At 37.5% G+C, this 60,948-nt stretch overlaps 3 protein-coding genes across 3 annotated transcripts; 2 read left to right on the top strand and 1 right to left on the bottom strand.

Annotated features, from left to right (window-relative positions):
* The first annotated feature begins 566 nt into the window (after nucleotides 1-566).
* On the top strand, nucleotides 567-10,913 carry LOC141390185 (uncharacterized). Its single transcript, XM_073962897.1, has 3 exons — nucleotides 567-1,140; nucleotides 10,277-10,479; nucleotides 10,803-10,913. Exons 1-3 carry the CDS (start codon nucleotides 567-569, stop codon nucleotides 10,881-10,883), a joined length of 858 nt encoding a protein of 285 aa, XP_073818998.1. The 3' UTR covers nucleotides 10,884-10,913.
* Nucleotides 10,914-13,304: 2,391 nt separating this feature from the next.
* Nucleotides 13,305-13,822, top strand: LOC141388982 (cytochrome c oxidase subunit 7A2, mitochondrial-like). Its single transcript, XM_073959909.1, has 2 exons — nucleotides 13,305-13,394; nucleotides 13,472-13,822. Exons 1-2 carry the CDS (start codon nucleotides 13,374-13,376, stop codon nucleotides 13,706-13,708), a joined length of 258 nt encoding a protein of 85 aa, XP_073816010.1. The 5' UTR covers nucleotides 13,305-13,373; the 3' UTR covers nucleotides 13,709-13,822.
* Nucleotides 13,732-24,228, bottom strand: Alg12 (Alg12 alpha-1,6-mannosyltransferase). Its single transcript, XM_073959908.1, has 8 exons — nucleotides 23,272-24,228; nucleotides 23,075-23,207; nucleotides 21,660-21,833; nucleotides 21,447-21,600; nucleotides 21,229-21,373; nucleotides 20,844-21,070; nucleotides 15,275-15,520; nucleotides 13,732-15,216 (listed from the first exon to the last, which is right to left on the bottom strand). The coding sequence occupies exons 1-8, from the start codon at nucleotides 23,395-23,397 to the stop codon at nucleotides 13,902-13,904; spliced, it is 2,520 nt and encodes an 839-aa protein (XP_073816009.1). The 5' UTR covers nucleotides 23,398-24,228; the 3' UTR covers nucleotides 13,732-13,901.
* Nucleotides 24,229-60,948: the final 36,720 nt, after the last annotated feature.

Raw genomic sequence — 60,948 nt, 5'->3', positions numbered from 1 at the left:
TGCTTTTATTGCTCAAAGACACTTAAAAACATCATAAGAAATGCTTCTTTACTCACTTACATCAAGCCATAGTCAGGTGTATTGCGGAATCACTTGCACTCAGTATTCAACTACTTTTTCGATACAAACAATTATATTATTGATATATGTTATTGAAAGAACTCATTCTATTTCTACATAATGCTTCACATGGTACAATAATCTAGATGATGATTGTACCATGATGCTTCCACTTCGAAAAAAATGTGGTTTAATGTAGCACCCCGTTGCTCTAATTTGTCACCAAAAACATTGAAAAATGTCACAAGTGAAAAATCCGCATCAATTTGAAATAAGAGGGACGCATCATCATCACGCTTCGCGATTTTGGATGACATCAATTTGATAAAAAAAACCAACAAAAGAAAGAAAAACAAACACCATTCTTCAGATATCGTCACAAAACCATGACAAAACTCTTTTTTCATTGAATTCAGCATTTCTTTGGCAAAACCCAAACGTCAACTTGGCTTTTGTCATGGGCAAAACGGTAATGCAATTTAGTCTACAAAATTAATTCAAAGAAAATGCACTTCGCTTTGGTGGTCTTACTAATCGTTGGAAATTTTCCAATATTTTTAAACGCTTACAATAATCATCAAGTTAAATATGATACCCCCAGTCCAGAGTGGATACGATATCAACAAGAAAGACATCATCCAAAGTATAACAAACACAAAACTGCAGCCTTTGGAATTTCCACCAAATATAATCAGCAGCAGCAACAACACAACTCAACTACTAGGCCAGGGGTTATCGACAAACATAAAGAACCACAACAACAGCAGCAACAGGCATTTTCAAATAATTTCGAAACAACTTCAAGAAAAAGTGGCATTGTCGATTCGAAAGGTGGGGAAAACCATGAATTCGAAGAAGAAGTTGAATACATTGACGAAGTTCAAGATAACACCGAAGCAGAACAAAAAACCGAAGATGAATCAAATAATGCCAATAATGAATTGAAATATCCATCAATTCAGGGATTTTTGTCTTTCCTAAAATCTCTCAAACAAACATGGATTAAACATTCTCTATTTCGAATTGAGGATAAAATTAAATTCCTCTATAATTTGAGAGATAATTTATTGAGAAATATCGGTGAGTGATAATATACAGCGTAATGATATTGCATGGCATTTTGGGAGATATATAATTGAAAAATTATAAGGGTTTGGGTTCGAAAATTTCCCGCACCTGGATTTCTCGGGAATTCCTGACATTTTTAGGGCGAGATTTTCCGTGATTTTTTTTTTTTTTTTTTAATTCGCGGAGATTTTTTGTTATTGAACACATATATTATTTGCTTTATAGTTATTTTATGCTGAAATAATCAACCCCGAAGTAGCCACATTCATATATGTACATAACTAGAGACTAAACCAGAACCAAATTGAAACGAAAAACTAAAAAGCGTTTTTATTTGAAAATTTTGCCTATTAGGCGAAGGTCATTTTTTATTAATTTTTTAATTAATTTCTCGTTAGAGACGAGCTTACTGACCAAGATGCTTTTTGAAAAAGGAAAGCCGACGATACGAACCCACACAATCACCACTGTGTGACATGCATGTTTCGCCTTTGATTTAGGAAGGCTCCTCAGACACATCGACTGTGGGGCGGCTTCGCTATCCTCTAACTTATTTCCTCTTTCAAATGCAAGTTGTTTTTTTTTACAAAGTTGAATTTTTTGTTCAAATCTTTGTATGACTTTCATGACAAACGCTTAGCGTAGCCTTTGAAAGTTATGAGTTTGGTTCTATACAAAGATTTGAACAAAAAATTCAACTTTGTAAAAAAAAACAACTTGCATTTGAAAGAGGAAATAAGTTAGAGGATAGCGAAGCCGCCCCACAGTCGATGTGTCTGAGGAGCCTTCCTAAACCAAAGGCGAAACATGCATGTCACACAGTGGTGATTGTGTGGGTTCGTATCGTCGGCTTTCCTTTTTCAAAAAGCATCTTGGTCAGTAAGCTCGTCTCTAACGAGAAATTAATTAAAAGAGCGTTAAGTTGAGTCGAACTTCTCTATAATGTAGCACTTGAGGATCGATGAATTACAACGTTATAGAGAAAATTCGTATTGAAGTAAAATGGAACAATTAGTTTCCTTTCGTGTATGAAGAAGGCTATATAACAGTTCGGTAAAACAATGTGGATAACCTTCAAAGTACAGAAATTCGGGAGGTACCATTCCATGGGGGATATAGGAACGCGCATACCTATACTGATAATTCTCTTCTGGAATGTTTTATAACCCCATGGAAGACTAAATAACAAATTTCAGTCTTTCGGTGGGATATTGACGTCACAACCTTCAGAATTGCGAAAACCGGGAGGTACCGTTCTATGGGGGCTATATCGAAACGAAGACTAAATACCAAATTTCAGCCATTTCGGTGGGTTGCTGTGGCCACAACCTTCAAATAGCGAAAATCGGGATGTACCGTTCTATCGGGGCTATATTAATGCGTGGACCTATACCGACAAATTTCTGGGGGAACGTTTTGTACGCCTAACGAAGACTAAGTACCAAATTTCAGCCATTTCGGTGTGATAATGAGGCTAAAACCTTCAAAATACCGAAAATCGGCTGGTACTGTTCTATGGGGGCTATATGAAGGCGTAGATATATACCGACAATTTTGATATGGAACGTTTAATATCCCAAATGAAGACCAAATACCAAATTTCAGTCATTTTGGTGTGGCCACAATCTTCAAAATACCGAAAATCGGGAGATACCGTTCCATGGGGGCTATATTAAGGCATGGACCTATACCGACAAATTGTGTACCCCTAACGAAGACTAAATATATAATTTCAGCCATTTCTGAGGAATATTGACGCCACAACCTTCAAAACACCGAAATTCGTGAGGTACGTTCTATGAGGGCTACATGAAGGCGTGGACCTATACCGACAAATCTCAAATGGAACGTTTAGTACCCCAAATGAAGGCCAAATTATAAAGACTAAATATTTAATTTCAGCCATTTCGGTGGTTTATTGTGGCCACAGCCTTCAAAATATCGAAAATGGAGAGGTATTGTTCTATGGGGGCTATAGAAGACGTGGACCTTTGTACCCTAACGAAGACTAAGTACCAAATTTCAGCCATTTCTGAGTAATATTGAGGCCACAACCTTCAAAACACCGAAAATCGGCAGGTACGTTCTATGAGGGCTATATGAAGGCGTGGACCTATACCGGCAAAGTTGATATGGAACGTTGAATACCCCAAATGAAGACCAAATACCAAATTTCAGTAATTTCGGTGTATTATTGTGGCCACAATCTTCAAAATACCGAAAACCGGAGGTACCGTTCTATGGGGTCTATATGAAGGCGTGGACCTATACCGACAAATTTCTGGGGGAAAGTTATGTACAGCTAACGAAGACTAAGTACCAAATAATGATGATGAATATTTCGATGTGTTAAAAACGGAACAACAAATTTAATTATACGAAGGCTGAACGATAACTATCTGGCCTAACAATGAAAACGCGAATATTTTTTATTGTTTTCATAAGTAGTCTCCAGCATGATTTATACACTTTTTTGTGCGCTCAAACCTATTGGCGAAGCACTTTTTCCACTCCTAATGAGACACCTGCAAAAAATGGTTTTGTAACGCTTTTACAGCATCTTCAGGCAACAAAAATCGTTGACCACGCCTTTTTTCCTTGATGTGCTGGAATCAAATGAAGTCATTGGATCCCCAGTCAAGGCTGTACGGCGGATGAGCCATCAATTCCACGTTTTTTTCGGTCAAACAGGCACTGTTTTGAATAGATATGTGAAAGCCCATATTGTCATGATGCAGAATGATTTGTCTTCTCTTGTTCGTTTTTCGAATTTCTCAGCAGACTTCAGGCAAACAAATTATAGTGTAACACTCAGAATTAATCGTCCTATATTTCTCAAGCCGTATAGTTGTCAGTTTTTCTGAAGAAACAGGCAACCTTCGAAGTGCTTCTTAAATAAACAACTTTAGTTTGATTTGGCTCGCTTTCGAAGACCCAAACGGCCGATTCCTTCTTTGTTTCAGACTCCTAAGCATAGATCCTAGATTCGTCGTCTGTGACGATCTTATAAACGTCGTTTGACGCACCGCGATCAATTTTATGCTCAATTTCATTGAACCAATTCACAGGAGCCTTTTTTGGACGATTGTCCAATTTTGCCGGATCTAAGGAGACAAATCCATTTTTGAGGTCAGGTCAGGTGTTTATGCAATATCAAATGTTAGTTGGTGGAAGAAATGTCCAAGGTTGCCTCTATCTCACGGTATTTAACATAGCGATCTCGCATTATCCGTTCGTTTTGTCGCGAGTGCCGATCTCGGTTGAAATCACTGAACCAGTTTTTCATAGTCCTATAGGATGGACAAAGATTTAATTTGATCGCTACACTCTTGCAGTGATTATATCTATGTACGTCAAAAGTTGTGAAAAATTCTTGGACGAAAATGTTCACAAGAAAATTTCATTTTTCTAGTCAATATGCCTGTCTGCGTACTCGATCATTTGTAATAATTATTACTAATGTTTCTAAAACTGACAGTTGTTCAATGGAAAAGTTGCTGAAAAAAGTGTTTCGGCAACATTTAGTAAGTACGAAGACAAACCTACTGTAAACAACACATAACATGGTCGTACGACAAACTGTCATGACTTTCCAATAAAAAATTCAAAAGGAGCCTGGCAATACTCGGTGTTGCCTATGCCAGGTGGTTTTCGTGCTGCCCTCGTACCCTCGTTAATAATAATACGTTGCATTCATTAACATTTGTTGTGTTGTTTTATTTAGGAACATCACCACAGCGAAAAATATAGGAAATCAAAAACTTCATTTTGAAAAAGTGTTCGATTTCGCTCAGAAATCTCCAAATATATTCTAGATCAGCATAAAATTCTAAGTCGATATAACGATGTCCGTCTGTTGAAATCAAGATACAGCTCGCAATTTTTAAGATAGAGCCTTGTACTTTGGCATAGAAGTTTCTATTACTCCTAGGATGTTTGATATTGAAAATGGTCCACGTTTTGATATAGTCCCCACAGAACGGTACCTCCCGATTTTCGGTTTTTTGAAGGTTGTGTCCTCAATATCCCACCGAAATAACAGAAATTTTGTATTTAGTCTTCGTTGGGGGTATAAAACTTTCCACCTGAAATTTGTCAGTATAGGTCCACGTTTTCATATAGCCCCCATAGAAGGATACCTCACGATTTTCGGTATTTTGAAAGTTTTAGCCACATTAATCAACCGAAATAAGTGAAATTTGATAATTAGTCTTCGCTAAAGGTACAAAACATTTTTAAGGTAGGAAAAGACCAAAGTCGGGCGGGGCCGACTATGTAATACCCTACACCAGTCGAAATATGTAAAAATGGAATAATTAGTATACATCCCAATGCGCAAATTGGAGCCATAATACCTTAAATCGGGAGGTATCTTTATATGGGGACTATACCGAACCGTGGACCTATCTTGACAATTTTTAGTGGAGCAATTTCGCGGCCATTGAGAACCTCAAATGTAAAATTTCAGCTAGTTTGGGCAAAAAATGTGGCTAAGATCCTTAAAATACCTTAAATCGGGAGGTACCGTTATATGGGGGCTATACCAAAACTTGGACCGATATAGCCCATCTTCGAACTTGATCTTCCAACGGCTAAAAAAATGGTATTCCCCAATTTTCAGCGAAATCGGTCAACAAATGTTGCGAATTATCAAACTTAGACTCAAAAATATGTACAATTGAAGGACATTTGATACTAAAAATTAATTAAAGTAACCGATTTCTAAAATAAATAACGATATATTCACATATTGTGTATGAAAATTACCTTAAAGTAACCTTTATTTATATCGTTCTTAATTATGTGGCCAGGTCGATTTATGACTATTTTAATAAATCGTGGTTTCTTTCGTATAAACGAGGGAGAATTAAAACATGTTTTGGCTTTATTTGAAAGTGCTTTCCCTGTACTTTATTTACAAATTTTGTTCCATATAAATATTCCAATATTTTGAACGTAGCAAATCAAATACTTTTTAATACGATGTCGTTCTTAATTATATGGCCGCCACTGTATGTATATCCCTAGAAGGAACTATGGGTCTATCTCGCTTCCTTTTGTATGTTACATACAAATGCACTAACACATAATACCCCTTACCACCATAGTGACTAGAACAGCAAAGCGCAATTCCTGGAAACTTTTCTGTGAACAGGTAGACAGCGTAAATGATGTATCCAAAATAAAAAAGTTTCTATCGAAAACCCATACACAAACCGAGATCATGGTGAATGATATGGGAAATAAGATGGAAACAATCGAGGACACGCTGGGGCTTTTGATGAATACACATTTCCCGCCGAACACTGCGACGCACGCAGGGTTGCCGGTAATGAGGGAATGTGATACAGAGGAAGCACCAACAATTGATGAAGCGATGGTAAAGGATGCCATCAAGAGCTTCAAACCTTTCAAAGCAGCGGGGCCGGATGAGATATTTCCGGCCTTACTCCAGAAAGAGATGGACTACATTGCGCCCAAACTATCTGGAATTTTTAACGCATGCTTAAAACTTGCGTATACTCCTAAAGCCTGGCAGGAGGCGAGGGTAGTATTTATCCCCAAACCTGGGAAGGCTAGTTACGCAATTCCTAAGTCTTATCGTCCGATAAGCCTAACATCCTTCCTGCTTAAAACCATGGAACGAATAGTCGACACCATGATTAAGAGCAAGATTCCAAACGATATGCTTAAATACAAACAACATGCATACGTTAAAGGTAGATCAGTGGAAACCGCATTACATGAGGTTGTACACCACATCGAGAGCACCTTCGACAGGAAGATGTATACACTGGCGGTATGCATTGAAACCCTTATCCAATCCTTAGATAAGTTTCAGGTGAATCGGGCCCTCAGGGACTGGATAAGCCACATGCTAAGGAATAGATGGATAAGCTGCGGGCTACTTGACGTAAAAATAAAGGACAAAGTTGGTCAGGGTACGCCACAGGGGGGGATTTTATCCCCACTCCTATGGGTCACTACCATAAATAGTCTATTAAGGACTTTAACCGATGAGGGATTTGACCCAGTCTGTTTTGCAGACGACGTTATAATACTTCTGAGGGGTAAAAATCCAAACTTGCTATGCAGAAGAGCTGAATCAGCCCTAAAAATAGCGTATAACTGGGCTAGACCAAGAGGTCTTAATGTAAACCCGGAAAAAACGGAAATATGTCTGTTTACTAGGAAAACAAAACTGGGACACTTTGAAGAACCAGTTTTCCTAAACAAGACGATCAATATTTCCAATAAAGTCAAATATCTGGGAGTAATTCTGGATAGGAAACTTAAATGGAAAGACCATATTCAGGAAAGAGCCAATAAAGCTCATAGATGTTGGTCAACCTGTAGAAGGGCTATAGGCGCCAAGTGGGGTCTTAATCCTAAGATGACACACTGGCTATACAAAAGCGTAGTTAGACCTATTCTAACATACGCTTCAGTAGTCTGGTGGACAGCTATGGATAAAAAGTGTAATATTAAAATACTACAGAAAGTCCAACGAATGTGCTGTCTAAGTGTAAGCGGCGCAATGAGGACAACATCAACGAGGGCTTTAGAAACTATTCTATATATACACCCAATAGAAATCCAGATAAGGTATGAAGCGGCTGTCGCAGCTATTCGACTTAAAGCGATGGACGAGTGGATCAGTAAGGACCACGTAACATACCATCAAAACATTCTACAGTTAACAACGGGAGAGTCAATGGATAACATTGCATCGGACCGTATACCTGAAACATTTGTAGCTGCCTCATGCGAGGCATTAATTCCAGACAGAGACTCGTGGATCGGCGGAAATCTAGCACAAATGCCGACTGGAAACTGTTGTTATACAGACGGCTCAATGCTAGGTGGGAGAACGGGACTGGGTCTCTTTGTTGAAGAACCAGAGACCGAAATATCTCTTCGTTTGCCGGATCACAATACGGTCCATCAAGCGGAGATCCGAGCGATCACAGAGTGTCTGAACTGGCTTAATGCCAACACGAGGCCAACTACTGTAAACGTCCTTACGGACAGTAAAACTGCAATCAAAGCAATAACATCCAAGACAGTAAAATCACAAACAGTCCTGGATTGTATAAATTCGATCAACAGCTATACTCAGCATGGCACGGTGCGTATAATATGGGTACCGGGACATGCGGGGAATAGAGGTAATGAGATAGCAAATTCTCTGGCAAAAAAGGGAAGGGAATTAGCAACTGTAAACCTAGCGAACGCAAAGCCACTAAATGCGTCTCGGCTAGAGTTAAAAAATTGGGCAAAAAATGCCCACTTATCCCTATGGAATAGAGAGGAATTAGGGGAAACCACAAAAATCCTATGGGGAGACCCAAATGAGGAAAAAACTAAAAACCTACTACTGCTAGGTAAAGCAGAGTTGAGTAGACTTACAGGTGTTCTTACAGGTCACCTCGGTTTACAAGCTCATCTGCACAAAATTAATTGTGCAGACAACAGCGCATGCAGGGCATGCGGAGAGGATGATGAAACATTGGAGCATTTTCTCTGCAAATGCCCCGCTTTCGCAAACATCAGATCCCAGTTCTTAGGGAACGACACAATACCAGATCTTAATCAGGTAATTGTAGACGACCTAAAACAATTACGGGATTTTGTTAAGGGAACAGAGTTCCTTAATTAAATTATAGTAGAGTCCCCTTCTTCAAAAACTTAGACTAGAGCGCACAACAGGCCTTCATGGCTTATGTGTATGTCCACCAGGACATGTGGCGAGTACTCGCCCCTCTTTTCAACCTAACCTAACCTACCACATAGTGGTGTAGGGTATAAAAACATATACATATATTGCGAAAAATTAGACAGTATATGTCTATGTGTAGCCCCCATATAAGGGTGCCTCCATTCGGACCGGCTGAACTCAACGCCGCTCTTACTTGTTTATAATTGATGAATCAGTGATTTCAGTGCTAATGGTCTCGATACATATGTATGCGGCTGACTATATTGCTTAAGGGGTTAAGGCCTGCGTACATAAGCTGTTCTGCCTGATTGCCTTGCTTTCCTGCTTCATTTTTGACATAATAAAAATAAAGAGTAAAGAAGGCCGAGCAAATTTCGAACTGCGTTGCCCTTTTCTTTTTTATTCTTTTATCAGAAGTAAGCAAGGTAAGCAGGCAAGGCAGCTTATGTACGCAGGCCTTTATCCCTAGTTGTGTAGACAAAAAAAACTCAATTTTTCATTAATTGTTTTCAAACAAATACCAATATTTTTAAGTTGTTCTTTCTTTCATCTGAAGGAGTACAATATTGCATAGTCTTGTGGTAAATGGCTACCTGCGAAACCGTTTTTTTAGAAACGAAAACAGATGGACCGATATTTGTATATATCATGAATATCTTAAATATTGTTGAAAAAATAATGGCTTACGGATGGATATAAAAAACCGGTAAACCGCTTATAGAGGCGGTACAACATTTGTTAATACATATGTGTGGTATTTTGTTAAATTTGAAAAAAGTAAAGCCCTAATACACATGTGCGTTTTGTGATTTCAAAACAAAAATATTGAAACATCTTCTGTTTTTTCAATGAATTACCAGCGACCCCAAACATTTTTGCAAGATTTCTACTTTCTGTAAGAAATTATGCATTTAGTGGAATGATACGGAAACATTCAAATTGAAAATGTAAGGAATTTTCATTCATGTTTTTCAAAAAAATGTAAAAAATATTAGTTTTTTAAATTCCAATAATTTATAGACATTTCCTTGTTTTGTTTACATGTACGGGTGACACTAACATTACAAACAAAAACAAATTCCTACGTGATTGTTGAGTTGCATATGTTGTAGTATTTACTCTACTTTCTTTGTTCTACCATGGTGATAAGTAGAGGTAACCCCTTAAGTCATTTTTGGCAAAATTATAAAAGGTACAGGAAACCCCACTTGGAATTTGGCTCGACTGTTCTTTGTCCTTTTGTCAGAAATGACTTAAACACAAATGCAATGATTCTAATACACCGAGGCCTTAAGTTTTCTTCTACGAACAAAAGAGATTAGGATTTTCCAAAATGTCAAAAATGACATGCTGACAGTGTCAGGAGAGCTGGAAAGGCATATAATTATAAATTTCATAACGGTCATATACAATATATTTTCTTTTTAGAACGACAATTTACAGCATTATGGTCGAATTATGGGGACGACGATGATGGTGATGGCGACGAAGACGATGTGAACGAGGGACGTAAACATGTACGTCACAAGCGAGGAATATTGGGTGAAGCTAGTATTGACTTTCCACCCGAAGCTGCCTTGATGAGTATCAATTTCCTTACGTTTGCCGTGTTTTTAATTAAATTGGTTTTGGTAAGTTTCGAAAAGGATCTGTAGTGGGTTTCTCTAACGCATTTTTTTGGTTATCGACAACAATCGGTAAAATTAAAACGCAAAATTATGAAGGAAAAATATGAAAAAAAAATTGACAACACTGTTAATACCGGCAGGACTTGGCGACAAATTTATTTTGGTTGCTAACTACCCCGACAAGTTTCGTTAATTACCGCAATTATAAGCATTTTAATTTTACCGATTTTTGTCGGTAACCAAAAATGCGTTACGAGAATTCCACTACAGACTGACTGTTTGAGTTTCTGTTTATAATCACTTTCTATTTTTTCTTTCTATTTTAGCAAGTGGTAAATATTGTACGAAGCAAACATATTACGATCTCATCGTTTGGATTCAATACAAATAACTTTACCAAGGGATAAACGATACAGCTATAATAAAAATTAAATATAAATAAACGTTTTTTATCTTTCTAATTTAACTTATGAATAGAAAAAGTAAAAAGATTTCTAGACTAGAATAAGCATAGTATTTTATAAAGATTCCATCAGGTGTGTCACACTAAATTTTAATTTCAGAATATGCAACAGTTGTAATACGTCAACTTTTCAAAATAGAATAAGGGGACAAGAAGTAATTGCTATATCCCTCACCAGCATGGACAAATCTGATATAAAGAATAAACCGAAAAGTGCTCTTTTCGGATTAAAAGATACTCTTACAAATCTCTATACTTGGCGTTAAGCAATATCCCCAATGAAATCCCAGGAGAAAGGATTGAGGTAAATTACAAAGGTTAGCTACTTCATATTATGTGAAAAGCCGAGAGTGCTGTAAATGCCCTTACCAAAACTCTACTGACTTGCTACGAGGATTTCTGTCCAATCACCTCTGAGGGGAGAGCAACATGGAAATCGTACATAAAGCCTTTAAGACGAAACTCAGTACTGATTTGGATGCCTATAAGGTTAATTTCAATAAGTACAAGAAGAGTGGAATCAAGTAAACTAAGCGAAAGTCTTGGATCAGTTTTTTTTTGGATTTTTTTGCCAGTAAACGAAGTGGCCAGGTATTGCAAGATACTCAGAGTGATTATGAGTGTAAACTCCCCGTGAGTTTTGTCTTTCTGCCGTTTCAACTTAAAGGAGGAAGTGAAAATACTCATGACGAGTTGACATTCATAACCGGGCTACCTATCTAAGGATGCAAATCCGTAGGAAGTATTAAGCGGAGTGTCGGTTAAAGGGTTAACTTTCGACTAGAGACTCTGGATCTGTTATCTGGGGTACACTTGCCTGCTGCAAGCCATAATCAATCTTGCACAGACGAAGAAGTCTTCAAAGACTTCTATGGACGATTTAGAGCAGTGATGGCCAAAATCACACATTTGCAGATTATAACTTTCGCTAGTGTGAGTGGAAACGTAAACAATGCGTTAACCGAACGAATGTGTTTACAGTGTACGTGTGTGTCGTATGCCCCCGGGCACAGGAAAGTTGTTGTTGGTGGCCATCACTGATTTAGAGCTTTCAGCCTAATAAATTGTCGGGAACGAATAATATAAAACAACTATGCTTCAGAATGTTGCGGAGCCGACGTTTTCTCCTTCGCTTCACTTGAACTTCACGACGGGGTAAGTGAGGGTAAGTTTTCTCGAACATCCTCATATATCACAGCCTCCACCCAGACCACCTGCTCGGTGTGCAAAATACCAAAAAAAAATTAAGCATGAAGCTAATGTAGCGAGGCCTTAAGGTTTGAAACTTCTCCTCCTGTGTAGCCTTACAAAATTAACTAAGATGTACACGTTAGCATTTTTAAACCCCTCCACCAACGTATGGAGGGTATATTACTTTTGTTTTTCTGTTTGTAACGCAACGAAATATTCATTTCCGATCCGATCTAGCCATGTCTCTCCGTTGTAATCTCTCTAGAGCAGGGGTGCTTAAATTTGAATTATCCGTTGCAATCCAAACGACATATAGTTACTCTCAATTTACGATACCGTGAAGGAATGAGCACCCCTACTCTAGAGTCCACAATAATTGAGCTAGAACGCAATATTTTGCACTGTCTTTGTCCATATGCATATCATGGTTAAAGATGGGCTATATAGGACCGCATTTAACGTTACATTCCGATTTTAGAAATATTGAGGTTTTTAACTAATTTTGTTGAACTATCTGAGGTTCCTAGAGGACACAACACTTGTCCAACAAAAAATTGTCACATTAGGTCCATATTTTGGTATAGGAACTATATAACTCCTGATTGTCGATATTTTGAGGATTTTAGCTACATTTGTTAACCGAACTACCTGTAATTTGACATTCCCAGTAGTCACAAAACATCTACACCAAAAAATGTTCAACGTAGGTCCACGTTTTGGTATAGCCCCTATATCACGGACGGTATTTCCCCATTTTCGGTATTTGGAGAATTTCAGTTACAATTTTAAACCGAACTGGATGTAATTGATTAGGTGTTTCAAGGAGTTTAGAAACATTTATTGACCGAACTACCTGTAATTTGACATTCGCAGTGGTCACAAAACTTCTTCGCCAAAAACTGTCAACATAGGCCCTATTTAATGGTACTTCCCGATTTTCGGTATTTTGAGGATTTTAGCTACAATTTTTAACCGAACTAGCTGTAATTTCTCATTTGAGGTTCCTAGCAGTCACCACACTTCTGCACTAAAAATTGCCAAAATTCAATATTTTGAGAATTTTAATTACATTCTTAACCTAACTATCTGTAATTTCACATTTGTACTTCATCAAGATATCACCATACTTTTTAGTTAAACGTCAATTTACACTTGTAGAAAATAAATTGTTTTTCAAGCGGTAGAATCTCAAACATTAAATATAAATTATTCAAGCTTTTCCTTTTTTATTTCCCTAAGGAAGATGTTATCAGGCATACTTAAGGTAAGTATGTGTATTAAATTGGATATTAACGTTTTTACGGGGACTGGACTTACATAATTCGCATTCCTTTGTTTCAGACAATTATTCAAAACAATTTGAATAGAACAATCCTTCTGCAGTCTCAACGTTACAAATCTACACTGCAACCAAAAATGATACGACTACAACAAAAATTCCAGGAGAAAAATAATCTGCCAATACATCTTAAAGGAGGAGCAAAGGATAAGCTGTTATTTCTTACAACAATGGGTTTAACGGGATGTGGTTTAGTCTACACTTTGGTATTTTTGGCTGGTTACATCATTTTCGACTGATTGAAATGACAAAATCTTGAAGATTTTAGAAAAATTAAGTCTTTTTTTATTATTTGTAACAATTTTTAGTAATTTGCTTAAAAAATGCAATAAATATTTGGTTTAAAAAACGCAGACACACACAATTAGAAAAAAAAATTAAAACTTATATATAAAACCCTCCCTTCATTTCTCCGCTTCCCATTATCAATCACTAGCTTTGTGTTTGGCCATCGATTTTATCAATAACACTCTTCAGGCAATCCTTGGTGGATACTTTGTCTAAATTGCACATTTTCGTTAGATCCATTGTGGAAATTTGTTCAATCATCTCCTTGATACGTTCCTGTTTTATGATGGCCTTTACGGACTGTTTGGCAGAGACGACTTTTTCAGGTTTCGTGTTGGGTTTCTCCTGAGAATCATTTTCAATATGTTTACCCTTTGAACGGAAATGTTGTTCAATGAGACGTCGTATTTTCAGTTTCGTTGCTTTCGTTTTACGATTCACTTGACCCAAGGCTAAGTTACGCAGTTCATCGAAATTTATTTCTTTGTGTGGTGCATCATGCTGTTCTTTGGAGTGAGTAAGGTCGTGTTCTTCATATGACTCTACAGTAGACACTATGGCATAATCATTGTCATCTTCTAAGCTAACTGCGGAAGAAAGTAAAGAACTAAGTTCGGGTTCTGTGTTGGAAGAGGAAGGTTGGTGGGAAATGTTGTAATCAAGTGGTTCTTCTTCTGCAATTGCCTCTTCTTCTTCTTCATCAAGATTTTGTGATATATCATTGTCTACCACTTGATTATCTTGTTCTTTTGATTCCTTTGCTTTACGTTCCTTTGAATTTGTTTTCTCTTGGCTATAGTTCTCCGCTACCTCCTCAGCGGAAAGTTTTCCTCTTTTATTTGATTTTCTGACTTTGGTCATTGGCTCTTCAGTTGCTTCATTACTAATTTGTTCTGATCCCTCTGTCTCCTCTTCCCCTTCAATTGCCGCCGAAGCTTCTTCCTTTAAGTCTTTATCTTGTATTTCCACATCATCTTTTACTTTTTGAGTTTTCTTCTTTTTCTTTTTGCTTTCTTTTGGTTTCTGCTCAACATTTTCTTGCTCGGAAACCTTTATTTTGTCCTCCACAATTTCTTGAGTTTCCGTTAAGAGATCACCACTACCTTCCTTGGGTTTCTTAGTTTTCTTTTTTGGCTTCTCCAAACTTCCTTCCTCAACAATTTCACCATTTACCGATTTCTTTTTTCTCTTTTTACTTTCCTTCTTAGTTGCAATGGGCTCCTTACCAGGTTTCCTCTTGAGAATGGCAAGACATGGCTTAGTTTTGATTTTCACGGGCATAACAGAATTATATTGAATGCCAATGCTATTGAAACAATCCACAAACTCCATTGTATCGAAGTCTTCTTGCAACGAAGACCACAATTGATTGTTGAATTTATTTTTAGCTTCAACAATCAGATGAGTGTATTCCAGGGACTCATCTTTGGTATAGTTCATTTGTTCCTTTTTACAGTAGCTGAAATTGAAAAAGGGGTTATTTATCTCTATTTCAGATGAGTATATGTACCTCCTACCTCCAATTATCGTGCAGTTGTAAAAATCTTGATACGCCACTTTGTGCCGCCAAATTAGCAATATGCACCGTAACATTTGAGGATCCAGCCTCAAGTGTATGTAAACGTGTTATAGCTGCTCCTCCAGGATAATTGGTACCAGATACCAAAAGCAAAAACAATGTTACACAAACATTTAGCAGCAAATGTCCTCCGGCACACAAGGACAGGAATCCATGCCACAGCGATTTGCCACTATTTGACCACCTAGAAGCAGAGACATAATTAGACGGTAAAACATTGCAAATAGATTATAGGTTATTAGGCCAAGGATGTCACACTCCTCATCACAGTTTTTAGTAACTAACAAGAATTAGTCGGCGTTGTAGACAGCTAAATACCTATTTCTGTGCAGATCTGAACAGACGATGGCTACTATTATGCTTCTACGTCAGACATGACCAAAAAGAGAATGGAGAAAATGTGAATGTATTCAAAATATTGGCAACTTATAACAGTGTGTTAGTAAGTTTGTATTCACGCAAGCTATAAAATAATAACAAATCAAAACATTTGTTCTCTTTTGTACTCTCTTTCTGTGCATTCGGGTCGTGTGCGTGTAAATTGCCGAAAATCATCGGCACCGCCGTGCCAAGTGTGACCATGCTTGTTCTACGTAGGTTTGTATGCTTCTACAACAACAACTATTAAAAGAGTGGGACAAATAAATAAATAAACGGGTTCTAACGTACCGGATTGACCTGAAACCATAGTTTTTCGGCCAGCGGCTGCCAACCCAGCATCAAACTTATGCTTCTACGTAGCTTTCATGCTGCTACAACAACAACATGTCGTGTGAGGACTCCAAACAACCAAGTAAGAACACGAAGAAGCTGTTGGATGAGCTAGGAAGCATAGGTCTGATAACCCTTGGATGCGACGCAAAAGCTGACCACTTCTACTGGCTAAGAATCTTTGTGTTATCATGTAGATGGGAAACTTAAGACCTGAGGAGGCACCCAGTTGCAGTTCTCAGGTCGGTATTCTGACGGGCTTGAATATTTTTACATCCGTTGCACTTATATTTGCGGACTACAGTGACGCCGCATAGCTTACCAAAAACCGACCTTATATTTAGTTAACAAGGTGTCTTAATCTGCTGCCGGCTAGCGACTTGACCTTGTTCCTACATCTCATCTTATAGCAGAAGATTGTTGTGGCTGTCGTATGTGAAGCTTAGAACCTTGGTAGTTAGTGGCCAGAATTCTGTTACCAACAATCATGACATTCAACTCAGTTGTTGTATAAGTATTTAATATGTTTGTATATTCGTTTTTCTGCTTAATCTGGATATGGGTTTTCTCCAGTTCTAGAAATGTGGCTGCTTCAATGTGTTGTAACCACAAAGCAACCGGAGTTTACAGAGTAGCTTTGGCAGGGCAGTAGAAAAGGTCCAGTGTTTCGTGCATTCTTGTGCCGCATGCTAGGCAGATGTTTTGCACGGTGTCATCGATTCTTTCTCTAAAGGATTCAGACGGCTGCACTATCCCAAGGGTAGTTCAGCTAAAACTACTCTGGTTTGTCGTGGCAACTGACGCTCTTTAGCTTCGATAGATGGTGGATGTACTTCGAGTACTGCATTCACACGATAGTTGTTTCTGGCATCTGCTTCTGCATTCGTGTGAATGCTATTTTAACCTATCAAGCTGGTTGTTCTTGATCTAGGGGTTTTCTTTTGTAACATTGGACCTCTCTTTTTAGATCATGAAAATCTCTGCTGACATGTCTGGGTACCTTGGGTCTTTGGAGTCGTTTGTGGTCGGAATTCTGCTACCATCGACCATGACATTCAACTCTGTTCCCACCTCTGCCGTCCATGTGGTGAATAGAGGGTTCGAAGATTTAGTGGCGGATATTTGCATATTCCTCGCGTCAAAAAGATCAGTCAAATAGAAGTTCAGCTTTTTACAAATGACGCCAGGGAAGGTACCCGCATACGTTACGATCTCGATGCCGTATGGGGGGTGGAATACAGGAGAGGTAGAGGTTAAACAGTCCTTATTTCACTCTACGTGACTTGGACTTCTTGTTCCTGGAACACGTACGACTTGCGTCCACATATGTAATTGAGTATCCAACGTTTCAAACTTGGGCGGAGGATTATCTGCTTAGCATCCCAAAACAGCGTGGAGTGCTTGACAGTATCAAAGGCTTTGAATAAGTGGAGCGCCACCATCACTGTTCTATCGCACAGCTTGTTCTGGTTGAGTCCTCGTCTAATATGTGTGGGAATGGCGTGCAGCGCTGTTTTCTTGCTGTGCTGCTTACGGAATTTATGCTGATGATCGGCAACTGGATAGCTATTTCTGACGCTGGAGAGGAGTAAAGTCTCAAGGGTCTTTTCTATGGGTGACAAAAGTGAAATTGGCCTACATATACGATTTAAGGTAGGGTCACATTATGCAAATATTTGCTCAAGCGCACACTGCCGTTCGCTGGAGCAAATATTTTCCGAATGTGACTTTACCTTAACCATTGCTGGCATATCTGCCTGGCTTCAGAAGCGTTACTACCCTGCCCATTTTCTAGACTTCGGGAACGATGTGGGTGGGTAGCAACATGTAGAGATCTTTGGTGAGATACTCGACCCCTAGCTCGTCCTGCTGTTTTATCATTACCACGGAGATTGCATCAGAGCCCAACACTTTGAATCATTTAGCGCTCCTGATGGCATTCGGAACATCACTCATTATATATTGTGGTGGTTCCTCCTCGGAAGGAAGAGATGTTATGCAACGTAGTACTCTTCTTTTCGCCCTTTCACTCCCCGGGTACTCGACAAACTGTCGATTGAAATGACTTGCGTATCTCTTCGGATCGGTCAGCGTAACGTCGCCAAACGTGACTGAGGTCCGATCTTCTATCTTTCCAGGGTTCGAGAGTGGACCTACCGTTGCCTACAATTCACTTATTCCGACTCCAATGTTGCAACTCTTCAGTTGATTTACTTGTTCCGCTTATGCTCATCGACCAACTTATTAACTTCTAGTATCAGCTCCCTGACACTGAGGTTGGCACGACGAAGCTCACCACGCTTATTTGCTAATCCCGTCGTCTCTATAGAGAAATCTAGTCTCATTTTGGGTATTCGACCAGCAAGTAAATGATGAGCGGCTGCAGCAGAGATGATGTATCAGAACGTCCTCTCTGCTACCGGAACATCAGAAGGGATGAAGCGGTGATTAGAAAACTCTCTGAAACTAGGCCAATAAGATTTCCCATGATTAATAAAAGTGCGGCGTTCAGAGGTGATGAAATCGGGCGGTCTGCCGATGGAGACAATTATGGTGAGATGATCCGACCCAAGAGAAACGACGGGTTCCCACCTGACGTCATTTGTCAGACCAGTTGACACGATTGGTTATGTCTGGCGAACTGTGACACTCTCTTCTAATTCTGGTAGGGGCGTCCTCATTGACCGTGCAAAACGTAGTGCTATCAATCTGCTCAGCATGCTCTATACCTCTCTGGTCATTGTCTAGAATCGAATGCCACAACTCATGATGAGCATTAAAGTCCTCCAAGATCAGACGGTTATGACCTTCCAAACGCGGACTAATCTTAGGCCTATAACTTGGAGTACAGCTAATTATCGGAGGGATGTACACGTTCAGCAACTCGATCTCGGCAGTTTTACAACTGACTGCTATCCCCCATACATTCCATGTACGGGTTATTAGAGCTCAAACGAGATAGGTATGTATTGAACAGGCTGGTGCAATAGGAAAGTCAATACTCCACTTCAGGTGCGATCCTTCCTCAGTACGTTGTAACCATCACAACTGCAATTGTTGTTGAGCTTGGTTTCCTGCACCGCCGCGAACATGATATTCTCCCCCGATCTTACCTCGGAGTCCATTGCAATTAAATTGCAAAAATGATACATTTTCAGGGATTGGAACAACAGCTGGGGCCTGTATACACTCAGAATACAGCAACATAGTCCCTGTGGTATTCCCTCACATGGAGGAGTACAGAGCAGCCCCAGAGATGCATCTACTACATTTCACAGAAGTTACGAGTATGGTGGATGTGACAAACTGAGCACAATAAATTGGTACTGGGGTTTTCTCCTTCCCGGCAAGGACCAAAAGAATCCGCAGCAGGTATTGCGGCCCAGCAAACCAAATGTCTGATGTCCGACATGTCGGAACAATTTCGGAAGCAAAATCGTTCAGATTTCGTTCCGATTTCTAAACGATTTTTCGTAGGGGAATTCGTTCAGATTTCGTTCCGATTTCGGAGAAAATGTCGGAAGTAAATTTCCCTTCGAATATGCTAATGTTTTTCTCCGATATATCGGAAACAAATTTCCCTTCGCACAGCAACCACCTTTTGTATATATCTAACAAGCAACATTTTAGTTTGTTGTCGAAAACCAAAATGGTTGGTTAGTCCCAATTTACATTAGGCGAGTTTACTTGCGGCAATTGTCAGTTTGTGGGTGAGAGAGGGTGTTGAGAGGCAAAGGGTTACCATATACCTCACCTCTCTCTCCATCAAACTGACAATTGCCGAAAGTAAACTCGCCTAATGTAAATTGGGACTTATAAAATTTGCATACACAATTTTTAAATATTTTAAATATAAATTAAACATATAATAATCTAAGCTAGTGCTGATAGACTCAACATATTCGTACACAAGGTTTACATTGTTCTACTATAACTACAAAATGATAACAGTGAAAATCATTAGATACGTTTGAAATTACGATCTTCCAATAAAAAAGAAAAATTTATCAATAAAAAAGAGGCGTTAGAGAACATTTTTTTTGATATTAATACGGCATTATTCCAAAATCGTTCAGAAATCTTTAAGAAGATTCGGAAGATACATCAGATTTTCATACGACATTTTTCCGAAATCGTTCAGAAATCTGTACAAAAATTCGGAGGAAAAAATTCGAATTCCGAATTTCCCAAGGATTTTCTTCCGATTTCGTTCCGAATTCTGACCGACAGATTTATCTCCGAAGCAATCACAAGCACCGCTCATGCAGCTTTGAACGTGATCCTGGATCTTGAGCATCTGGATATCTTGTTCCAGTTTCAAGCTGCGATGAAGGCTTTTTTTGTCCGAGCATTAAGAACATGGTAATTGAATTAGCTTCTATATGCCATCTCTTTCAGGTAAGCCTCACCCTCAGTATTTTTTCCAAGCAGATACATTTGAGCTGTAGCTCTGGACGGCATGACAATATATGTAGACGCAGGAAGGCACAGATGCTGGTGTCTTTATGAAAATTCACTAAAGAAACCTAACCTTAACGATAGCTATAGCATATTTCAAGCATAGATTTTAGCTATAAGGAAAGCATCAGAGTTGGTTTCACAAGACCCATGACTATATGTCGATAGCCATGTGGCCTTATGGAACCGAAATGTAGGATATTCAAAGAAAACACGCTGGCGTTCGATCGTCGAGCTTCTACTTTGCCGGAATATGTAATCCCTTATCATAACTACTTTCCTTCTTTCTTACTTCTTGAGGTATAGTTTTGTGGAATATAATAAAATTGTATACTTACAGACGATGACATGCTGTTGCCGCAGCCAAATTCAATACAGGAAATACATAGATTATAAAACGTAGCTCCTTATGAGGTAAAATTGAATAAATTGCCACAAATCCAATGGCTGCCAGAACAATTGGCCTAACTCTTCTCTCCAAAACAAAGCCAATTGGAACAAATAGTAAAGATGCGGCCATGGCTCTTGGCAGTGCTGAATAGAAATACCACAAAAATGGTGAAGTCTAAACAAAAATTGCATTAAGGAAACCACTTTGAAATATAAAAATTATTAGTATGCTGTAAAAATGGATTAACTTTCCAAGAGAATTTATCTTTCCTTCAAAATGCTTTTAGCAATCTATGTGAAATTATGGTTTTCTTTCATTGTTTTAAAGGATACACCCCAATCGGAGCTTTTATTCAATATGGTATTATACCATAACACTTCACCCTCAGGCCACACTAAACGCTGCCAAAAGAAGGAATCCACAACAAGTGAGGTAGCTAGTATAACAATGGCAACTGGTATGGCAATTTTTAAGATCCTAAAAAATAGGAAAAGTTATCATTATACAAATACGTACTTACTTACAAATAAGTACTCCATTTCTTCCTTACCTGGCCAATGTTACTTTTTTAAAAAGTAAATTAAGCAGCACCAATAGACCTAAAAATATAATCAACTCCGAACGGAATACTAAAATGGCAATACCGGAACAGATAATGAATGGTTTCACTTGATCATTTAACCAATAGGCCAGGGCATAGAGAACTGAAAAACATTATTATAAAATTGGACTCTTTGTAAATATAAGTTGTACTTCAACTTACCCAAAGGTAATGCCATTATATTCGGCAATGTTCTGGACATATAGAAAATGAAATGAAACTGTGTCAGAGTTATAAGACTAAACCATAGACTAACATCTGAACCATAGATCCGGGTAATGACACGTTTTAATTTAGTCCATGCACAGGTCACCACAGCCGCCAAAACGAGACGAACTAAAAGAAAGAACATTTTTTACAAGGGTTTGTGTGGAAAAGTTGTGGGCAAATATCGCTCTAGCCTAATTCATCTGCAGCAATAATATATTTTTTTCTTTGTAATTTCAACAACCCCAGTTACCCCAGAATGAGGAAGCTGACACAGAAAGTTAATAGGTTGATCGGTGAGCATAAGCGGAACAAGTGGCTAAATCATTGCAAGATTTGAATTTTGGACAACGGTTATGTCACTTTCGAACCCTGGAAAAAAGAAAGATTGGACCTCAGTCACGTTTGGCGTTGACTGATCCGAAAAGGTGCGCAAGTTATTTTAATCGCCAGTTTGTCGAGCACCCTGGGACTGACAGGGCGAAGAGAAGAGTATTACGTCTCATTAGATGTCTTTCTGCCGAGGATGAACCACCACAATTTACAATGAATGATGTTGCGAATGTCATCAGGAACGCTAAATCATCCAAAGTGTTGGGCCCTGATGGAATCTTCATGGTAATTCTGAAACAGCTGGAAGTGGTGGGAGTCGAGTGTCTCACCGAAGTTTTAAACCACATCATTCCCGAGGTCTGGAAATGTGCAGGAGTGGTCCCGCAACTGATGCCAAGCACGAATGCCAGCAAAGGTGAATCGTACAGAACGATTTCGCTTTTGTCGCCCATAGCAAAAACCCTTGAGGCTTTGGTCCTGCTCAGCGTTAGAAACAGCTATCCAGTTGCCGATCATCAGCATGGATTCCTAAGCAGTAACAACGTGGCACGTCATCTCCACACATACATTAGTCGAAGACGATGAGTCGAGTGATGGTGGCGCTGGACTTATCAAAAGCCTTTAACACTGACATGGACTGCACGCTGTTTGAGGACATTGAGTTGAAACGTTGGAAGATCCATAATATGTGTGGGCCCCAGTCGAACATGGAATTCAGGAACATCTCAGAGAGTTCTCCAAGGTGGGATTATTTAACCTTTACCTCTCCTGTATTCCACCCCTCCAGACGGCACTGATCGAAACGTATGCGGATGATTATACGATGTTGGAGTCATGTTATTTGTGTAGACTCAACTCCTATTTGACTGGTTTTACCGCCTTTTTCACTTGAATACAAAATTCCGCCACTAAAATGCATTCAATTCTCATAACTACTGAAATCGTGTTTCTTCATGTGCTAAGGTCCGTTTTTAGATTGAATTTGCCTGGTGGCTGATGCACTATGCTTCTTATAGTTAACGTATATGTTTACCTACCTATATAAAGAGACCAATATTTACTGATATTCAATGTTTCGAACAGTAAAATGAATGGTGATGAGAGTATTGATATAAACAGAGGTCCCAAAAATGTGCGCGGTACCACTCCAGGAAATTCATGATGATCATACTGTAATGAGAAAACAAACAACATATTAAAGTTTGTCCATGTTCATCATAAACGCCACATCTACCTCTGTGAAATTATGACGCAAATACAAAATGTCATGTATGGCCTGTAGATTGAAACTTTCTTCCACTTTCGTGAAGGGGGTGTAGACAATGTGTGCAGCAGCTGTTATAAATAGTAACAAATCCATGATGATGGTGATGATGCGTTATCCAAAAGTTCCCAAGTTCATTTAATGCATTTGATTTATTTAATCCTCCTCAATCATCAACCAATTACATAATTTTAATTTTTGTTCAATAGATTTTCCGTAAAAATTCCGAAATATTTTCACCAGCACAAGTTTTCTTCAACCGCCGCGGAGACAAAAAAACTGTTTTGGTTTTTGCGAGAATGTGTCAGTTCCAATAAGCAAGCAAAATGCGGTGCGACTAACGCGTGAATTCGGTGGGAGAATATAGATGTTCCTTCTTCTCTTTTGACACCTATGCGGGTGACAAAGATCAACAACAATTTTGGTTGATATACAAGAACCGGCAATCTTGGCAAACGCTTTGGTTCTTTATCAATGGTGTGTACGTGTGTGTGTTTATACATCCAAGAAAATGAGCAAACACTTGTTGAGGAATCGGGACAGACAGATAGACAAACTAACAATTTAATCTTATAAACAAAAGGTATGCATTACAACAAATGCTTTGCTCGCTATCAACTTCTTCTCTAAATTTAAAATCTAAAATTAGATTGCTTCAAATCTCGTGTACCACGTAGTCGATAATTGTCACTTTTGTTTTTTTCTCCATGCAATGTAATTATTTTTTTCAATCCATTCAATTGTTTTTGAATAAAGCTAATTTGTTTAAACTATTCTAAGTAGTTAACAAAATAATATTAATTTTTAATTAATACACTTTTTCATTCTTTTGTGTGATTAAACAAAACCAATGTTTACAATATTTTCAGAACCATATGGTAACGCTATAGAAAACACAGCGGAACAGCTGATAAAACAATGCACAGTGGGCGAAGGAGGAAAGACCCAGCAAAAAAGCAACATCATTCTTTGAAAGACAAAAGCTAGTGTATAGATTCAAAAATGTTTTTATAAAATAAAGGACATTCAAAGTCAGCAGTACTTGAAGGAGTGTACAAAATATTACGAAGGCCGGCATAAATAGAATACTCTACCAGCTGGCGGAAAAATCTGAAATGTTTACCACAGGTCCTGGGGCTGGATTCTTGTTCTATGAAAATTTGAAATGAAAAATATTTCCTTTATAATTTTTTTCATTTGACAGCTTTCTCCTTTATAAAAGTTTTCATTTCACATTTTCATGGAAACAGAATTGAGCCCCTGGTTACAAAAATGTAAAGTTTGTTGGGGGGAAGTCCATACTTCCAGAGATATGGGCCCCGGAAGTTCCGAAAATCCCTTGTTAGAGTAAGAAAAAAAAATTTAAAATAAAAATATGTTGTTTTCGTGCCCTAAATTGGCTCCTGTCCATAGGAGATAGTCTTAAATCCCCGGCCGAAGGCTGGCTAATTAGAAAAAAAACTTACAATTTAAAAAAAATTTTCAGATTTTTTCCGTCAGCTGGTAGAGTATTCAATTTGTTCCCGAAGGCCAAATCGGTTCATCCGTAAGAGAGTTATCATGCTACTCAGCCACTATTCATGGTTTCAGAGAGGGTTCTTATAGCTTTCGGACCATTTTTTTTCGCAGGAAGTGTGGACTTGTTCCTTATAAAATCTTGTTGTACCGTCGTAATGGAGGCAGCGAATACAATTTGTTGCAAAAAGAATCAAAGCGATTCGAGAGCAGCTTCACTTTTCAATTCAATTCAATTTATTTAACTTGTAATTCAAAGCCAACCGGCCCATCAGTGTAAATTACAAAATGCATAAGAATTGCTTAACCAAATAAAAAGAAAAAACTACTCGAAAAAAATAATGTAAGACCAAGAAACTAAAAACTAATATAAAAATATGCATACCAATAATATATACAGATTTTCTTTGAAGCTACTCCAAAATTCCGAAATTTTGAGATGTAGGTACTTGAAGGAGTGGATTATATAGTTCATATTCGAACTTGATCTATGTATGTCTCATAAAAATATTACGATCTGCAAAGTATGCACACAGAGAATAAATACATATAAGCTTCGTTCCAGAACTAAAAAGTTTCTACACATTTAACACACATTTCAAGATATGGCAATTTCGAAAAACCAGTATTTTGTATGAAAAATCACTGCAATTTCTGAATAATGCAAATATCGGGATGATCTTTTTTGTGCTGAGTTGGATTCGCCGAGCACAATTTGTCCTTACATTGGACATTTCCAACTTTACTCGCTGAAAATGAAAAATCCTATAAATTCCGTAAACATAGGAATTTTTTAATCCTGTAAAGCGGGGTAAACACGATCAGTTTTGACTGTCGATTTTTCGGAAATATTGATAAATGTCAAACTTTCCAGCAACCACAAAATATTTTGTGGTTGCCTGATGACTGACAAAAATGAACGGCCACACTGGCAAACAACCGATTATTTGAGCAAAACTGACAGTCAAAACTGATCGTGTGTACACCACTTAAATTGTGCTCGTCTAGCACACATATTTCGCCTTATACTATGTTTACATTTACGAAATCCACTCGATTTCATCTGTCAATTCCTTTGTGTATACGTCAAATGAAAACTCATCTGAAATCGATTTGATTTCATTTGACGTTTGAGCAATGGAATTGACAGTTGAAATCGAGTGGATTTCGTAAATGTAAACAAAGTATTACATAGTAAATTTCTATCTCTACTCGTTACTGGATTTTTCATACAAAATACTGGTTTTTCGAAATTGCCATATCTTGAAAATATCGTTTTTTTTCGAAAATAGTTGGAGATATCGAAAAAATTTTTGCTGCACAAAATGAGCACAATTCAGCACAACTTTTGATTTTTCGATATTCGAAAATTGCAATTCTGTCATGTATTCGAAAATATCGTTTCTTTCGAAAATGCTACGAGATATCGAAAAAAAATTTGTTTTCTTGTTATGACCTACTCTGTCAAAAGCAGGGTTGAAATTTTTTACTATTGTTGACATTACGCAATTATAAAGGTAGATGCATCGGTGAATTGTTCCAAAAAATTACAAATATTGTAAAATTGCTAGGTGATATGTCGCCGTATCTGCAAATCGGATGCCAGTAATCACGATGTTAGATCAGCCAAACTCTTCATGTAGAAGATAAGAGAATGGAATTTTTGTTTTCGCTGTATTAAGTTTTGGGTACAACTTTTGCTATTTTTGGAACACTTATCTAGCAATAATATTCTGAAGCATAACTGATGCGATTTTTATTGTTTACTCTATTTGGTACTTATAAAATAAACAGTGAAGTTCTAAATTGCATATTTTTTTGTAAAACCGACTTACTATGCATATACATCTACCTCTATTTTTGCTCCATGTCATTTGACGTTTTAAGCCATGACTACAGGGTTGTATTTTTCAGCGATTTTCACACCTGGGGCTCAATTCTGTTTCTATGAAAATGTGAAATGAAAACTTTTATAAAGGAAAAAACTGTCAAATGAAAAAAGTTATAAGGGAAATATTTTTCATTTCAAATTTTCATAGAACAAGAATCCAGCCCCTGGCCTACCTTCACTTTAGCTTTGTTCATTTACTTTTCCCAGCAAAAAAAAAAAATTGGAAGTTGTGCAATTGGAGTTATGATTTCACAACATCTTTCGATGTAGTCCAACAGAGTAATGAAAAATGCAGTCCGTTCGATACATTTTATAAGTCGTTGCTTTAAAGATCCCTACAAAACAAAAACAGTTGGTTGATATTTCGAAGAATTTGTTATAAAATAAAAAAATACAAACTAAACATGCAAATATTTTTGTGGTAATTTACGAGACGGAATTTTTAATGGAGTGGGGTTGGAGTCGAAAGCTGAACTAGTGATGGGAAGGCAACATTAAAATCCTTTAGGATGACGAAGCAAAATCAGTTGCGCTTGGATTAAATGGAGAACGGAGGAAGTACACTCAATTGTGATCGAATTTAATTTAAACTTTTTTTAATTTGTGTTTATATAATAAAGTTTTTTTGTATTCTTGTTTTACACAAATAATAAATGCATTTTATTTATTCTAGGATATTTCGCAATAGCTTGCATTTTTACTGCATCTTTAGATTGATTAAAAACACAATCCGAAGAGTGCTTTAAATTCACTCCAAACGACTACATCAAAAGCTGTGATTTGGCTCAAAAATGGAGTGCATCCTAGCTGTGTGCTGTGGAAGCAAAATGGAGTGCATCTTAGCTGCGCGCTCTCTTGTAAAATTCATAAGTGTATTCATAGGAAAAGATGTACTCCAGCGGCAAATGTACCGTACACTTGTAGTGATTCAACTGCATCCGCGGATGCAAACTTTTTGCTGGGTACCATTAATCACTACTGTACACTGTACATTTGCGTTGGAGTACATCTTTTCCTATGAATTCACTTATGAATTTTACAAGAGAGCGCGCAGCTAGGATGCACTCTATTTTGCTTCCACAGCACACAGCTATCCAAATCACAGCTTTCGATGTAGTCGTTTGGATTGAATTTAAAGGCACACTTCGGATTGTGTTTTTAGTCAATCTAAAGATGCAGTAAAAATGCAAGCTATTGCGAAATATCCCAGAATAAATAAAATGCATTTATTATTTGTGTAAAACAAGAATACAAAAAAACTTTATTATATAAACACAAATTAAAAAAGTTTCCATTAAATTCAATCACAATTGAGTGTACTTCCTCCGTTCTCCATTTAATCCAAGCGCAACTGATTTTGCTTCGTCATCCTAAAGGTTTTTTATGTTGCCTTCCCATCACTAGTTCAGCTTTCGACATGGACTCTAACTCCACTCCATTAAAAATTTCGGTCTCGTGAATTACCGCAATGTTCGCAACATAAGTTGTTATTTCTTTATTTTATAACAAATTCTTCGAAATGTATACACTCTTGTTTATCTTTTGAAGAAATGTGTAGGAATCAACCAACTGTTTTTTTCTGTAGGGATCTCTACAGCAACTGCTTATAAAATGTATCGAACGGAGTACATTTTTCATAACTCTGTTCGACTACATCGAAAGATGTTGTGAAATCATAACTCCAATTGCACAACTTCCAAAATTGTTTGCTGGGGAATTGTATTGTGTCTGAAGTAAAGGAAAGCTCACAGTTTATACAGTTGGCCATTCAGCCCAAACTAGTTAGCCCTGACTATTTAGTTTGCTGTCAAATACATAAAATACAAAGGAAATCAAATCACAATAATGAACAATCTATTATGTTTGTTGTCAAATGTTGTTAACAGAACTCTGAATGGCCAACTGTATAAACTGTGGGAAAGCTTTTCGAGTAAAAAGTGGTACAACTTGAAGATTCTTGAACGCAAATGAACAGAGCTATTTAATAGAGTTGTACTTTTTAGCTCTTTTAGCTGATCGCTCTTTTTAGTTCAGCTCTTTTCAACGAACTAGGTCGTTCTTTTAGTTCAGTAGTTCAATCGTTCGTCGAAAAGCTCTGTCAGTCAGCTGTCTTTTCGTTCTATCGTTCACCGGCTCTGACTCGTTCGGTTGCAAGTTCGTATACAAACACACGAACATATGTATACCGATAAAGAACAAACAACAGAAGAATATTTTAAAGAAACTAGCAACGAAAATAAGTTTGTTGTGATTAAAAAGCAAATTTGGGGTTTTTTAAACTTTAAATTTGTAATTAAGTTAAAAATAAATGAAAATATTAAAATTATAAAATTACGATGAATAAAGATGTGTGTGGGTATCTGTGTAAAATTAAAAATGTAAACAAAACTATTGCATTTACAAAGGCAACAGCTAAATCTGACGACGGCGTCACATTATGATACGTGAATGACGTGCTGAATCGTTCGTTCTTGAATCGAATCGTTTGAATTGATCGTTCTTTTATCTTTCGGTCAGTGCTCAGTGAGCTACTGAACTATAATGAACTATATCGACTGATCTAGTTCGTACGCTCTTTTCAATGAATCGTTCAATTGAACTAGTTCGTTCGTGAACTATACAACTCTACTATTTAATGCTGATTTAGCTGCAACTCTTGTTTAGATCTGGTCACACTGATTGTTTTTATTGCATCTGCGTTGCCAACCACATATACGTGTTTTATGTAAAATGAACATAGCCACCTTTCGTCGTGTGTTACTATATTCCAATAGATGGCGCTCAATGAATTAAATGTTCATTATTGCCGTTGGTGGAATGTTTATTTATGGAAATAAAAGCTCTGTTCCAGAACTAAAAACTTTTTACAATTTTTACACATTTTGCGATCCCGTACACAAAATTTATATGAAAATCGTTTACGACTTTTACAACTTTTACGACTTTTACCACTTTATAAAGTACGGGAACAGGCCAAAAGTTAACCTTCTTTGTGAGGATTTATTTGGCGTTTGCTCTATTTAATTGACACTTTAAACCCAGTGGGCTTATTAAATCCGTTTTAGTGCAAACGGGGTATTATAACAATAACAATTAGTATTATTATTTAATAACAATTATTATTATGATTATTATTATTACAAATTACTCGTACCTTATATTTCTTTAGTAATGGAAGTTTTACAGGATGTGGCGTGGCATTGACATTCTAAATTGAGGAATACAACCAAATTTATGCTAATTACTACATGCTTACAATTTAATAACGGTCAATATCTATCCGCTAGTTCCTTCCACAATTACCTCCTGCTATTTTGAACTTCCAGTATCTCCACAAAAAAACTCCACCCGTCCTGCAAACTAATAATCCCCTTAAAGAAAAGCAGCTAAAATAAAATCCTATTTCATTCCAAAAATAAAATCAAGCCCAAGTAGTCCCATGATACATTATATTCTCAATTTTGTAAATTATTTTGAGCGTTATGCAACATTTAACGGCCATATTATGTGTGGTGAACATGCATTTTTTGTTATTCTGGATTTTTAATGAAAATGAGCATATGTCGCAAAACTTATTATTTCTCATAGACTGTGAAATATTTAAACAAGTCAAAAATGCTCGAACGCACAAACGCAGTAACACTCTATAATAACAACAACGGGAAGAAGAAGGAGAAAAAAAATCAACTCCCAAAATGATCCAAATGCAAATGAAGGAATGAGGAATGAACGAAGATGTCTGCCATGCTTATGTCCCTCCAACAAATCTATAGCACATGAGGAATCTCTCTGCAAGCGAAAAAAGTTCAACGTGGTGATGATGGTGACACAATAAGAAGTATAAAACCCATTAAGAAGCTGTTTGCACCAAGGGAAAAATGTTCATCATACAATGCACAATGGGACGAGGTGAAGGAACACAACATAATTTGGACATCAATTATTTAGTTTAATTGGAGATGTATTCATCATCTTTAAATAATCCAAGCACCGGTTCTGAATATATTTAACGTATCAAAATCCACACCTACATGAGGTCATATAGAAAAAAGTCATCTTATAAGAACGAAAAGGGTTTAGTTTTGTGTGTTGGGCTGCTATTTGCCAAAAGAGGAAGTGGGGCAATCGGTACGAGCAAGACCTAAGGGCAACCACGTTATCTATAACACCACTTGATATATATGAAGAAAGTTACAAATGGAGAAATCTGGGACAAACAACACAGAATAATTTGGAGGGAGCCACATGGAATTACATTATTGCTCTGTTGCAGAAAGTGCAAGAATATACCATTTTTGAAATTTTTACAATTTTTTCCTTTATAAATTGAAAAACTTTCACAAGTTTTTGTGTACGGGAATATACATTATATGTTCGGGTAAGTAGCGCTTCTCCTTGTAAAAACATAGTCAATTTTTGTTACTAAATAATTTGTATCAAAAATGTTTTCATCCACGCCATTGTGCATATTCTTTATTATACACCAATAAGAACAATATTCAACAACATCATTCCAAAATCAAATGCCAACCAAATGGCAAAAACAAAACAAATGAACAAATCGCAATAGTTGGGCGTTACAGTTGGCTTAACACAGCCAAATTACAGATAATAACTCAAAAATCATAGAGCAGAAGATGTAGAGATACTAAAATGCAATGGAATCCTCAAGGGAAGTTGTTACATGACGGAGGAGGTGTAGAAAAATGATCGAGTGTTGTAATAAGAAGACCTTTCTTGGCAAATTTCTCTTTCTGTTTGGCATTAGCATAGGGCCATAATGGCAATCATTCACACAAGATGTTGCACATTCAAATGAAATTGTATAGTATTTACATTATATGCGGTGTTATATAATTAAATAAATTTTTAAATTTAATTTAGATTCCCGTATTTTAAGACTAACATTGAAATGGTTAGACAAGATAATCGATTTACCAAAACATAGGTCTGTCGAGTTCAGCGTCAGGCACCATACTTTTCTATTGCATACTTTACGGGGCGTCATTGTGTGAGTGCATGCTTTTTCAATGGGTTGAATTGTGTGTGTGGAGAGAGCAACGTTAAATGAGCGCACGCGGGCGCCTAATTGCCTGACCTGGGTCTAGTTCCACACAATGACGCCCCGTATAGTATGCAATAGAAAAGTATGGTGCCTGACGCTGGTCTAGTTACTTTCCCAGGAAGAATTGTCCAGCAAGAACTTTCTCAGAGAGTAATAGTACGTTTATATATAACCGGATTTAACAAAGCCACTGGGTTTCAAATGTCAATTACATTGCTTATATTTCAAATAAATCCTCATGAAAAAGGTTAACTCTGCCAAAGGCTATAATATAAACATGGCCTAATGCCATGTTCGTACCAGCATTTGAATCACGTTGTTCGCTCTCATAATTATGTACACGAATTAACCCGTTCATACGACATGGTACACAATTCATAGCAACATGATTCATATTTTCATACTTTTTATTTACTGAATTTAAAGAAAGTTTCAGCCAAAAGACGAGCAAAATTAATTGATATAAACTGAAAAAATATTTGCCTTTCTTTCAGATATCTATTTAATATCAAATAATATTATTTTCATTCATCTTTTCTATTTTTTCTCACAGTTTTGGTGTTTTCAGCACATTTTTTAATTTTTCTATTTTCAAAATTATCGAGAGAGAGACCTGCCAAAATAACTTTTTGGTATACAGACTTTCTGGCAGGCATTTGATTTTTGTTTCTAAATTTGTGCGCGAATTTAAAACGATGGACAAGAAATGCAGCTGTAGTAAAAGAGAAGAGAAAATTTGCTATGATTTGAATGTATACTAGTCGTTAAACCGTTTACATTTCATTCACGTTTTGCGGTTTTTCTAAAAATATTTGGGTTTTTAATAAATTTTTAAATTTTATATTTTTTCTGTCATAATTAATTTATTTCGATAAATTCTCTCATTTGTTAGGGATGGGACATATTTTATCGTCGTTCTAAGAGTAATTTAAATTGAACAATGTAGAAAAATCTTTGTTCGTTCTCAAAATTTTGTATGGGAAATAAAGTAATTATATCGTAATTTGGTGTCGAACAACGAATAGAGAGCGAATTAACGTCAGTCTGAACAAGGCATAAGGAGTTTTTATTCTCTTTTGTAAAAAAATTTTAATAAGTAAACAGACGGCTTCCCAGAAAAAACCAGCAAGCAATCAGCTGACTTGCTAAAATAGAACAATTTGTCCGCCAATAAAGGAAGCAAAAATGTTGTATTTTATTTTAAATAAAAAAATGACCCAAAAAAAGGAATTTTTCCACTTTGCAACTTTGTTCTTCGAAGAAACAGTACAATTAGGCTTGCTATTTCCAAAATAAAATTGTTTTTAATTTTTACAAACCTAAATCATCGAATAATTAAAAACAGCTGATTGATTGTTTTCAGGAAGAAGAAGAGTTGCAAGTGCTTGCTGGATGAAATTTGTCCAGCAAGAATTTGCAAACTCTCGGTAAAAGAACTGTCAAAATGTCTTTCTCGATTTGCTCTCTTTTGCTCGCTTTTTGTGTTAACAGACGACTTCCAGCAACAATTGGTACAAATTGTTACAAGTTTTAGGGTAACAAGACAGACCTATTTTCAAGCAAAAAAGTAAGTAAGAAAGTATCAGTCTGATGTGCTGTGCTGACGGAGATATACCCTCAGCCACTGACTAGTGGCGAAGGGGTCAATAATTGTTAAAATTTGGCTTTAAATATTAAATCGCAAAAATTGCATCCAAGCCCACTGTGCAATTTTTTTTTCTATTTTTTATTAAATAGCTTATAAAACAACAAACTATATGAAATAAGATTTTTTTCAAATTGGACCAATATTTAAGAAGTTGTGAGTATTTCTTTGCATATAGTTTTTGCAGAATTCGACTTTTCAAGGCGCGATAACTCTGGAACCATTAGTCAAAAAAAAAAAAACTGAAAATATACTAAAATGTTTTGCTCATTAACAGCATCACCACAGCAAAAAATAAAGGAAATCAAAAACCTCATTTTGAAAAAGTGTCCGATTTCACTCAGAAACCCCCACATATAGATATTGATTTTGCTTTAAAATATGTATGTACCGTAATGTGGGGCTATACCAAATCATTGACATACAGTGGCTCCAAGCGAAAGTCGTACACCTAATGAAATTTTTTTAATTGACTTATATCTCCGGCACAAAATGGGATATGAAGAAAGCATTTACGCAGCCTTTTAGTGCATTTAGTCGACAATTTAGAAACATGATATAATAAAATAATCAACCCGTTCACATTGTTGAAAAATTAAATTAGCTAAAATACTAAGAATTTTAGCACCAAGCGAAAGTCGTACAGCAATTATAAAGACAAAGTATTTGTTAAAATAATTAATTCTAGTACATGTTCCTGTTTTTTGTTAAATCCTACGATCGATTTAGCGTAACATCTGCGCTTCTTTACAATTGACAGGGTCCATTCTGGAATCTTGTATCAGGTTAAATGGGAAAGAAGCGTAAAAGTGAAATAAAAATTATTTTTATAAAACAACATGAGAAAATTATTTATTTAACTTTACAAAAACAATTTTTTTAGATTCAGCAGATATCGAAAATTAAAACTGCAAAGCTATTCAACACCTTGATGTCTACTAATAAGAAAAAAACCCATACGAAATATTTAAAATAACTAAAACATTAAAAAAACAATATTTTCTTTTGGATAGTTTAATACACGAAGTGCAAAATGAGTTGATTTTTAGTGTCCCGACACTCTAATCGATTGAAAAAAATATTTGGAAGCTTATTTTTCCAATGTGCACTCAAATTTTTACAACATAAATACCTTGTCAATTGGTGATAAAAAAATCGTAAAAATGCTATACATAAATTTATCCAAGAGCGATGTTAAGAATATCAAAACAATAGCGATGAATGCATCAATTTTCTTAAAAGAGTGTAATTTTCAGAGATCCAACAAGTTCTGTCCGAAACCTGACATTACATTGTGAAAAATCCCACAAATTGCTTCATGTCTAATACACGAATAATAGAACATAACGCATCAGTGTATTTGTGGGTGTGTGGGGCTTATCTTTCAGATTTGAATCTTTGTTTTGTAATTTTTCTGAAGTCATTGGGAATCAAACTGTGAGATTTTATAATTAAAATGAGTTCTCACTACCTGTCGAATAATGTATTGGTCAAGGTAAGCGTTGCTATTTCTGCCAAAACTCTGACTTCAAGCATAAAAGCTTATTATTTGCGACCACTGGTATTAAATAATTGTTTCAATAACATGGGTTGGCTGGACTGTAGTCCAAGCTTTAACAATAAATCGTCTAAAGTGGTTCTATAAATGGAAAATGTCTCCAGACGACTTATACTTCCAGACATCTTTATAGGAGAGATTTTCTAAACAAACAGCGACATATTTTAAACTTCAGCTTTTCAAAACTGGTCAAAAATATTCTAAATCGATTGCAGAATTCAACTGAAACCAGAAATATGCCGAAGGATGATTTGTATTAATAAATATTTTGTCTTTATAATTGCTGTACGACTTTCGCTTGGTGCTAAAATTCTTAGTATTTCAGATAGTTTTATTTTATAACAATGTAAACGGGTTGATTATTTTATTATATCGTGTTTCTAAATTGTCGACTAAGTGCACTATAAAGCTGCGTAAATACTTTCTTCATATCCCTTTTTGTATCGGAGATATAAGTTAATTAAAAAAAATTCATCAGGTGTACGACTTTCGCTTGGAGCCACTGTACATATACCAAACATGTTTCGTAACTAAACTTCTTCATACAAAATTAGAAATATTAAATTACGTTCAACTAAGTTTGAAAGAAATTTTTGAAAAAGTTTTAGAGTTATGTGCCTGCGCAGTTTTGGAGCTTTTGGTTCATTATCAGGACCAGGAAGTATTGACTTACTCCGAAAAAAATGTACCGTTGTAGATGAGCCCGCTGGAACAACCTACTGAAAAAAGAATCAAAATGATGCAAGATGAGCTCTTAAACTTCACTTTATCCGAATTTTGTGTGGGAGGTACCCAAAGGAGTGGACCGATATAGTCCATATTCCAACCTGATATATGACTGTATGAAATAATATGATGTGCAAAGTCTGCACCAATCAGAAACACCCTGCGAGAATTATCTTGTGGATTTGCCATTTTGGTTGTTGCCATCAGGGTTTCTTGGAGCTTTTAGGCCAATATCTCAGGAAGTATCGACTTGTGTAAGCAAAAAATTGTACCGTCGTAATGGGAGCCGCAAGGACAACTTACTGAAAGAAATTTCAAAACGATCCGAGAGGAACTCTTAAACTTCACTTTATTCGAATTTTTTGTGGGAGGTACCCGAAGAAGGGGACCAATATAGTCCATATTCGAACAAGATCTATATCTGGTAGGAATAATAAGATGTGCCAAGTTTGGACCAAATCGATTGTTCCCTTCGAGAGTTATCGTTCACAACATTTTACAGAAAAATGTTGAACTTTTGTGGGGGAGGTATCCGAAAGATTGGGCCGATATGGACTATCTTCGAACAAACTAAATTTGGAGAAAATATTACGATAACCCAAATTTGATTCGAATCGGTTGATCCGTTCGAGAGTTATCGTGTGCACCAGTCAGCCAGACAGACGGACGGACATGGCTATATCGACTCCAAATTGTCTGAAACGAATTTCGTCCAGACATACTTTGGGTCTAAAACCGTTATTTCAATGAGACACATTTTTGGTCGTATCAAAATGTATATACCCTTTCTAGTCTAAAGGCTGAGGGTATAAAAAAAGTAATAGAGTATCAGTCAGCTTTGCCGACTGAGGTATACCCTCAGCCTGTGTGAATTGAAAAACCTTTTTCTCAAAATCGTATGTATTAAGGGGGTCTTCAGAACTTCAGTATGAACTTGTCGACAAAGATATGGATCAGGATAAAATCTCAAAAGTTTTGCGGGGGAGGTACCTAAAGGAATGGAAGTCATTCCTTTAGATGGGACCATTATATCAGGATATATGGACATGCCCACGAAAAACATCATATCGCTGTAAACAGGGCTACTAGTAGTACCTTCAGTAAAAATTTCCAAAGGATTCTCGCACATACCCTTAACCGCACTTTTGAACATAAACCATGTTTGGACCAAATCGTTTGCTCCGTTTATGAAAGTGGGCCGGAAGGAGTGAACCTATAAGCACCATCTTCGAATTTCATCTAATATTCGAAGAAATATTGCGATATGCAAAGAGTGGACCAATGCAGTATTCGGTTCGGGACTTGTCGTGAGCACCAGGCACTACACATGCTGGTCGTAGGGGTTTTTTACAGTTTTCGGGTCATTTTCTCAAGAAGTATGGACTTGCCATTGGAAAAATTTGTACCATCGTAATAGGGGCCTTGAGTGCAACGTCTTACAAGAGAAATCAAAACTATTCGAGAGGAGGTTCTAACCAGCACTTTTCCGAAATTTGGTGTAGGAGGTATCTGAAGGATTTGACATATATAGTCCATATTCTAACCTTTCATCTAATGAATTTTACGGGGAAACAAGACGGAAATACTGTCAACCTGTTACAACAACAAACACTTCTTATACCCTTCTTTTAAACTCCTTTACATTCTTCATCCTTTTAAAATTCCGCTTTTGATTTTTTATTCCCTCATAGGGTTGTATATATTCACTTTAATAGGATGAAAATGTGTCCATCAAAGCAATGGTTAAATCCCAATTATGTTTGGACGAAATTTGTTTCTCTAGCGACAGGAATCTAGAATCAGTTGATACTGATTTGTCCAAACTTAGATCAAATTCGACGGTGGGTCATATTGGTCCAATCTTTAGGGTACCTCCCCCACAAAATTTAAACATTGCTCTGTTCCAGAACTTGCAAGAAGCTACTATTTTTTACTACGATAACATTTTTTCCTTTATGTTATCGGAGAAAATAGTAAAAATTAGTAGATTCTTGCAGTTCTGGAACAGACCCCATTTTTCACTAAAATAGTAAACACGATAACTCTCGATAAGAGTAACCAATTTGGTTTATATATCGTTATATTTCTTCCAGACACCTTTGAGTACCTCCCATACAAAATTTTAAAATTGTTGACACAAGTGCAGTTCAGGAACACTTCTCGGATCGTCATGAAATTTTTTGCAGCATGTTGTTATCACGTCCCCTTTTTCCGACAGTAGAATTTTTTCGGTGGCAGGTCTATACTTCCTGAGATAATGTCCCGAAAACCCAGCCGGCACCAACTCAAATGTCTGATGAATACGAAAACGAATTATGTATCTGATTTGGCCGAAACTTTGCACATCGAAATTGCTTTCAAACATTCATCAAGTTCCGAAAGGGTCTTTATTGGAAAACATCGCGGGTAGCTTCCTCCCGAAAGTTAAAGATTTTTTAAGTGCTGTTTAAAGGCTGTTCGAGGATCGTTTACAAATTTGTACTGAAAGTATCTCTTGTGGCCCTGTTTATAGTGATATAATGGTTTTCGTGGGTTAGTCCATGCTTCCTGGCAAATTGTCCCAAAAGCTCTAAAAAATCTACGGTGAGCAACTTATATTCGAAGATGGGCTGTATCTGGCCACTTCTTCCGGTAGCTCCGCCACAAAAGTATACTACATTTGAGCTTAAAGTAACAAATTGCATAACTTAATATAGTAGCTTAAAATTAATAAGGAAAGGCTGTTAAACTACTCCAATCAAAACAGAATACTCATCATAATAAAGGGTAAAAAAAAACATATAAATTTGCATCTCCTTACAGAAAACTTTTGATTTGAATGCATGAATTGAAACTACTCCAGCAAGGAGTGGGAGGGATGTTCAACTACTCCAAACAAAACATACAAGGTTTAAGAATTGATTGTATTAAAATAGTAAAATATATAAGTTATATAAAAAAAAATCATATTAAAAAAAAAAAAACTTTTGATTGAGTTGTGACTACTCCAGAACAATATTCAATATAAAAAAGAAAAACAGTTAATGGAATTTGAACTACTCCAAAAAAAAAAAAAAACGTTTTGATATATGAATGTATAAGTTTATCATTGCAATGCAAATATGAGCAATAAAAGGGCAATAACAATATATATAATGGGGCAAAAAAATATATATAATTGGGCAAAACTAAGAGTAATTTGAAATAAAATACTCTAGCATCTTTTCCCGAAATAAAATAGATGAAAGATTAAAAGTTTTTAAGGGCTGTGGCAATGAATTATAAACCCGAGCAACACGTACATGAAAAGATCGTTCTAGAGAAGATGATAGCATTGGGATACGAATTTGACGATTTCGCGAAGACCTCATGAAATTAAACATTTTGAGAAAGTGAAGTGGAGTCTGCTTCTTAAAACATTTATAAAAAAGGAGGTACATCCGTAGCTTTATAAAATCATGAAACTTGCAACCTAAGAAATCAACAATGAATGAAGTAATGCGCTGCTAACATCTGATTGAATAAACGTACCTTATTACTCTGTTAAAAGCTACTCTTAGTTTTTTAAGAATGTAACCAAAAGTTCCTGAAAAAACTTCAATACAGTACATAACTAACGGCATAATCAAGGCTTTAACGACATACTTTTTTGTATCAACCGAAAGACTTAGCTCCGTGCTATACAGCTTCCTTAACATGAAGTTCAATTTTGACACTAATGAGTTGATGTGAGCCTCGAAAGTCAATCCAGTATCCACAATAACTCCAAGGCATTTTATAGACTCAACGAACTCAATTTGTGTGTTGTTATATCTAACAACAATATCAGACCTAGCAGCTATACCAAACGCCATAGCTTTAGTTTTATTTACATTAATTGTCAATCTATTTAGGGACATCCAACTAGCCATAATTAAATTAGCATGATCAATAACACTTTGCATGACATCAGGGAAATCGGCATCACACTTGAACAACAACTGAATGTCATCGGCGTAGGCAAAGGGAACACAATTGTGGGAAGAAATAGAAGCAAAGAAATCATTCAGGAACATAATGAACAATAAGGGCCCAAGAACAGACCCTTGGGGCACACCGCTAAAGACTGGCAACAAGCCCGAATGATTACCTCCAGCACAAACATATTGATATCTACCAGCGAGATACGATGCGATTAGAGAACACGATTCGAAGGAAAATCCAAATTGACTGCTCAATTTAAATACAAGCAAATTATGGTCAAGCCTATCAAAAGCTTTCTCTAAATCAACAGAGAGAAGAACCCATAAACCATGGTTACTCGTGACATGACGAATTGAATCAGTAAGACCAACCAGGAGGGACGCTGTGTTTCTATCACGCCTAAAACCATATTGGGAGTCATGGAGGAGACAAGGAAAAGATATATAATCCAAAATTTGCTTTTTAATTATATGCTCCGCCATCTTGGAAAGTATAGGCATTATTGATATGGGCCGAAAATCATTAACAGCATCAGACTTACGAATAGGGATTACTTTGGCTACTTTCCATAATGAAGGGAACACAGAAGTCATAATTATAGTATTAATTATGTGAAGAATATGGTTACCAACTACCGGCAACATTATTTTAAGAAACTTAAGTGTTAGACCATCTGAGCCAACTGCATTCGATTTTATCAAAGAAAACGAATCAAACATCTCCCCAAGTCCAACAGTTCGAAACGAATATTCACCAAAGGAGCTGAGAATAGGCGAACCACTGCTGCTACCTCTCTGGAAAGAGGCAAATAATGAATTCAGTTGATCAACATCAACATCGATAACGTCCTTATTTTTACCAATACCATATGTATTTAAAAGGGACCATATCTCTTTAGGAGTTTTTCCATTGAACATCTTATGATGAAAAGAGGCTTTGATCCGCCTTATAACCCGCTTCGCTTTATTGCGACTTCTGCAATATCTACGCCAGTTCGCTTCACTTGGACTATGTAGATATGCCCTCCAGGACAAATCCCTAAGCGAAAGCAAATATTTTATTTCAGGTGACTTGAACCAATCATCTTTACGACCATTCATACATAGCCTCCTGCGCACTGGAAAAGAGTTATGCACCCCATATAAATTCATGTATAAAACACTTAATTGCTGGTCCACATCATTCGTATTATAAAGACCGGAAAAATCACAGTTTTGCAAAGCACTTTCCAATGTCTCAGTCGTCACCGCAGAGTAGTCAGTGTACTCATAATACTGGGGAACAATGTCCAACGAGACAAATATAAATGAATGATGCGATATTCCTGGACACTGGAATTGGCTGGAAAAACGTACCAAATTAGGCATCGACATTAAAAAATAATCAATTAAAGAAGATGATTTATGGAAAAGGTCATAGTGAGTTGGTACGGAATTATGAACTACAGAAAGATTCATATTACTACATATTGATCTAACGCTAAACGATTTACGAAGATCATATAGATTGTTATTGAAATCACCCATCAAAATAACATTCTCATACCTAACTATTAAGTCTGACAGATCTGTCTCTAAAGCACTGAAATCACCATGAGGGAGGTAAACAGTACCAACTAGGAACTTATTTCCATTGAAATTAACCTCAACAGCAATAGCTTCAACAATACCTTCATGTTCACTAGCGAAAACTAGTGTGTGCTTAATATGCTTCGCTATATACAAAGCCACACCACCACCTCTACCACCAGAACGATCATTTCTATAGCAAGAGTATCCCGGCATGTCAGCAATGTTGTAAGCCATATGTGGCTTAAGCCAGGTCTCACTTACACCAACCACATCCAAATAGTTCCCCTCCAAAATACTTCTAATCTCATTAATTTTACCCGTAGAACTGCCAATTGCAAAACTTTGACAGTTGAAATGCCCAACGTTAAAGTTACTCAAATGAGAGCACAAAAAACTGTTATCGTTAACAATATCCATAAAAAGCTCATAACAGATTCGAAGGAAAATTGTAAATAAAAAATAAACAGAAATATCAATGTATCTATGATTAAATTATCACAAACCATACTTACTGCTTACATATTTAAAACTACTCAAAATAACACACATTGTGTGTAATAATACGAACAAACAAGAAGTTCAGTTATGAATCAAAACATATACATATGTATAAGCAGTAAATATAGCACATATGCATAACTACTACGTATTGGCGTCGACGTTATCCAATAGTTCAGCACAACCTACAACATCCAAGTTCACCGAAGATCCATCAGCCTTTACAACTTCCACAATAGGCTTGTCACCATTAATAAGCTGAAAGCTTTTTATAACATTGCTCTGCCATAGCTTCTTACAAAGAAAAATCAGCTTGGAACTCGTGGCGTTTAAATGGTCATTTAGGTAAACACGGGATTGCACATCCACTTCCATGATGTCCGACAATATTATGGGGCTGCACTTGTGGTATTTAGACATTAAAAGGTCGCGAACATAAACCGAATTAAATTTAATCAGTACAGATTTCCCACTTAGGAAATAACAGCAATGCTGAATTTAACTGAATTCCACATTTGGCTGCTATTTTAAAAAACGGTTCCCTCAAATCCTTTATTCCATTCGGGAGCCCGTTGACGACGATATTAGCCCTATTCAATCGCCTCTGGAGTATATCAGAATGTTTCTGCATATCACGTAGCTGACTAGTAAAATTTTCTTCTAAGTGCTTCACAACATCATAGCAATTACTCAATTCAAGTTCAATCTTTTGAACTTTACTGTTTACTTCAGTTCGCAAAGTTTCAATTAATTTGATCATTTTATCTTCAAAAGCTTTAACTTGATCTTGCAACTCCACTCTGTGCTTTTCTTGTTGCTGCTGAAGGGAAACATTGAGCTCAGAGCAACATCTTGCAAGTTCACTGCTCAAATCAGTCGAGTTATCATTGCAGCTTGCTGATTTATTCTTAGATTGCACAACTTTATCAATGTTAGCAGCTTTGGGTGTAGCTTTAAAACATTTCAAGCACTTATATAAGAAATTTTTATTTCTATAGAGGAATGTGTGCTGTTCTTTTGTAATATTTAGGCAGCTTGTATGATAAAAATCGTCACAGACGCAGCATCCTATGCTATTTCCTGTAACCGCTGCTTGGCATTTAGGGCATTTATAAACTTTCCTCTTAGGCGGCATAATAACTGATTCAACATATACAGCTCTGGGGAGCACCAAAATGATCAACGTACAAAGCGCAATAATCAATAATAGCCAAACGGAAACAAATCACCAATAAAACCACACAAGCGCATTAACTGCTCTATATGTATATATATAGACGTTGGAAAACAATTGAGATTAGTATCCAGTAAGCCAGCACAGCAGCAACACCTTTATTTATCTTCTTCTTCTTCTTCACACCAAACGCAATCGTTTTAGCAAACATCAATAAATGAAGCAAAACAGCAATTATCCTCCAAAACTCCAACTAATCGATGATCAGCATATTGTATTTACATAAAACTCATGGTTTATATTTATTAAACTACTCTAATTATGCTGTTAATAAATTATTTAACAATTTTCCCGCGAGTTAACTTTTTTTAGTTGTTTGACATTTCAGGGTTGCCAGGGTTTCAGCCCTAAGGTTGAAAGACTGGGCATTATAAAATGGAAATTAATTGAATTGAAAAGTTCAAATTGGACTTGTGGATAAGTTTTTCACGGCTGAAAAACTGAGGAGATGTCGCCAATAGCAGGAGGTACTGCTCTATGGGACTATATCAAAACGTGGACCTATACTGACAAATTTCTGGGGTAAGGTTTTGAAGCTCCATAGAAGACTAAATGCAAATTTCAACCATTTTGGTTGAATATTCATAACCTTCAAAATACCGAAAATCGGGATGACGCTGAAACCTTCTAAATATGGGGGCTATATGAAGACGTAGAACGATACCGTCACATTTCTGTTGGAAAGTTGTATACTCCCAATGAAGACTAAATACCAAATTTCAGCCATTTCGGTGCGATATTGAGTCCACAACATTCAACATGCTGAAAATTGGGAGTCACCCTTCTATGGGGGTTATATATATTTTTAATTCTAAACATGCTAGGAGTAATATACACTTCTATACCAAATTATAAAGCTCTATTTTTAATATTGCGAGTTTTATCTTATTTCATCAGACAGACGGACGGACATGGTTATATTAGAATACGTAACACACGCAATTTGATCAGACCTCTAATCGAAATAATAGTTTTTGACCCAATGTACATATCGCTCAATTACTGAAAGAGTGACACATCTCAGAAAATCGCGTTTGAGAAAAACGCGTTTAAGTTTGACTTCCCAACTTTAAAAGATTATAACACAAAAAACAAGTAAAAGAGCGCTATACTCGGACGGGGCCGACCGTATAATACCTTACACCACTTCCCTGGGCACTAGTTTTCCTTCGGGGATGTTGTGGATATTTATGTATGTATGATTGCGATACGTTATATATTATTTTCATTATTTCAGATGGACCATTTTGGCGACATATACATACATATTTCTCCAAAAAATTAAAAAATTGTATTAAAAAATAAAAAGACACCAAACGCATTTAGAAATAGCTTTTGGTGATTTTAACAGATTCGATCAATGAAAGAGGTTAATATTTCTAATCAAAGGTAGTATAAAAACTTCAAAACCCCGTACAGCATCGTAATTTGCATCAATTAAAAAAAACTGGAATTCCTCTATCATGATTTTTATAATTTTCTATCATGGTTGCGAAATTTTGTAGCGTGTAAGGTAAAAGTAGTTCTTTATAAACAAACCAAAATTATAAAGGAAAACACACGATGCGTCTGAACCAACTTTAAATGGAAAGTGCTTCCACCTAGGAAGTTTTTGCGGATTAACTAGAAAATAATTTTTCTGATGGAATCTATCAACTAAAAAGCTTGCCGTTTAATATTGTCACCTTTTGTAATTTAAATGCAATTATAATTATTTTTTTTATTAATTTTCTCGTTTAGAGTTAAGCTTGATGATAGGAAATTATTTGCAAGTGAAAAAGGAAAGCCAAGGACTCGAACTCACTGGTGGTAAAGTAGATCTTCGGACGTATCGACTATGTAGTGGCTTCTCTGTCCTAGAGCTTTTCGTTTTTCAAATGCAAATGTGTTTTATACATTTACGCGGATATTTGGCCGCTGAAATGTATTTTCTTCACGAAAAACGCTTTTTTGCGCTGTCTTTGAAGTTATGATTGAACCCACGTCCTTGAAAACATATCAAAAAATGTTGTCACGGCGTGTTAGCGTTCAAAGCCAAAACTCATAACTTCAAAGGCAGCGCAAAAAAGCGTTTGTCGTGAAGAAAATACATTTCAGCGGCCAAATATCCGCGTAAATGTATAAAACACATTTGCATTTGAAAAACGAAAAGTTCTAGGACAGAGAAGCCATTACATAGTCGATACGTCTGAAGATCTACTTTACCACCAGTGAAACCAGGTAACGTAATTTGGTGACTATGTGGGTTCGAGTCCTTGGCTTTCCTTTTTCACTTGCAAATAATTTCCGATCATCAAGCTTAACTCTAAACGAAAAAATTAATAAAAAATCATTAAAAATGATCTTCGCCTTAAAAAAAGGCAAAATTTCAAAAATATAATTATTTTTTATTTTTAACTTTTTAGTAATTAAATTTTTTGAGGTCTAAGAACCTCATAACCAAATTACGGCCAATTTAGCCTGAAAATGAAGATAAAATCCTTAAAATATACACGCAAAAAAACGGCCTCTCTAACATATGTCCCAAACATATTTTGCAAACATAATATATGTTTGGGTCTGCAAACAAATATATGTTTGGGTGGAAACAAATATATGTTTGGGTGGAAACATATATATGTTTGGGTGCAAAGATATATATGTTTGGGTGCAAACAATTTCATGTTTGGGTGCAAACATTTTATATGTTTGGGTGCACAAAAATACAAACCCAAAAGGCACAAAAAAAAACAAACACATGCACCAGTGGGCGCTTACTGAGAGCAAGGGAGCGTAAAATTCAATGTAAAACACTTTAAAATGTGTGCTCACTTGCTCTCAGTAAGAACTCACTGGCTATCTCTATAGTATACACACAAATGTTGTGGTTTTTTATTGAAAGACAAAAGAACAACAAACACATAGGTACATACAAAATTCCAAAGAAATACATAACACACTTTAATAAAAGAAAAACTGATTGAAATAATTTGTAAATAGTCACACTTTTAAAAAGGAAAAATATATAGACACGTAGTTGAACGCTTCTCCTTAGTTGTGAAATAAAACAAATTTAACTCAAAGTTGACATCATCAGTGGGGAATCGGCATATGGAATCAAATGATTACGTAATAAATAAATATGGATATACCATATTTCAAATATAGATATGTATGTATGTAATTACCAATATTAAATGCGATTTCTTCCTTGTCCAATAAAATAATTCCATTCAACTTTTTGATTCAATTATATAATGTATGGGGCATTTAATTTACTAAAAACACAATTTCTTTAAGAAAACACAAAACACTGATTTATTCACTCAGTTTACCGTCTTGACTCTACAAAGGCATCTAAAACACTGAAGAAAGAAAAAAATATAATTCATATCTTTCTTCTTTTCTTTTTCTCCTGCTAAGTTGGTTAACAACAACAAAACAAGAAACACACGAGTTTGACGCATACATGCCACCAAAGCCCCCTTCTTCGCTTCTACGTCTTCTACAATACACACAACTCTTCATTATAAAACAGCATTCCACAGCCGCGAGAGCACTATTATTACTCTCGTTGACGAACATCCTCTCTCCACCCATAAAAAAAAATGTTCTAACATAAAAAAATATGTTTTACCCAAACATATCAAATTGAGATATGTTACAAAATGTTGCAAACACATATTTGTTTGCAACCGGTCCCAAACATATATTTGTTTGGATCCAAACATATTTCTAACATAAATTTTTCTGCGTGTAGTTTGTGAGGTCTACAATGCTTATTTAAAGTAGTTACAAACGGAATGATAAACTTAATATATCCCCCATCTTATGGTGGAGGGTTTAAAAATAAATAACTTGGACCATATTTTGCAAACAGCTAACCATATATCAGTGTCAAATTTCTGTGCAAGATCAGAATTTTAGTGCTTCATAAACTTAAAAACTTTTTTTGTTGAATTATGCCAAACCCGAAGTGAATGAGCTGTAACTAGTTGAGTTTAAGAGATAAGAGAAAATTTGACACAAGATAAAGTAGAAGTCGTAGAAAAAAACTCATAACTCAGAAAACGCATTTTTTGTGTTATGCCACTCTTTGGACAAAATCAGTTTCAGACAATTTAGAGTCGATTTAGCCCTGTCCGTTCACCTGTCTGCCTGGTGCGCACGATAACTCTCAAACCAAATTCTGAAAAATCCCCAAAATACATAATTTTTAGAGAAAAGGATTTTGGTTGTGTAGGCGGTATTCGATCTGTCTGTCCATTGATAAACGTTTCAGTTCACACAGGCGGAGGTTATATCTCTTTTGGCAAAGCCGACTGATATTTTTTATTTGTTTAAAATACATTGGAATTATTCACATTGTGTGCCAATAAAATATATCATAGACAAATAAAAGAATAGACAGAGAAATTGTAGTGTGTTTGTTTTTTGTAGGGGTCGCTCTTACAACCAATATGCTGTGTGTTCACTCAATTGCATTTTGTTTTTGGGGAAATTGCAAGATTTTTTTATATGAGGGTGTAGATCCGGCCGAATACTACCCACATATTGTCTTTTACCATCAAAAATAGTTTAAAAATGCATAGTTCTTGCCATTTTAAAAATTGAGTATCTCGTAAACTGGCTCAATTCTCATTGAATGAGAGAATTTAGGTGAGAGGATTTCTTTGTCTATTCTATTATTTGTCTATGAATATATAATCTGTTAAACGAAGCTGATTTTACTCATTCATATAAAACTTTAAAAATAAAATTTAATGTTAATATATTACTTTTCTATCCTTTCAAAAAACTTTTCGCTTTTCATTAATTATATGTAAGAAATTCAATTGGTTTCAGTACATCTCCTATATAAATTCTTTGTTTTTTTTTTTGTTGGTTACAATATAATGGTGACACAATTCGCTATCATTATCCTTGGAAGTTGTTAGCATTCCACACAACAAATACTACTTCAATTTACCCAAACAACCAACCAACCAGACAGCCAACCATCTTCATGTCGCTGTTTGTGGTAGTAACGTCGTCCTATTCACCTTTACGGATGGTAGCAATTTCCTATCCAAATGCAAATGTGACATTTGACATTGAGAGGGTGGCAATCCGACAAACACACCGTAGCAGTTATTTTGCAGCATATGGGTCTCGTGTTTTTTTGGTTGGCTTTGAAAGATTTTGGCGTAAAGAAAATAAATGACTACACCAAAATTGCGTTGGCAGCAATTTTTGAAGTAATTAAATCGTACGCTGGGGATTATCCTCCTTTGCTTCTCGAATAATTACATAATGTAACATTTTAGTTTACGTTCTTTATATTTTGTTTTGCATTATTTTGTCATTCAGTCAGTCTCTGTGGGCTTTTTATTTTATATGCAAATTTAATTTTTTAGTATTACTTTTGTGAGGCTCTTTAAATAACAGAAATCTGCTCGTAATGTGTTCCCACTTTAAAGATGTGATTTGAGGTGTAATTTGTCGTAATTGAGTTTTGACATGGGGTCGTTTTTTATATTTAACTTTAATGTGTTTATTTGAAGGTTTAATGGAGATATTAAAGGCAAGGAATGTTTTTACAGAAGCCCAGGAGGCATTCTGACAGAAGATTATGAAGTCTTTCAATAGAAGTCTTTCAAGCAGGTCTCCTATAGAAGAATAATCTTCAAATATGGAAATAATAATAATACTTACAGTGCATTTGTACACATCACTCTGAGGCTAAAGGATTGTTGCCGAATTCATATCCTTCTGAAATCTGAAAAAAAACGAAAAATTAAAAATTCACGTTTATTATCGATCTTAGTTCCTTCTAATACTTAGATCATTTGTGAACATCTACAAAATTAGCCATTATTGCCTACTATAGGTTCTCCTGGGTGACAAAGGGGGTGGAAGATACCAGACCGGCTTAAAAGTACTTACCTTTAAACACTTTTAAAATCCATGTTTGTTAACATCTACAAAATCCACAATTATTGTCGACTGTAGTTCCCCTGGAAGGAGTGGATGATACCAATGACGGATCTGACCGGCTTAACTGTACTTACCTTGATCCCTCCTTTATCTTAATCGGACACTGACCTTCTCTGGTGCCCCTGGACAACAGCCATAACACCCATTAACGGACAAAATTTGATGTTTTGTGAGTAAAGTATAGAAAAATGTCTAACAATTACCATTAGGGGGTGGTGCACACAGGTCCCCCGGGCCTCCCTCCTGGCTACGTCGGTAGCTCCCATAGAAGGGTACCTGCCTATTTGTGGCCTCAATATCCCACAGAAATGGCTGACATTTAGTACTGAGTCTTCGTTGGGGGTATATAGGTTTCTATCAGAGTAAAAGGTAGAGTAGATGGCCCCTAGGGTCGTCTACTGTAGAGTAGATGGCCTCTAGGTTCGTCTACTGTATAGTAGATGGCCCCTAGGGTCGTCTACTGTAGAGTAGATGGCCTCTAGGGTCGTCTGCTGTAGAGTAGATTGCCCTTAGTGTCGTCCACTGTAGAGTAGATGGTCCCTAGGGCCGTCTGCTGTGGAGAAGATATGGCCCCTAGGGTCATCTACTGTAGAAGGGATGGCCCCTAGGGTCGTCTACTGCAGAGTAGATGGCCCCTAGGGTCGTCTGCTGTAGAGTAGATGGCCCCTAGGGTCGTCTGCTGTAGAGTAGATGGCCCCTAGGGTCGTCTACAGTAGGGTAGATGGCCGTCTACTGCAGAGTAGATGGCCCCTAGGGTCGTCTGCTGTAGAGTAGATGGCCCCTAGGGTCGTCTACTGTAGAGTAGATGGCCTCTAGGGTCGTCTACTGTATAGTAGATGGCCTCTAGTGTCGTCTATTACAGAGTAGATCGTCTACTACAGAGTAGATGGCCCCTAGGGTCGTCTACTGTAGAGTAGATGGCCTCCAGGGTCGTCTACTGTAGAGTAGATGGCCTCCAGGGTCGTCTACTGTAGAGTAGAGGGCCTCTTTTTTTTTTTTTTTTTTTTTTTTTTTTTTGGACGGGGAAAAAATCATCGAAAGACTCTGGCTACCTGACTTCGCCAGGTGTGCGAGACTTTAACACGCTAAAATAACCCCTTTACTCTGATCCACTATCCCTGCGGTACCGCCGTACAAGCATTTCGTCGCAGGGGGGGATGTTCTAAAGAACACTGCTATTTATTATTCGCCTTCGAATCTCATCTTGTCTACGAAGTTCCAATATGATTGTCCTTACGTACTCGCATACATATTCCCAATTTTCGGGGGACATCAACATTATTTCTATTACGTTTTCTACACGCACTTCGCTATTAACTTTCTGCTCTAAGTTTGCCCTCTCTACACTGAATCGAGGACACAAAAAGAATACATGGTATGGGTCTTCTACATGTTCTATACAGCAAGGACAATTAGGGGAGCAGTCAAGGCCAAAACGATGTAAGTAGGACCTGAAGCAACCATGTCCGGAAAGGAATTGGGTAAGATAAAAATTTAAATATCCATGTCGTCTATTTGACCAAGTGTCCACATTTCGTATCAGCGAATACGTCCATCTACCTTTTGTAGCTGCTGACCATCTATTTTGCCATTCGACAATGCTTCGTCTTCTTGCGTCCTCGGGCTCATTTTCGGGTTCCTGTGAGTTCCTTGAATTGAATATGGATTCAGATTCTCTGGCTAGGATATCGATGGGTATCATGGCAGCGATAACACAGGCTGCATCGTCGGACACTGTCCTATATGCACAGCATACACGAAGCACTGCAAGTCTATATACTGACCCAATCTTTGCATAGTAAGTAGCGTACTTCAAGGATTGAGCCCATATTGGTGCTGCGTAGAGAATAATATTTTTGATAACTCCTGCTAGAATTTTTCTCTTTAAGTATCTTGGCCCCCTTGTGTTTGGCATAATACGGCACAACGCTTTACATGTGTTTCCGGCTTTTGCCTTTATGTAGTCTAAATGGTCTTTAAAAGACAGGCGATTGTCTATGATAACACCGAGATATTTCAGACTTTCCGCTGTTGTTATTGTGCAATCTCCAATTTGAATATTTATTCTTTCCACCACTCTACGACTTGTAATTAAGACTGCTTCCGTTTTTTGGTCGGCTAATGCCAGGCCTTGTGAGAACAGCCATGATCTAACCAACTGTATGCTGGCCTCTGTTAGTGTTCGTGCTTCTTCGGTTGTTTTTGCAACAATGACTAGCGCGATGTCATCCGCAAACCCAATAATATTAGCTTTCTCTGGAAGTTTTAACCGTAAAACACCATCATACATCACGTTCCATAGAAGCGGTCCAAGAACGGATCCTTGTGGTACTCCTCCTGTTATTTGGTATTCCTTTGTACCTTCTTCAGTCTCATATATCAGGATTCTGTTGCGGAAGTAGTCCTGGATTATAGCAACAAGATATGCCGGGACATTTAACCGTCGCAGAGCCTTTAAAATATTCTCCCAATTAGCTGTGTTGAAGGCATTTTTAACATCTAGTGTTACGACCATACAATATTCTTTCGTCCCTTTTTTCCAGCTTTGACCATGTATTGCTGCCTTTGCAATGTCGATTACCGTTTTTGCTGCATCAATGGTAGATCTCTTCTTTCTGAAGCCAAATTGGCATTCGGATAAGCCTTCTGCACGTTCGATGCACTCTTCCAATCTATCGCGGATAATGCTCTCAAGGAGCTTTCCGCATGTGTCTATCATGCACAGTGGGCGATATGAGGAGGGGTTTCCCAGAGGCTTGCCATTTTTAGGCAGTAGCACTAACCTTTGCCTTTTCCATATTGATGGAAAAGATCCTAATTCCAAGCATTTGTTGAATAATTTAAGTAACTGTCCACCACAGCACTTCACAATCTCTTTTAGGACATAATTTGGAATTCCATCTAGGCCTGGCGCTTTGGAATCATCGAATTTCGAGACGGCAAGATTTATCTCCGCTGATGTGACATGGGGTAGAGGGCCTCTAGGGTCGTCTACTGTAGAGTAGATGGCCCCTAGGGTCGTCTACTGTAGAATAGATAGCCCCTAGGGTCGTCTACTGTAGAATAGATAGCCCCTAGGGTCGTCTACTGTAGAGTAGATGACCCCTAGGTTCGTCTACTACAGAGTAAATGGCCCCTCGGGTCGTCTAATACAGAGTAGATGGGCCCCTAGGGTCGTCTACTGTAGAGTTGATGGCCCCTAGGGTCGTCTACTGTAGAGTTGATGGCCCCTAGGGTCGTCTACTATAGAGTTGATGACCCCTGTCGTCATCTACTGTAGAGTAGATAGTCCCTAGGGTCGTCTACGGTATGATAGATGACCCCTAGTGTCGTCTACTATAGTGTTGATGGCCCCTATCGTCATCCACTGTATAGGAGATGGCCACTAGCGTCATCTACTGTAGGGTAGATGGCCCCTAGGGTCATCTGCTGTAGGGTCGTATACTGTGGAGTAGCTGCCCATTAGGGTCGTCTAATGTAGAGTAGATTTGTTTTCTTTATTGTCTAATGTAGAGTAGATAGCCCTTAGGTTCGTCTACTACAGAGTAGATGGCCCTTAGGGTCGTCTACTGTAGAGTAGATGGCCTCTAGGGTCGTCTACTGTAGAGTAGATGGCCCCTAGGGTCGACTACTGTAGAATAGATAGCCCCTAGGGTCGTCTACTGTAGAGTAGATGGCCCTTAGGGTCGTCTACTGTAGAGATGATGACCCCTAGGGTCGCCTACTGTAGAATAGATGGCACAATGACTTCAATGGCGTGGAGTAGTTGCCTACTAGAGTCGTCTACTGTAGAGTAGATGGCCCTTAGGGTCGTCTACTGTAGAGATGATGACCCCTAGGGTCGCCTACTGTAGAATAGATGGCACAATGACTTCAATGGCGTGGAGTAGTTGCCCACTAGGGTCGTCTACTGTAGAGTAGATGTCCCCTAGGGTCGTCTACTGTAGAGTAGATGTCCCCTAGGGTCGTCTACTGTAGAGTAGATGGCCCCTAGGGTCGTCTACTGTAGAGTAGATGGCCCCTAGGGTCGTCTACTGTAGAGTAGATGGCCCCTAGGGTCGTCTACTGTAGAGTAGATGGCCCCTAGGGTCGTCTACTGTAGAGTAGATGGCCCCTAGGGTCGTCTACTGTAGAGTAGATGGCCCCTAGGGTCGTCTACTGTAGAGTAGATGGCCCCTAGGGTCGTCTACTGTAGAGTAGATGGCCCCTAGGGTCGTATACTGTAGAGTAGATGGCCGCTAGGGTCGTCTACTGTAGAGTAGATGGCCCCTAGGATCGTCTACTGTAGAGTAGATGGCCCCTAGTGTCGTCTACTGTAGAGATGATGGCTCCTAGGTTCGTTTACTGTAGAGTTGATGGCCCCTAGGTTCGTTTACTGTAGAGTAGATTTTTTTCTTTATTGTCTAATGTAGAGTAGATAGCCCTTATGTTCGTCTACTACAGAGTAGATGTCCCCTAGGGTCGTCTACTGTAGAGTAGATGGCCCCTAGGGTCGTCTACAGTAGAGTTGATGGCCCCTAGGGTCGTCTACTGTAGAGTTGATGGCCCCTAGGGTCGTCTACTATATGGTTGATGGCCCCTAGCGTCGTCTACTGTAGAGTAGATGGCCCCTAGGGTCGTCTACTGTAGGGTAGATTGCCCCTAGGGTTGTCTGCTGTAGAATATATAGCCCCTAGTGTCGTATACTGTGCAGTAGTTGCCGACTAGGGTCGTCTACTGTAGAGTAGATGGCCCCTAGTGTCATCTACAGTAGGGTAGATGGCCGTCTACCGTCTTCTCTAGAGTAGATGGCGCCTAGGGTCGTCTTCCGTCGATTAGATGGCCCCTAGGGTCGTCTACTATAGAGTAAATGGCACCTAATTTTGTCTACTGTAGAGTAAGTAGTTGGCCCCTAGGATTGTTCACTGTATAGTAGATAACCGCTAGGCCCTCCCTACCGATTGTTGCCCTTCCAGTTTTGAAGTTGACAGCACTAGCTTCACCAAATAGTTGCTATACTACCTACAAAGAAATCAGCTGAGATCGCATGTGGGCCCAAGTGGTACATCAAGAGGTCCCCTTTAATTTTATTAATGCATGCCCTTGAAGGATGGGATCCAACAATTTGTCTTTGCTAAAATCTTTAAAAATTTAATTTTGTTGCCTTTAGATTTTTCTAAAACTAAATCAACCCACCCCAATATTCATTTAAGATATATCTAATAATTGCTCATTGCCAAATGAGCCAAAACAAATATTACAGACAGGCAGCTAAGGGACATCCACACAAAGGCAGCGGCGAATTATCCCTACATCTTGAGGTGTACCACAACAATCGACAACAACATCCCAAAAGTCAAAACTAGAAAACCTAAAGCGGGAAATAGTATTTTACAAAACATATCGAAATATTTCTGAAAACAAAAAATAAATAGAAAAAAATGTAGAACGACGCGTCATCGGTAACGAATGCCATGCACTAGGATGCATTTGTGGGTTGGATGGATGGATAGATGGACGGGTAGGCTGTTTGTTGGCTACCAACAAACCAAGTGTTGAATATAGCCGTCCAACAACATAAGTTCACTCTTCACGCTCGATGCACTTGAATGAATGAACGCTTCGACGAATTTCTGATTTGTGACTGCATATGCGTGAACAGGAATAGATTTTCGGGAAGAATAGCATCATTGGTTCGCCGAGTGCAGCAGCGGTAGCAGGCAGCATCAGTTTCATTCACATAGCGTTTATATTGCATCCCGGTGTTTTTCCGGGCATTGCAGCAGCACGTGGTACTGGTTTGTGAATGTGTGTGTGGAAAATGAATGATTCAAATGCTGGCATCCTAGAGCATAAATTTTCACGTGAAAATTATTCAATAAACCCATAAATACGATGTTCAATGTTTGTTTTTATTTTTGTCTTGTTTTGTTTTTCAGAAATATTTCTGCTACAACAAAACATAACCACAAATATAGCAGCAACGGAAGGGTATTTTCAATGTTTTCCTTTCAAACAAATATTCGATAATCTGTGGAGGAATTTTCTAGCTTATTCTCCTCTTATCCACACTGTTATATTTCTACTGCATTTGATTCTAAATGTGAGGATTTTTTGAAATTCCTTTGGGTTAATCTCTTTTCACGGTTCCCCAATACAAGGCAGATGAGTGATCTTTAAGCGGTTGTTACGTATTTGATTTGGAAGATATTTCAGGTTTTTATGGTTCAATTGAAAATGTACTTTACAAAAGAGGGGAAAAAAGTAAATAAAATCGTATGTTTTGAAGGTATCCTCAGCCTGTCCCTTACCGAAATAATGGTTTTAGACTCCAAGTATATTCGGGCGACATTCAAACAATTTTGAGCTGAGTTAGCATTGCCCGTCCATCTGTCTGTCTGATGAGCATTACAACTCTCAAACGGATCTACCGATTTTGTCCAAACAAAGGATCTCGTAATGTTTTGTTCAAGTTCGAAGGCATGCTCTTGTTCGAATCTGGGCTATATTGATCCACTATTTCCCGTACCTTCTGCATAAAATGTCTTAATTATTAGCTTAGTGAACTTTAAATGCCTGTATCGAATCGTTTTAATTATTTACTCGTAGCTTGGTTATTCTTGCGTTCTCGTTTACGACAGTACAATTCTGTTTGGGGCCAAGTCCATACTTCTTGAGATAATGGATCAAAATCAACTCAAATGACAGTTGACATAATTTGTTAAGTATTTTATCCTATTTGGCCGAAACTTTCTACATTGTAAAAAGTCCTCAAAAAGAACATAATGTTCCTAGAACGCTTTATTGGATAACACTTTCGAGTACCTCCTTCACAAAAGTTCAAAGTTTTCGCTTAAGTGCCGTTTTAATGCTGTTTGAAGATCATTTTGAGATTTTGGGAATGGTACTCCTTATAGTCCTGTTTACCAAGATATTATGTTTTCGAGGGCAGAAAAAACACCAGGGCCAAAGCAGACCTACGAAGACAGCTGGCAGATGCTTCCCAAGTTGTTCCAGCGAGTTTCTGGATTAAATTGTTTCTTGTCTTGACTTTTTGTGCCGATTTTTCTAGGTGCTGTTTGAAAGATACGGTTCTGTCAAGAGTTATACCAAGGTATTTCGGATTGTGACAGAGGGTGGCACCGTTAAAATTTATTAAAAGTGTTCTGTCTGCTTCGAGATGAGTGAGGTGGAAGCAGCAGACTTCTCTTTTCGAGAGGCTAGGTTTTAGTCTCCATTTGTGGCAATAGGATGATATTAAAGATAAATCTGATTCCAGAACCTTCTCTAAGATTTCGAAGTTCGTGTTTTGCGTTGCGATTGCCATATCGTCTGCATAATTGAATTTACGGCAAGCTGTTTTCGGAAGATCATGGATGTAAAGATTAAATAGCGTTGAGGCAAGGACTGAACCCTGGGGAAGGCCTTTATTGAGTTTTCTTGTTCTGCTAAAGCTGTCTTTAAGTGGACGGTAAAAAGTCTGTCGCTGACCATGGCGAGTATAATGTTGCATATCCTACTGCAGGGGATTATTTTGTTTAGTTTTAGTAAGAGACCATTCTTCCAGACTGTGTCGCACAGTGTCACGACCGTGGCCAAAAATGGTAAAAACGAAATACTTCGTTGAACAATTGATGGGGAGTGATAAAAAACATATTAATTAAGAAGAATCTGAAGTTTGGTACTGATACGTGAAGTTAAATCCGACAATTTTAGTTAATACGTATTTTTGTTTTTTTTTTTCTAAAATTAATAAATTATATTATGCGTTAATATTTAAAATTTAAAAGTAACGGTCGCTGCAAAAATGGTTCCTAAGTTCTCTTGGGACGTAATAAACTTGGCTACACTTTTGTTTGTATGTAAATATTTATCATATGGTGTTTACATTTACCCAAACATGTATTACTAAGTTTATTTATTTTCTGAAGCAAATTTTAAATTGAGTGGAGTGGGAAAAAAATTGTATAAAAGTGTATATCGATATTTTTTTCTGTATGAGTAGTAAAAAGTGAGTACTTCAAATATATGAAGGTCCCAGCTGCAGGTTTGCAGACGAATATGTCATTTCTCTTTTTCAGCGACCACCTTACTGAGAGGATACCCCCTTTTTAACACATCGTTTTGCGGTGTTGGCTATAGCGCGAAAACGAATCGACCGATCATCATACATTTTTGTGGGCTTAATCTTGATCTAATAATCTTGCTTTAAAACGAGAGAATTTTAAAAATACAGTTGAACCTCGATTATCCGTGAATCGATTATCCGGGAACCTCCATTATCCGTGATAGAAAAGATATGGTGGACTTTTTTTGCATTTCTTCTATTTTTCGTTATAAACTTCATTACCACGGAGTTAAAACACACTTTCCAATTAATTTGACTAAGCTATTATTTGCAGGAAACAGGAAATTCTCCCGTATTACACAATTTGTGTATTTATGGTATCACAAAAACCATGGGACAAAGTCAAATCAGATGAATCTGATGATGATGATATTATGTATCCTTCAAAAGTTTTGGTGGAATACCGTAACAAATTTGATAAACATTGCATTGCATTTTCATATTATTGTACAATATTATGCCATTTTTACCTGAAAATATGTTCTAAAACTGCATAAAAGCATTGCCTCCATTATCCGGGAAAATCGATTATCCGTAATGCCTCCGGTCCCGACCATAACGGATAATCGAGGTCCGACTGTATCAATTTAAAAAAAAATGTGAACAGCGATAATCAAAATTTGATTTTTTACAAAAATTTGACCGTTTCTTGACCACTTATCGGTCAAAAAAAAATTTTAAAGGAAATTTCTCATATATAAAGACAAGAGTTTGATATATTCAATATGCTCACAAACAATATAAAGACTAAACACCAAATTTCAGTTATATCGGGTGGATATTGAGGCCACAACACTCAAAATACCGAAAATGAGGAGGCACGGTTCTATGGGGGCTATAGGAAGACGAGAACCTATACCGAAATATTTCTGGTGGAAGGTTATAAGTCCCCCAACGGAGACTTAATACCAATTTTCAGCCATTTCGGTGTGATAATCAGGCTAAAACCTCCAAAATACCGAAAATCGGGAGGTACCGTCCTATGGGGGCTATATGAAGGCGTGGACTTATGCAGACAAATTTCAAGGTGAAGGTATAATGCCCCCTACGAAGACTAAATACCAAATTTCAGCAATTTCGGTGTAATAATGAGGCTAAAATCTTCAAAATACCGATATATCAAAAAGTGGACCTAAGCCCACAATTCTCTGTTGGAATGTTTGATACCTCTGCCGAAGACTAACCACAAAATTTGAATACTTTCGGTTGGTCATTGTGTCTAAAACATTCAAAATACCGAAAATCGGGAGGTGCGGTTCTATGGGGGCTATATCAAAACGTGTACCGACCAACCCAATTTTTTGTCCTGAAGATTGTAAGTCAATCAACCAAAATTGATGCACCTACGACAACTCCTTTTATTTTTGGCCAAAGTTAATATGAACTCGCGATATTGTGCGGCGGTCTCTGGTTGAGTCCTTGACAGATATATGTGGTAATGGCGTTCAGCGCTGTTGTCGTGCTGTGCTGCTTACGGAATCCATGCTGATGATCGGCAACTTGATAGCTATCTCTGATACTGGGGAGGACTAAGGCCTCAAGGGTCTTTGCTACGGGCGACAAAAGCGAAATCGTCCTGTACGATTCACTTTTGCTGGTATCCTTGCCTGGCTTCCGTAGCGGGACCAACCTGCCCATTTTCCAGACTTCGGGAACAATGAGGGTGGCTAGCGACAAGTTGAGAACTTTAGTGAGATACTCCACTGCCGGCTCATTCAGCTGCTTCAGCATTACCATGGAGATTCCATCAGGGCCCAACACTTTGGATGATTTAGCGTTCCTGATGGCATTGGCAACATCATCCATTGTAAACTGTGGTGGTTCATCCTCGGCAAGTAGAGATCTAATGCGACATAATACTCTTCTCTTCGCCCTGTCACTCTCGGGGTGCTCGACAAACTGTCGATTGAAATAACTTGCGCACCTCTTCGGGTCGGTCAACGTAACGTCTTCCAGGGTTCGAGAGTGACTTAACCGTAGCCCACAATTCACCTATACCGACTCCAATGTTGCCACTCTTCAGATGATTTAACCACTTGTTCTGCTTATGCTCGCCGACCAGCCTGTTAACCTCCAGTGTCAGTTCCCTGACTCTGGGGTCATTAGGGTTGGCTCGACGAAGCTCATGACACTCATTTGCTAATCCCGTCGCCTCTGCTGGGAAGTTTGGGTATTCGACCAGCAGGGATATGACGAGCGGTGATGTTGTCTCGGAACGTCCTTTCCGCTACCCGAACATCAGAAGGATTGGGCAGTTCTCTGAAGCGGTGATTGGTGAACTCTCTGAAACTCAGTCAGCTTTCTTATGATTGACAAATGTGCGGCGTTCAGAGGTGATGAAATCGGGTGGTCTGCTAATGGAGACAATTATGGGGAGATGGTCTGATCCAAGGGAAATGACGGGTTGCCAGGTAACATCATTTGTCAGACCAGGTGACACGATGGTTATGTCTGGCGAACTGTGACACTCTCCTGTAATTCTGGTAGGTGCATCCTCATTCACCGTGCAAAACGTAGAGCTATCAATCTGCTCAGCCAGCGCTGTACCCGTCTGGTCGTTTCCGAGGGCCGAATGTCACATCTTATGATGCGCATTAAAGTCCCCCCAGGGACCAGACGATTATGACCTTTCAAAAGCGGGCTAATGTCGGGCTCGTAATCCGAGATACAGCTATTTCTAGGCGGGATGTATACGTTCAGCAACTCTATCTCGGCAGTTCCACACCTGACTGCTACCCCCATACATTCCATGTACGGGTCATTAGAGACAGGCGAGATAGATCTGTATTGGACAGACTGGTGCAACAGGAAAGCTAATCCCCCACCTCCATTTCAGGTGCGATCCTTCCTTAGCACTTTGTAACCATCACAACGTTGTAAGCTGCAGTTGTTGTTGAACTTGGTTTCTTGCACCGCAGCGACGTTGATATTCCTTCGACTCATGAAATCTACTATTTCCTCGATCTTACCTCGGAATCCATTGCAATTAATTTGCAAAAAGGATGCATTTTTCGGGATTGGGACAACAACGGCTGGTGTTAAAGGCTGCATGTGCGGTTGTTGTCGAGGGGACTGCGGGGGAGTCTCATAATCAGACGACGAGGGAGTTTCGTAATCCGATGACGACTCACTGGGGACTGTATTCACGCAGCATGCAGCAACATAGCCCCTGTCGTAGTCCATCAAGTGGACAAGTCCAGAGCAACCCCTTAAATGCACCCACTCCTGACATCTATTGCATCTCACCGAAGATTGGATATGGGTGAAGATGCGGATATGACAAACCGAGCACAAATATATTGGGCCTGGGTTTTCCTCCGTCCCGGCACGGACCAAAAGAATTCGGAGCAGGCATTCCGGGATATGCTGCTCCCAACACGGAAAAACGAAACAAATAAAAACATATGTAAATATATGTATGAGGATTTTGTCTTAATTTTTTAGTCCGAATTGGCTGTAACTTGGCATTTGGATATCCCAATTGTACAGAAACTCCTCCAACAAAAATGGTGGACATGGGCCAGATTTTAGTGTAGCCCCCATATAACGTTACCACTCGATTTCAGGCAATTTAAAGTTTTTATATACATTTTCCGTCAAAATTGACTGTAATTTGGTTATGGACTTCTCAGTGGTCAAAAAATGTATTTACTAAAAATTTAAAAATAAAAAAAAAAAATAATTAAACAAATTAAGTTACAGTGCTTTGTTCATAAATGCATTTAAAACTACAATATAATTTTTCATGATGAAATCTCTCAAATTATTTATTTATTTATTTATTATATTAATATTATAGTGAATATAATATTAATATGAAAAGAAAGAGAAGCTTTGGCTGCAGAGGCCATCAGCTAATACAATTTATAATAATTAAAGTACTGAAGGATGTGAACAATTATATTATTGAATTTGTATTAGATATAAAACTGCAAATAGT

The sequence above is a fragment of the Musca autumnalis genome, unplaced genomic scaffold, assembly GCF_047663935.1.
Source record: "Musca autumnalis isolate F117 unplaced genomic scaffold, ASM4766393v1 scaffold_1, whole genome shotgun sequence".
NCBI lineage: Eukaryota > Metazoa > Arthropoda > Insecta > Diptera > Muscidae > Musca > Musca autumnalis.
Note: the sequence above shows the minus strand (reverse complement) of the source record. Positions and strands in the feature narration are given on the sequence as shown.

What these genes read in the sequence shown, in the direction of transcription:
- LOC141388982 (XM_073959909.1), top strand. Translation starts at nt 13,374, where the DNA reads ATGTTATCAGGCATACTTAAG. An exon ending in TGTTATCAGGCATACTTAAG is followed by an intron (nt 13,395 to 13,471) that starts GTAAGTATGTGT and finishes CCTTTGTTTCAG; the next exon opens with ACAATTATTCAAAACAATTT.
- Alg12 (XM_073959908.1), bottom strand. Translation starts at nt 23,397, where the DNA reads ATGGATTTGTTACTATTTATAACAGCTGCTGCACACATTGTCTACACC. An exon ending in AAAAAAGTAACATTGGCCAG is followed by an intron (nt 21,374 to 21,446) that starts GTAAGGAAGAAA and finishes CCTATTTTTTAG; the next exon opens with GATCTTAAAAATTGCCATAC. An exon ending in CAACTGCACGATAATTGGAG is followed by an intron (nt 15,217 to 15,274) that starts GTAGGAGGTACA and finishes TTTCAATTTCAG; the next exon opens with CTACTGTAAAAAGGAACAAA.
- LOC141390185 (XM_073962897.1), top strand. Translation starts at nt 567, where the DNA reads ATGCACTTCGCTTTGGTGGTCTTACTAATCGTTGGAAATTTTCCAATA. An exon ending in TAATTTATTGAGAAATATCG is followed by an intron (nt 1,141 to 10,276) that starts GTGAGTGATAAT and finishes TTTTCTTTTTAG; the next exon opens with AACGACAATTTACAGCATTA. An exon ending in TTTTAATTAAATTGGTTTTG is followed by an intron (nt 10,480 to 10,802) that starts GTAAGTTTCGAA and finishes TTTCTATTTTAG; the next exon opens with CAAGTGGTAAATATTGTACG.